The following is a 72,089-nucleotide window of genomic DNA, read 5'->3' on the forward strand; positions in this document are numbered from 1 at the left end:
ACTACCACCAACCACCAACCACCACCACCACCACCGACCAACCAGCCACCGCCAACCACCAACCGCAACCACCAACCGCCAGCACAACCACCACCACCATCCAGCACAAACCACCACCACCACCACACACCACCACCCACCACAACCAACCACCACCACCACCAACCACCAACTACCACCACAACCAACCTCCACCAACCACCACCTACCACCAACCACCACCCACCACCACTACCACCATCCACCAACCACTACCACCAACAACCACCACCTCCACCACCATCCACCACCACCCACCATCACCAACAACCACCCCCACCACCACCCACCATCACCAACAACCACCACCACCACCAACCACCACCACCAACCACCACCACCACCACCACCAACCACCACCACTAACCACCACCACCACTAACCACCACCACCACCACCAACCACCACCACCAACCACCACTACAACTAATCACAATCAACCACCACCAACCACCACCAACCACCTACCACCAACCACCACCCACCACCACTACCACCATCCACCAACCACCACCAACAACCACCACCTCCACCACCATCCACCACCATTAACCACCACCACCACCTACCATCACCAACAACCACCACCACCACCAACCACCGCCAACCACCACCACCAACCACCACCACCACAGACCATCACCACCAACTACACACCATCACGAACCACCACCATCAGCCACCACCACCACCACCCACCAATACCACCACAACCCACCACGCACCACCAATCACTACCACCAACCACCGCCACACACCACCATCCACCACCCCTACCATCACGCACCACCTCCACCACCCACCACCACCACAATCACCACCACCACCAACCCCCCACTTCCACCACTAACGCAACACCAATCGCCACCAACCACCACGGCCATCACCCACCACCCACTACCACCACCAACCACAACCACCATCACCCACCACCAACAATCGCCACCTACCACCACGACCACCACCCACAACCACCAACCACCGCCACCAACCACGCACCATCAACCACCACCAACCACGCACCATTCGCCACCACCAACCACCTCCACCGCCATCACCAACCACCCACTACCAACACCACAAACCACCACCACCCACCACCACCATCACCCACTACCTACTAACCACCACCACCCACCACAACCAACCACCCCCACCACCACCAACCATCATAAAAACATTTATCATTCATCGAAAAAAAATTATCATTCATCAAACAATAATCATTCATTAAACAGTTATGATTCATAAAATCAATAATTATCATTCATCAGAAAAAATTATCATTCATCTAAGTTATCTTTCATTAAATAGTTATCATTTTTTTAAAAACTGTTATTATTCATCAGAAAACAATAATCATTCATCATAGAATGATTATCAATCATTAAAACATTTATCATTCATCGAAAAACAATTATCATTCATCAAACAATTATCATTTATTAAACAGTTATGATTCATAAAAGCAACAATTATCATTCATCTGAAAAAACTATCATTTATCTACGTTATATTTCATCGAATAGTTATCATTTTTTAAGCAGTTATTATTTATAAGAAAGCAATAACAATTCATCACAAAATGATTATCATTCATTAAAATAATTAGCATTCATCAAACAATTATCATTCATCAAACACTTATGATTCATAAAATCAACAATTATCATTCATCAGAAAAAAATTATCATTCACCAGAAAAAAGTAATCATTCATCTAAATTATCATTCATTAAACAGTTATCATTTATGAAAATATGATGAATGATAAAAAAAACTGATGAATGATATAAAAATAAGATGAATGAGAAAAAAATATGATAAATGATAAAAGTTTTAGTAACAATCACATGTCAATTATAAGTCAAAAATGTTATCATTCAAAAGGAAACAATTATCATTCATCACAAAAAAATTATCGTGCTTCAAAATGTTATCATTCATCAAACCATTATCATTCATCAAACCGTTATCATGATTACTTTTATAAAAAATGGGGCATTCCGAGAATTGAACTCGAGACCTCCCGCACCAAAAGCGAGAATCATACCACTAGACCAAATGCCCAATTATCAAACAATTATCATTCATCTAATTGTTGTCATTCATATAAAAAACACTTATCTTTTATCGAAAAACGATTATTATTCATCATAATGCTATCAATCATCAAACACTTCTCATTTATCAAAAAACAGAATTATTCATCAAGAATTTATCATTCATCAAAATACCCGATAATTGATAAAAATATCAAATGAATGATAAAAGTAGCTGATGGATGGTAAATGATGAATGATAAAAGAACGTGATAGATGATAAAAAAATATCTGATGAATGATAAAAATAAGCAGTAAATGATAAAGATAGCTGATGAATGATAAGCGAAAAATGATAAAAGAACATGATGAACGATAAAAATACCCGATGAATGATAAAAATACCCGATGAATGATAAAAATACTCGATGAATAATAAAAATATCCAATGAATAATATAAATAGATGATAAATGATCAATAAAGAATGATAAAAAAACCATGATGAATAAGAAAAAAAATGAATGATAAAAAAAATACGATGAATGAGAAAAAAGAATGATGAATAATAAAAATCGGTGATGAATGATAATTTATCATTCATCACTCGTTTTGATGAATGATAAATTTATCATTCATCACGATTATTATCATTCATCATCAATTTTTGAACGATTTCGAATGATTTTGGCTTATAAAAATATATATTCAGAGAGCATTTTTATGCATATTAATCTAAAATAAAAAATAAAAAATAAAACAATTATCATTTTTATGCATATTAATCTAAAATCAAAAGTGTTTTGAACTTGTTCGATTTGAATTCTTAACCTATAGACGGTTAATCTAGGTCAAATCACACATAACAGAAGTACATAAGAGAAACACAAGTCCCAATGAGTTTTTTTTTTCTAATTTATTTTTTTGCTATCTAAATATGAATTTTAGTGTAGGTAGTATAGATGTAGTATAGATGTAGTATTGAATTCGTTAATTGTATGTATGCTAGTATTGTTAAGTACCTTTTAAAAAGGTGGGTGTTCTCGTTGAACTCTTTTTTAAACCTTGAACAGTTGTCAGGCATTTTCTACCATTTCGCTGCACTGTATACGTATATGAACGTATCCTTTTATTGACCCGGCATACGAGTCCTCAGCATTTTCCTCAGCGAATGGGTCTGTCATTCATAATCACTACCTAGAAAGAAAAAAACGATACATACACAGTAACGATACTATTATAATCATAACTAGATCATTTTTCATCTACTTTACAACAAATTGTCCAGCACAAAGCATAAATAAAAGTTCAACATATTATCATTAACTACATCAACTATAATCACAATTTCACAATGATAAACTCACATGCCAACTTGCGATAGCTCTATAGAAGAAAACAAGTGAACTAAAAGCTATTATCATTCATCAGGTATCACCCAATCATATCACACTTGCTCAAGTCATCTATAAAATATATGGCATTTAAAACTTGCAAATCTCATACACACATACATATACATCAAACATGATTATAAACAAAAATATAAAGAAACCTACTCCGTATCATTTACCCATTCAGTAAATTTCATTGAGATAAAACATTGGTGTGCATTATTTATAAAAACGTACATCTTAAACGCTACAGAATCAATCGAGCAACATAAGTACTCGAAATTGAGCTTAATCACAACATAAACTAATGAAGAATCAAATAAATATCAATCGTTGACTTACATGTAAATTTGTGATAAGAATGAACAAGTTGAGATCATCCAGTAAAACTTAAATCTAATCAACTAATTGAACTATCATCCTTTTTAAAGTAATATCATTTGACAGCACAATTAGATACCTACATACATCATGGGTACATTCATACATCACGGGTACATTCATAAACGTAAATGAAAAAATAAAATACAATCAAAAACTTCTAGTCTAAACAAAGAATTAGACAACCAATTAATCATTTTAAGACTTTTATAAGTCAAAATTGTATGGACTTTCAACAGATAACAAATAGCACAATTTATTTAAATAAATTTAGGAATTTAATATAAAGTAGAAAAAAGTTACCTGGCTGCTGAGAGGTAAGTAATTGTAGATAAGAATAGTAGTTCATTTGTGGAACTGGAATTAATCAAGCCGTAACGGCGAAGTAACGGAAGCTTCAACAATTGCAGCGCCATTGATGACTAATGTTTTCACATGAATCCTAAATAAGACCGTACAATTCACTCTCATAAACATAGATTTCACACCAAATTAGCTTCTTCAAAGTTCATACAACAACAAAATTTCAATAAACGGATTACACATACATGCAGCTACGCATATTTTAGGAAGTTGAAATTGAGACTGAAACTCGATGCCACAAGCTCCAATAGATACCGATTAGCATATCTTGTGAAGATTCAGGATCCAAAACTGCTTTAAATGCTCAGAAAAATCGATGAACAGTATCGGTTTTCTTCACATGAATACGAACTATGCATTTATTGGACGAAACTGAAGTAGCAACGTAACAAGTTTACCTTGATGCCCAAATTTTTGTGCCAGAATTCGCAATTAGTCGCTCCTCCAGTCATTGTACCCAGCATATAAGGATTTATTTCAATGATTTTCTTCACACATTGTGATGTTGAGTACAAATATTATAATAAGAAAGATGCTGAAAACTAAAGAAAGTTATTTAATAAATAATATTTTACATATACTGATAAAACAATCCATTAAACTAGATCCATATACTTAAAGATCATAAGCTTTGATCTGCATTACATGTTGTTTATGTCTACATGTATTAAACGGGCTCAATTGCTGAAATAGACAAAAAGACTTATTGACAATTCTGGATTGCTTTTCATGATTTTCTGTTCAAATAAATAGACATATGTTGCACTACAACACACATTGTAAACACACATGGACTGTGATTCCTTCACGAAAAATGCTTAGAATTCTTCACCTAATGCTCGAATATGAACATCATAACCTGAATCACAACAGAAATCGTGAATTTGAAGATTGAGGATTCGGTTGACTTTTGGAATCGAATCTTTAACTTCAAAATTAGATCTTGATTCATCATGTTTGGATCTGAAATTGTACAGGTAGCTTCACGAATAGATTTGCAACGAATCTACATTTACACTTTTCGTTAACTCGTTTCAATCTGATCCAGAGGTCAAAGCATATGCGTTTTTGGTGAAAAGATGAACACAAAATCAAAAATGTTGATTCTGTTGATGTTATACAAAATTGATGATGAACGAAGAAAGATGAACGACATTTATAAATCGGATTTTATGTAATTTAGTCGAAATTGATGTGGTTTAGAAGTGAAAACTGAGAAACCCTAATTTGAATCAGATGAACATGCGTGTTATGTTTTCTTTTTATTATCTGATTTATTAAATTGATTTGCAAAATTACCGAATTACCCCTTCGCATTTTTTTTATATAAATTAGACTATTCTGAAATGTAAGGCTCATATTCACTTATCCAGTTTGTACCCCATTTAGTGCTTATTCATGGATTGGTCCACTATATATATATATATATATATATATATATATATATATATATATATATATATATATATATATATATATATATATATATATATATATATATAGTGGTAGGATCAAGAGGGAAGTAACCAATCGGGGGAGGGGGGGGGGGGGGAAGCGGGGGAAGCAAAATCTTTTTTTTTTTGTTTTTTGAAAAAACTTTGTTCACGAACATTATAGATTGGATGAAAATATGAACATTTAATAAAGACACTTTGTGATAAATGTTTTTATTTTGGCGGGAAAACGCTCGAAGAACTAATATATAACAATTATCATGTTTTTTGAGCGTATGTTGAGGTTTTAGATATTACGGTTTAGATATTAGGGTTTATATGGTTTAGATATTAGGGTTTAGAAATTTAGGGTTTAGGGTTTAGATTTAGGGTTTTGATTTAGGATTTAGATTGAGTTTTTAACACGAACGGTTTAGAGTTTAGGGTTTTGGGTTTGGTGTTTTGAATTTATGGAATAAACCCAAAACACCAAACCCTAAACCCTAAACTCTAAATCGGGCTAAATTTTACTTCACAAAACATGAAAAAAAAAACGTTAACATTCTTCACGAACAATATTATCTTGAATGTTATTTTTGTCGATCGTTTTTCCGCCTAAATAATAACATTCATCACGAAGTTTCTTTTCTAAATGTTCATATTTTCGTGTGATCTTGATGCCTGAAAAAAATTCCAAAAAAGCGAAGAAAAAAAAATTTGCTTCCCCCGGATTGGTTACTTCACCATTGATCCTGCCCCTATATATATATATATATATATATATATATATATATATATATATATATATATATATATATATATATATATATATATATATATATATATATAACAATTATTAATATTCTACAGTAAATCCATTAGATCTTATTGATAAATCATGTTATGTTAGCCCCCTACAAAATTGTTCAGCTCTGTCCTGATGACCTGAATGAAACATGTAAAGACTTTAAGCATGTAATTAGTGGCGAGTCTAGTAGTATACCGGTGAAGTCATGAGACACTACTAGTTCTAAAATTTTTAGTAGAAAATATCCTTTAAATTATATCGGACACCACTAAATTTAACCACAAGACACCGTATATTTTGCAAATTATAGTTTTTCTTTTAAAATTGTTTAGGACATTACTAAATTTAACTACACGGACACTATATGTTGAGTTTTAAGTTTTTTTAAAGTAAACTGCCACTAAAATAGCATACAAAATATAATTAACAGTGAACAAAATTTTCGAGACCGAATCCATTTTGATCCTTGAATCACCACCACCACATGTCATATATGTAAGATTATGTATATAATTAATGTTACTTCTGTGAACATAATAAACCAAACTAGATATATTTCGGATCACGCATTGCGGCAGTTGCATTTAGATTTTCAAGTTTTTGTTTCTCCACATTTTAAAGTCTTTTCTGAAGCTAAGGTTTATTATATTAAATTCAAAAGATACACCTTATACTCTCACGTAGTTTCAGTTTCTACCCCTTGAATAAACCTCTCTCAGGGCCGGCCCGTAAGGGGTGCAAGTAGTACAACTGTTCAGGGCCCAATATTATTAGGGGCCCAGAGTTTTTATAATATTAAGCCCATATTTTAACACCCCGTCAAAAATCCCTTTAACAGAATGTTAACTCTGGTCCCAGAGCTTGGCTTGACTTCTACGCAATAGCAATATTCTACAGCGGAAGCAATTAATACCTAAGAATAAAACATGCAAAACGGATCAACAACAATGTTAAGTGAATCTACAGGTTTTAGGTAAACAATACAGTATGTTTAAGAAATACATTTCTAAAACGGTTATTAGTGGAAGACCACCAAGGTTCAATGTTAAAAGTTTGTAGACAACTCCGTGTCCCATTTCAAAAGTTTGATGACACTACCATGTCAAGTTTCAATCATTTGTAGAAAATACCATGTCAAGTTTCAAATATTCGTAGATAATACCATGTCAAGTTTTATCTCATTTGTTTGTAATCCACAGTTTTAAATAACGTTGTATAGTATCTGAAAAACAGTTATCAAAAAATAGTTTAAGTTCCTTGACCATGAGATTTTACAAGTACAACTCCAAGTTGCAAAACGTTTGCATAATCTATGAGCACCTGAATACTAGCAATGACCCGAGTATAGAATCCACTATACTGGCCTTTACCTCATAAAAATGTTATACACTTGTACGAGTGTATCTAATGTTCAAAGTAAATGCACCATAGTTAATATTGTAGGGTGAGGTTGTCAACATAACGGATCCGTACATCTAAATTGTGCCTACACCGATGGTATTTAAAGTATTCAAGCTAGAGGCTTTGTGTACAAACTCAATATGCAGATATAGTACTCGTGTCAATACAAAAAGCATTTGTAAAAATGTAAGTAACAACAGCGTGTATTCTCATCCCTAAAAACATGTAAAAAGCGGGACTGTAGACTCACCTTTGAATAAAGCTCGGATTGAAAAGTGGACAATTTACTTGTACGGTTTATAGCCGAGTAATGCAACCTAAGTATATGTATTTAGGTTGGTCAATAAATATGTCTTAAACAAGTGTGGTTTCATAGTATAAGTTATCTTATTGCTCGAATCGACGCGTTTCAAAGTAGAAGTCAACATACAGTCAACTAATTCATGCAAGTCAAACAAAGTCAATAAAAGTCAAACCGAAAGTCAAACTTGGTCAAATTAGTCAACTAAAGTCAACATCAGTAGGTTCATGTCAAATGTTGGTCAACATGTCAAACCTAAGTCAAACAACACGTTTTAGATCATAATTGGTCAATTTCACAATTTCAGTTTATCGTTGTGCACAAAGTTCATGTACATGTAGCAAACTTAGCATATTATCTCGTAGTACAAAATTAAAGTAAACATGGAAAACTTCAGATCATAAGTATACTCAAAATTGATTCCAAAAATTCCAGCCAGGGTCTCATACGATAATTAAAAGTCAGGAATCAGAAGGGGTACATTTATAGTTTGCCAAGTAAGTTTCTGACCGCGCACTGATTTCGTTTTGGCTATAACCGGAATTAGGGACATGAAATTGATACAAGTTCAGTGGCCATGGTTCAAGGACAAATCAAACTAACACATATCAAAAGTTGAGAAATTTTTGTTTAGCCAATTTGTACAGTTTATTCGTGCAAGTTGAATGTTCAGTTTTCAGCTCAATTCAGAATTTACATAATGTGTGGCCCTATTGTGCCTAATGTATAAGGTTTTAGAGATTGACATTAACTAACCATATGTCACATATCATGTTAAGATTCATTTTCCAGAAGCATACATGCTAATTCAATAAACACAAACCACAGAGTATAAAACAGAGAGCAAGTTGCTGTTTCGATTCTAGTTTAGTTAGTCACATTCGCACGCAATTATCCGAATATCTATATACAATTAGACTATGATATCTACATGAAAAGTGAAGTACTTTTTGTGTAAATTTCAAATATGCAAAGCTTTAAACACAGAAGTTAACACATTTTATCATACAAGGCTATTTTCATGCAGGTACTGTATAAATCCACTTTTTCACTAAATCAAGCATATCTCAAGTTATACATAAGCAAACGGCACGATATCCTAGTGTAACCTGAGTGTTTTTAAATTACCTATCCAATGGTATAAATTTCACAATCCAATTCATGGTCTATCAAACCCAGATTTCTGATCAATCACAAAAACACAATGTTAATTTCAATTGGCCATAACTTGATCATCCGGAAACGAAATCAAGCGAATCCAAAGCCTAAAATCAATAGTTTTTTGCAAGGAATCTAAATATAATATAATATCATGCAATTGAAAAATTAAAATTACTGTACACATCAAATACAAATTCGGTTTTTGCATAAAATAATCAAAACGAGCAATTTATCGCATCTAGTATTCATCAAACATCAAGACTTGAGCAATAGACAACCTAATCCATGAAACCTTAATAAAAATCTGATTTTAGAGATTATGGTTTATGTGTTTATACCTTTGATCACAAAATCATTTATACCAACGCGTAGAGAACGATGCAAGCAACGATATTGATCAAAGAAGCAAAAACAAGAGATCAAAACTTGATGGAGAATTGTAGGGATGAAGGTAAGCAACTATTTGGTGTGTATGGGGCTGCAATCATAGAGCAAGAATGATAGGAAAAAGAATGTGACATGTTCTCTTGTTATTTAGAATTTAAGAGAATATAGTTAGTGTCCTAAACAACCAAAAGTCAACAAACATGGGCCTAAAACTAATAGTCAACATGCATTGGCTAATCATGGGACCAAGGATGATGAGGTATGAGGTCATGGACATGTGGCCTCGGGCTCGGGTCTCGGGCTCGTTTTGTGTAAAAGCTCGTTCGCGCGTGGTTCGTTTCGAGTGCCATTAACCGTACCGAATCTCTGGAACGTTAACTAGTCGTTGAAACAAAATCACCGTGTTTAATTCATTAAGTAAATAATAAATTAAATTTCTTTCGTAAGTTCAATAATTATTAACAATAATTATTCTATCGTTTTTCAGAGTTCCGTTAACTAACTAACGGACAGTTAACTAAAGTAACGGAAAAAGTTAGGTTGTTACACATATTATTATAATGCCTTAGCAAAATAACTCACGCTTCAAGAAACCAAGCCCAATTCTTATTCTTTTGTCATGTCTAGCTAAGGCTTTTGATTTTATATCCTATTTTGATATTATCACCCACCGATGTGGGATGAAAAAGTTAATGAAGTCCTGATAGTTCATGAAAAGCATCACTAAATATTCAATTTTTTTTTGAACACTTATCTAATAAAGAACCAATCATTATTAAACATAGGTAACACCCATGTGCTAAAGATTCAATTTGTGTTACAAATACAGAACCCCCATTGATAAAAGATTCAATTTTTATCATAAAAATTACATTACACCTAATTTCTATAAATAAAATAAAAGAAGAAAAGAAAAGCAGTTCATGTAACATATTCAATTTATTTATTTATTGTTTTTAACTTATATAAATTATTTATATAAAATAAATAAAAACTTATTTTAAAAACGAAAATAGAAATAGAAATACTTTGTAATTTTTATATATTTTAAACAAACTAATATATATATATATATATATATATATATATATATATATATATATATATATATATATATTTATGTTTTTATATTTTTTTATTTTTAACAAAATATTTTTACAAAATAAGAAATATTATATTTTTACAAAAATATCTTAAAAACTACAATTTTTTTTATAGCATTTAGCTTTCGGCGTTGATGAAGTCCCCGGCAGCGGCGCCAAAAATACTTGATGTTATGCGAGGTGTATACGAAATAGTTATATTTTATTGCGAAATACTATTAAATACGATACAATTTTACACAAGTTATTTATTTATTTATAGAGTGGATATACCTAAACCTTGCTACAACACTATAGGCAGTGTACCTAATCGTAAAGTAGTGTAGTTTTTAGTAAGTCCGGTTCGTTCCACAGGGATACAACTAAATTTAACGCTATATTATATTTTAAACTATATTTGTATATAAATATATATAAGTAGTATTATTATTATAAAAAGGGGGTTTTACCGTTTAGTGACCGGTTTGTCGATTTTATGTCTTAAGTCACAATTAAAACCTAATGTAAAATATTAAAAATAAATATAACATAATTTAAAGCGTAAAGTAAATGACGATAATTAAAAGTGCAATAAATAAAAGTGCAATAATTTAAAGTACGATAAATAAAATGACAGTAAATAATAACGCGATGAGATATAAAATAAAGGAATTATGCTTATTTAAACTTCCGTAATCATGATGTTTGACATGTTGATTTTAGTTTATTGCCATGGGTTAATTGTCCTTTGTCCTGGATTATTCGATATGTCCATCTGGTTTTTGTCCATAACGGTCCATCAGTCATAAATATAAAGTGCGAGTGTCCTCGTCAAATTATCCTTATACCCGAAGTCAAATATTCCAACTATTGGGGACTTAAACTGTAATAAGGTCTTAATACTTTGTTTAATAATTACACCAGGATATCGACTGCGTGTAACCCAAGGTTTTAATACTTTGTTAACAATTACGCCAAGTGTCCTTGTACGTAATCCACTCCTGTTTTAATAAGTCCATTTACTATTAATCCATCCCCGTATCCGGTTAAATGAACGATTATTAGTACTTATAAATATCCCGCCCATCGTGTCCGATCGAGTGTATGTGGTTATTTATAGGTACGTCCAATTGTAAATCTTTATATTAAATTAACGAACTATCATTCAGTTAAACAAATATAAAGTCCATTAATAGCCCATAGTCTAATTTCCACAAGTGTCGGTCTTTTGTCCAAACCCCAATTATGGTACAAAGCCCAATAACCCCGTCTTTAATATTTAGTCCAACATCACGATTACTTCGATTTAAATAAGCATAATAATAACTTAGCTACGAGACATTAATTTAAAAAGGTTGAACATAACTTACAATGAGTATTAATCGCGTAGTGTTACACGGACAGAATTTTGACTTACAAACTTACAACATTCGCTACAATAACCTTATTATTATTAATCTTAAATTAAAATTAAAATTATATATATATATATATATATATATATATATATATATATATATATATATATATATATATATATATATATATATATATATATATATATATATATATATATATATATATATATATATATATATATTGAGAGAGTTAGGGAGAAGATTGAATTAGGTGTGTGTAACTCGACTGAAACTGGCGCCTTTTATAGAACCTGGCCACCATTTCCCTGCCATGCGATCGCATGGGAATAAGGCAGCCAGGCCATGCGATCGCATGGCCAGCTGGATCCAGCTCAATCACTTTGTTTTCTAGTTTGTAGACGTATTATAATAATATATAATATAATATATATAATTTTATATAATTATATATATATTATATTATATTCTTGTGCATAGTAGACTTGTAATTTTAGGTCCGATGCGTCGCGCGTTGATAGTTGGTTCATGTCCCGGTTCCGAATTTTCGAATGTCCTTGCGTACCATTTAATATCTTGTACTTTGCGTTTCGGGGCTCGTACTCTTGTAACATTTAGACGTTTCTCATCAATAAATTGAACCACTTGGATTGTACTTTGTACTCTTTAGCGTTTGCGTCTTCAAATCGTCAAATCTGTCTTTTGCCTTCACCTTTTATTATTTAAATGAATATCACTTGTAAATAGAACAATTGCAACTAAAAGCTTGTCTTTCTTGAAGAATAATGCTATAAAATATATGTTCTTTTTTAGCATTATCACATATTAACTAAACATTCAACTTCTGTAACAAATAAGTGAAACCCATTACAATAATCAATCTACACAAAATAGATTGAAGCAAACAAAGAACAAGCAATTACATAATAAATTTTTTAGAGAGAGATGAGAGAGAGTATAGAGAGAGAGTGCCCAATTCCAATGGAGAGAGGTGAGGAAAAACAACCGTAGGAGTTTGAGTAGAGATTGAGATTGGTATAGCAGTAACTACATGAACTACAACTCGCATTTAATCGGAAATCACTTGAAATCTTTTAAGTTTTTCAATTTCCCCGATGAGTGGAGTGTAGTGGAGTTATGGAGGATGTTCAAGAATTTCGGATCTGTACGTGATGTCTATGTACCTAGGAAAAGACTACGCACTGGTCTGCGATTTGCATTCGTTAGATTTGCAGATGTTGGGGATGAAGCCAAGCTATTGGAGAAAATGCAGGCTATCAGAATTGATGATCGAGTTTTGAGAATATCTAAGGCAAAGGATAGGGCTGAAAAGGAGGGGATAAACAACGAGCGTACAAGGAAAATTCCAGAAAATGATGTCACTCCAACCAAGAAGGTAGACCGGGAACCAAAACCAATTTCGTCCCCCTCCTGCTTCAGAGATGATAGGCGGTTTAATGACGTTGTCAAGAACACAAAGCCTGCTGCAACTAAACCTTTCAACCTTCATGATACAATCAGAAGCAAGAAAGCAACAACGATGCCCACTGACCTACGTGATACCGTCCTAAACAAGAAATCTCACAAGAATGATGAGCATGATAGGGAGGTTAGCATTGACCCAGACGATGATAATCAAGACAAAATGGAGAGATCAATAGTTGGAGAAGTCAAAAAGGCAGAATTCCTTGAAAATTTTAAGTCTATTTGTATAGTGGAGGGATTGGCAAATTTCGAGTTAAAATACTTAGGAGGCCTGACGATGATGTTAGTTTTCGAAAAAAAGGAATCTGCAAGTGCTATCCTTGATTAACAGGATCACTTTATACATAACTGGTTAACCAATATACAACTTGGAGTTGGGGAATACACAGCAGCGGGTAGGCTTACTTGGATTAGCATCATGGGAGTACCTGTCAAATATTGGACAGAAAATACATTCAGGAAAATTGGTCAGTGGTGGGGACAAATCTATGATATGTGTGACGATCGCTCCAAATTCATATGGACGAATACGTCATTCATTGATTTCATTGCGAGGTATTTGACCTCTATATGATACGTTTTACAAACATTGCATTCTTTTGAAAAGGGTATACCATAAATGAATATTTAAATCCAAGGTTTTCGACATCTGATGATTTCTACATATAGACAATCACAGTAAATAATGGTTTTCAATAATACTTTCGTTGACAATGCAGTCAAAATATGATACATGGTGATGATTTTGTGAATGCAACGTTTCCTTGAAAAATATGCCCTGTATGACTCCATGCACATAGCTTGTCTAACATATAAGAAAACAGCGAAAGACTTCTAGGAACCTGAGAATAAATATGCTTTCAAGTGTCAACACAAAGGTTGGTGAGTTCATAGTTTTAGTGTTGCGCATAATCTGTATATAAAGGTGGATCACAAGATTTCAGTTGTTTCATCCAGAAACGTTTATCAAAATATTCTACAAGATTGAGCACCCTGGTAACTAAACTTTAACGTATATATAATAAGTACCCCTGTTTTAACATACATGCAACCAACATGTACAATACACAACGTGTATTAAACTTAAATAGTATACGTCTGTTTTATAGTTCAGGCTAGGGTTTCTATACCTGGAACAGACGGGGATGTCAAGCCCTATGGATCCATATACTACTACTCGCGCCCACCAGTTTTTATAACCGGAAGTTACTAGTTACCAAAGCTAAGGGATTTTCGATTCAAACTCGGTGTAGAATTTAGTATGTACTTGTATCCATTGCGTTTAAAATAAAGTGCATGTATTCTCAGCCCAAAAATATAGATTGCAAAAGCAATTAAAAAGTGAGCATATGTAACTCACCTTAGCAGCAAATAAAGTCGTTTACCGAAATGTGATCGAAACTCAAAATACCAAATAACTGTAGATCTTAACCTAGAGAACATATGTTGGTCAATAAATGTCTATCAAGCTAGGTCAGGTCATAGTGTATCACAATCCTAATGCTCGAGATCGACATACATAAGTTAATAAAAGTCATTTCAAAAAGTCAACCTGACTCAATAGTGACTTTTAAAATCTATACTATAGTTTGAATGATCATGGCAATCGAAAATAGTTTAACATTTCACATGGTTTCCCAATACTTGTATAATTAGACTGTAGTTTTATAAAGCTTTAAAATATGATAAAACAGTCAACTTGACCATTGTCCAACAAAACAAGACATGCCTTATTTAAGAATTCATTTACTCGGCTGGTAACATTCAAAAATCCACTTTATCAATCTTATAGACAAGTAGTTTAAATATTAATTACAGATTCAAAAGCAATACCAATTAACGTCAATCATAATTCAGTTGACCATAACTTTTAATTCGTTCATCGAAATTACGCGATTTCTAAATAAAAAGTTATTGATTTTTCGCCAGCTTTCCAATAACATGCATATCATATACCTTATATCAGTTGTATATGTATTAAATTCATGATTCATCATAAATTATCTAACGACAAGAATTAGCATACAAACATGCATAAACATATATACTCGAGCACTAGACATGGATACACCATTAATATATAAAAGATAAGTTATGAATGCTCACGTATCAATATTGTGATTCAATATTGCAGAAAAGTACGTAAATGCAACAGAGATGATAAACACTAGGTTTGACTTGCAAACAATACCCACGAACATTACCCATAACCTCCATAGTTATAACCCATTGTTTCCTTAGCTCTATCTTGCTCGAAAACCATTTTGAAATCATTTGGACATAACCTCATTGTAGTATTTTATGTATAATATTAATAATTATTATACTACTAATAATAATAATAAGATTAATAATAATATTAATAATAATAATAAAAATAATAATAATAAAATAAATTAAATAAATATACGGAATAATATTAGAGAGGGATAGATAGATTCAGCTGGAATCAGATCGAGCTTTTATAGTACCTGACTTGAAACAGTACCCCATGCGATCACATGAGGTTTAGCCTCCTTGGCCATTCGATCGCATGGCTATGGAATCCAACTCACAATCGTTTTGTACACTAGCTTGTCGACATATTATTATAATAGAAATATAATATATTTAATTTATATAATTAATTATATATTATATTAAATTCACATGCATAGTTGACTTGAAATTTTCATTCCGATGACTCGTACATTGTCACTCGACTTATGACCCAGTTCCGGTTTTTCGAACGCATTTTCGTACGTTTAATAAATTAGCATTTTACGTTTTGTGATGTGTACCATTATTAAGAATATATACTTAATTCACCAAAATTTATATTATAATAAATGTAACTTATAAATTTGAGAATTATGGTCATTTGCTTCTATAAATCATCTTCTCGATATTCACTAATATAATAGTATTATCAAACGTTTTATAACCAAGTTAATATCTATACTCAATATTTATAAACACGTTTTAAATACACATCGCAAGTTATTCATATAAATAATTCTTAACAATTAACATTCCAACTTATCATATATATTCAAATAGATGTATAAACCAATAAGTTTAATGTACGGTATCATGTAATTAAAACTTTGGTACGTTTTCAAGTTATAGTATATATATGTATCTATTTACGTATAATGGTTCGCGAATCATTGAGAACAACCGAAGGGTACTTGAATAGTTCAAAAATTTTGAGATTCGGTTTTACAGACTTTGCTTATCGTGTCAGAAACGTTAATCATTAAGTTTAAATTTGGTCAGAAATTTTCGGGTCATCACAATATGGATAATTGTTCAATCCAAGGTAATCAAAGTCTAGTTGCCGGAAGAATCTTAGTGAGAATACGGGGGTGCAATCTGTTAAACGAAACTATCAGGCTAAAAGCATGTCTAAAAGTTTTCTATGTGAAGGCGGTGGAAGAATCAAACAACATAATAGAACTAGACTTAGAGGAGGAGTTATCCAATAGTGATGATGACAATGGCAACCTTAATGGCAACCTTAGTGATAATGTAAACGGTAAATACAACAGTTGAAGACATCTCTAGCTTTAATTCGGATAATGTTGAAGATGACGATGATGTTGATAGTTTATTCGACCCTATTCCCGGTGTTGAGGCTACCGGAAAACCTTTCAGAAGACGAAGCATCGGGTTGCGGTGTTGCTGACGTGGAGCCTAGGGCAGACATGGGAAAGACGGCCAGTAATTATGATGACTCTTATATTCCCGAAACAATCATCAATGAAGGTGGTGTGCAAGCTGACATGGGAAAACAAAACGTTGGGGTAAATAATAATGGTCTGGTAAGCCCTAGTGATACGAACGAAATCCTAGAGACTCCTGCACGTGATCAAAATATTGATAACCAAAACAATCCAACCAACCCTAGGTGTGAGCCCAATGACCCAATAAACATTGGGCCTGTAGGAAGTGAAGAGGCTTTGGATTCGGGAAAGACTAGCATGGATATTGGGCCTAAAAGGGATGGCACTATTGGGCCAGAGAATATGGGACCCATCCACCCGATAACATAATTGGAAGTGTGGGCCTGTGTCGTGACCCGTCCTAATCCATAAGGACGAATACATTACATTTGGTTACATCGCGAGGTACTTGACCTCTATATGATACATTTTACAAACATTGCATTCGTTTTTAAAAGACAAACTTTCATCACATCGAAAGTTGACATGCATGCATACCATTTCATAATATATTCAACTATAATTGACTTAATAATAATCTTGATGAACTCAACGAATCGAATGCAACATCTTTTGAAATATATCATGAATGAATCCAAGTAATATCTCTAAAATGAGCAAATGTACAACGGAAGATTTCTTTCATACCTGAGAATAAACATGCTTTAAAGTGTCAACTAAAAAGTTGGTGAGTTCATTAGTTTATCATAAACAATCATTTCCATCATTTTAATAGACCACAAGATTTCATATTTCAGTTTTTCATAAACATAATCTAATATCAGGTATTTTGCAAACTGCATAGAGATAAAAATCATTCATATGGTGAACACCTGGTAACCAACCTTAACAAGATGCATATAGAATATCCCCATCATTCCGGGACTCCCTTCGAACATGATAAATTCGAAGTACTAAAGCATCTGGTACTTTGGATGGGGCTTGTTGGGCCCAATAGATCTATCTTTAGGATTCGCGTCAATTAGGGTGTCTGTTCCCCAATTCTTAGATTACCAGACTAAAAAGGGGCATATTAGGTTTAATAATCCAGCCATAGAATGTAGTTTCGTTTACTTGTGTCTATTTCGTAAAACATTTATAACACAATGCATGTATTCTCAGTCCCAAAAATATATATTGCAAAAGCATTTAAAAAGGGAGCAAATGAAACTCACAATACTGTATTTTGTAGTAAAAATACATATGACGATATTGAACAATGCAGAGTTGGCCTCGGATTCACGAACCTATATCATTTGTATATTTATTAATATACATAGTTGTAATCGAACAATTTATATATTATTATTAGTGATGTAATTGTTATATTTAACAGTTTATAAGTTTCATTATTTATTTATATATTTTCAATTTACATAAAGAATTATTAATATAGTTAGGTTATATGTATTGAATATATCTTTATATAGATAATCTTTATTTTTATACTTATAACCTTAGCAATGTCAATAAAACTTTAATAATAATGATATAGCTAATACTGATAATAATAATAATAATACTAATAATTATATTAATACTAATATTAATGTAATAAATAATGGTTTGTATCATTTTCATAATAATATGTATATTCAATATTCCTATATCCATAATCCTAACAATATCATTAAACTTTTATATTCAAAGTCATAAAAATCATAAGCTTAGTGTTAAATTTCTAAACTAATTACCAAAGCTTCTATAATATTAATTCGTAAACCTTATATTACTAATAATCTGATTTAATTCATAATATTGATAATAATAATAATAATAATAATAATAATAATAATAATAATAATAATAATAATAATAATAATACCTATTTATAATACTAGTAATGGTAATAATAATATAAACTATATTAATGATAATAATTTTTGTAATCATGTTATTAATAATAATATTGATAATAATAATAATAACTATAATTAACATGATAATAATAATAACTATGATTCTAATAATAACATTGATAAAAATAATAAGATTAATAATAATAATAATAATAATAATAATAATAATAATAATAATAATAATAATAATAATAATAATAATAATAATAATAATAATAATAATAATAATAATAATAGTAGTAGTAATAATAATAATAGTAATAATAATAAAAATAATAATAATCATAATAATAATCATAATAATAATAATAAAAATGAAAATGATAATAAACTACCTTCTATTCAAGTTCTAAAAAAAAATGGCCACTTCAGGGCTCGAACCCGTGACCTTCAGCTAACTCGACACTCCACCACACCATACGAACCAATCTGTTTTTCATAATTAATCCCATTCCATTAATTTATAACCCGTATTTATTCAGTTTCATTTTCTTTCTTCTTTATCAAACCAGTCGTCCAATTCAATTTTCAATAATCATAACAGCAAATTTATAAAACATGTTTTGGATTTTTAAACTAATTAAAACAGTTTATAATAAGTGATTTTAAATCATCAGACATAAGATGAATAAAAATAATAATAAAAAACTGTGGTTTAACATGTTCATAAACTCAAACATGAATTCGATCTTTTTGAATGTTTTAGAAAAAGTTTATAAAACGAAAAAGGTCAGAAAACTTTCATGGAAGCTTTACAAATCATTAATTTTATCAAAAACTTCAAAACGAAAGCGAATTCGGTGAAGAACAAATTCGTTGACTTTTTACTTTAGAACTTTGACTCCAAAATTGGAATTCGTTATGATGAATTGGAATTTGCAACTTTGCAGATAGTTTAAACTAAAGAATTCTAACATTATTGTATTAATACATTTGAAAAAAAAATCAAATTCGAGTTTTAGAAAAAATATTGGACGAACAGAGTAGGTACCTGTGTTTATACATAATTTTTATTTAATTCGACGATTTAAGGCTGTATAAATTGATAATTGATATTTGTGTTGATTGAGTGTGGTAATATCTCAGTGTAATTCTTGTTTTATATCAATTTGATTTAGCCAAAATAATTAATCAGAGAATAAATAAAATAAAATAAAAATAAAGAAGATCACGACGTGCAACTGAATTTGGAAGTTATTATTCCTGATTTGTACGAGTTAAACAATCAGCAACAGATAGATAATGACTTGAACAATTTCTGAATTACCAAAATTTATATATACGGTCTCTTTTTTTTATATAATTGATAAACAATTAATTAAATAGATTATTAATAATAATAATAATAATAATAAAAATAATAATTTTATAAATCATAATAATAATAATTAACATTAACATTAACAATTATGATAATATTAATAATCATTATTAACAATATAAATGATAAATTGCATTATTTATATGTTAATATTAATAATGACTTTAATAATAATGACAAAAGTAAAAATAATGGTAATCATAATAATTATCATAATATTTATAATTCTTAGTAATAATTTTACCAATAATATTTATAATATTAATACTTAATAATAACTACAATAATAACTGATAATATTTAAATTTCAATTATAATATGTACACAAACTAATATTGATATTGATATTAGTATTAATAATAAATGTAAAAATAAGGTTATTATGACAATTATATCCTTAACTTGTATTTATATTTAATATATACAAATTATTCATTATGTAATATTTAGTAATTATATATATGGTGACTCATATTGAGTAATAAACTTTTATGTAAATATTACAATATACATATTATAATATATACTTATAGGAATCATATAAATTTATTTTAAGTATAACTTAATTACTTTATATCTTTTTATATATTAAATTTTAATATTTAAATTATATTTTATAATTTCAAATTATAATATATACTTACATTTATATATATATATATATATATATATATATATATATATACATATTTATTTATAAACAATTGTTCGTGAATCGTCGAGCATGGTCAAAGGTAATTGATTACATGAATATAGTTCTAAAATCTTGAGATTCAGCTTAACAAACTTTGCTTATCGTGTCAAAATCATATTTAGATTAGGTTTAAATTTGGTCAAAAATTTCCGGGTCGTCACAGTACCTACCCGTTAAAGAAATTTTGTCCTGAAATTTGATTGGGATGGTCATGGCTGACAGTAATTATGTTTTCATGACTCCTATGAGCTAGCATTTAGAGTTTTTATCATCATTGAGTGATATGGATAAAACAAATCATTATGTGAAGAGTACGAGTGAAGCTATCAGAAAATAGTGGAATGAGGAAAATAAGTTTCGTCATAACTTTTGAAATTGTCTTGGTTGAATTTCGGAATTCAAGGGTTTTAAAGAAAATCGTTGAGATCTGAATGATTTGATTCTTTGGTGAATAAAATCTCTTCAATTAAATGCGATTATTTTCCTTGATTTCTTTATCAGATATTTCGCTATAAATTAACTTCTTCCGTTCCATCACTTTTATCACTCCCATATTCAATTCTCAAATTCAAAAGATTGTGAAAATGCTTAATCCAGTTCTAATCCTTGTCTTTATCCTTACTATCGCAATAATCATTCTCCTTTTCCAACTTCCACCGGAGGAATCTGTTTTCTTCCACTTCGCCCTTGGGATTATAGTGTTTTTAATTCTCCCGTGTCTTTATGTTGCGATAAACATTGATATACACGGTTTGTAATTTATGTTTTAGTATCGGGCTTTATATTTTCTCTTATATGTTGGAGCTCTTTACCTTTTTATTATCGTCTCGACCTCTAGTAAAGCGAGTAACGGTCCAGAATTCGTAAGTATGGAATTTCGAATGATTATAGTATTCTAAGCAGAAAGGAATGTATTAGCGCGATTTGATTTGATAAATCACCAGAATCACGAAAAAGATAGGACTATCAAGAAATTATGTTCTTGATATGTTTAGAGATTAAGTAGAATGAAAGAGTCATGTAACATGGTTCCTGATGAGGTTATGATCTACTGTGAACCATCATCACGTTTCATTAGAAATTTAACATGACTTACTGTAATATAATCACATTGGCCTGACGTCATTATATTATACTAACTCTTGCTTCAATTCCCAACACTACTCCAGAAATCATTCATAATTTAAACTCGTATTTTAAAGAAATTTAGAAACTAAAATAGTTTCCTTTATGATGTAATATAGATAGCACGAAGAGATAACTAATTTTCAGACAAGAAGAGTTATGAAAATATTCTCAGAAATATCGAAGATATTTATGATGATATTTTCAGAATTTCTAAGATCGAAGGTTGATGAAGAAGGATTTTCCACAAGATTTAACATGACTTCGGAGCAAGATATTCTCTAAAGATTTCATCGAATACAGAATTATCTGGATTCTTGGAATACAGGGTATGGTCCTTGTATTTGTCCGCAGTCTCCTTCATATTTTTGCATAATCCGCTTTCCTGTACCAAATTTTCTATCGAGTGTTCCCAACACTCCATTATTTATCATCAAACTTTTGGCCATTTAGACCATCTCTAATTTTGCTGTTTCCTCTGCATTTAATGCTACCATATCTGAATCATCGGTTATCAATTCGAGGTGGTTTCAAGAGAATTGTGTTTTTAGATGATTAAACGATGATGATAATATGGCGGAATATAAAAGGTTCTTTGATAACAATAAAAGAGCACGTATATATATATATATATATATATATATATATATATATATATATATATATATATATATATATATATAGGTTATAATAAGGTTGTTTCGAATGAAAAGTTGAAGTTAACTTGCTGGAGCTGTGACAAAATTTGCTACTTTGAAAGGAATTACCAAGTTATTTTGTGTAATAATAATACTAAAGGAATTAGCACAAATACGTGCTAAACGTTTACTCAGGTTCTGAGAGTTTTCAAGTGCATAACTATATGCATCAATCTCTTCTTACGTAGATGAAGTGCGGTTGGTTCATTCTCTCGATTGAGGTGTTTTCAAGAATTACGAAAGGTTTGAACGCAGATTGTAATCATCAAGATACAAATGAGGTTTAAGATGATATCAAGTGGCAAACTTGAAGAATTATTTAGTTTCATATGTTATAATCAATATTTTAATTCATTTTAATTGTCCAATCTTGGTAGTCCACAGTTAGCAGTCCACAGTCACTAACTCAATAATTCATATATAGTTTATAATATTCGAATTAATTAATACGTATCGTGACCCGTGTACATGTTTCAGACTCGATCACAACTCAAATTATATATATTATTTGAGAATCAACCTCAACCCTATATAGCTAACTCAAGCATTACTGCATATAGAGTGTCTATGGTTATTCCAAATAATATATATAGATGCGTCGATATGATATGTCAAAACCTTGTATACGTGTCCTGATATTTAAAGTGCGTAAAATAAATAACAGAAATTAAATGATAATAAATAAAATTGCGAGAATATAAATGGCGATAAATAAATTGCGATAAATAAAATGTAATCAGTTAGCTAGGAACAGTTAGCTAGGATTTTGTTAGCGTGGATTCTTAACAAAATTTCTCATAGTTAATTTGTTTGTTTCTAACAATTTTTATTTTGTCCAATGTTTTCTTCATTATGCCACTTGTTGGATTCTGATAAGTCAAAATCCAAATATGAAATTGAATGAAAATGGTTATTCTGTGGTGATCGGACTCGTATATCTATGGATATAAGTAGGATAGTAAATGACTGTTGAATCAGATTCGAAGAATGTACAGTTAACTTATTAAAGTGAAATCTAAATATTCCTCGGGTATTACCTACCCGTTAAAATATTTTCACCATTAACAGTTTGTACAAAAGAATTTTTAATTACAATCTTTATGAAAATATATATACATATATATTTTCCCCAGATGTAATCATGAATTTAATGAGTCAATAAGATATTAATCTTATTTGATTTACCATTAGAATGAGAATATATAATCTTTAAGACTTTAGAGATTACATAATCGTCACGTAGAATGAAGATAATCGATGTAGATTGATATGTAGAACAAGATAAAGTAGATGGAACGATAGGTAGAACGAAGATTACGCTCGCGGTACAGATGGTGATGTCGAGGCTGGTGATGTGGATGTTGCTGTCGGTAGTACAAGTGCTGTTGGTGCTGAGGTTGGTGATGATGTTGGTGTAATAAGTATAGCTTGTAAATCACGCACCATTCTTGTCAGGGTTTCTATCCTACCCTCTATCATTTCTATCCACCCACTCATCTGATTCGATAAATCTTGATTATCAATTCGAAGTTCCCTAACTTCTTCTAATATTCCCCTTCGATTGGTATTCGAAAGTAGAGGTTGAATATTTTCTGAGATTGCAGTAATGCGTCCTTCGAGGTGGAAAATTTTGGCAAGAAGGGTGAAAACAGTGTTTGTAGTGACGCGAACTTTTCCATGTTTATATATATTAATTGAGATTGATAATTACATGACTAAATGTTTTCAACGTGTTAAGCAATCAAACTTGTTAAGACTTGATTAAATGAAATAAGTTTCATATAGACAATTGATCACCCAAGTTGACCGGCGATTCACGAATATATATATGGACATATATATATGGTTGACATAAGATTATGATGAGTAAGTATCTCACTAAATATATTAACAATGTGTGATATACATAAGAAATGAGATTACTAAGTTAAGAAACTCGAAATGATATATATAACGATTATCGTTATGATAACATCTACTAAATACATATGTATCATTGATAACGCCATTTTCATACATATATTTTGGGCGTTATCTTGGTCCATTTGTTGATATTTTAAAGACTTTGATGGAGATATCGAGTTATTTGAGCTTAATATGAAGAAAGTGTCAAGTTATGGTTCGTTGGCTCATTAACGATGATTTTTATTGAAGATATAGCCAAAACGGAGTTAGAGTTGAAGATAAACGCGTCTCGGGTGAAAAAGTCAGTTTCCATCGCTTCAGGATGATGTTTATCGCGTTTTGGTCATCGTGATACGTGACAAAGTGCATCAGAACACGACATGGAAAAAAAGGGTGTTCTGACCAATTTATCGCGTTTAAACAACCTTTGTCGCATCCTGGTTATCGCGGAACGCGATGAGGTGGTCGCGGATCGCAATGGTGTGTCGCGGAACGCGATCTGATTCGGTTTCAGCTGTTTTTCAGATTCTAAAATAGACGAATTTTAGCCCAATTTAGGGTATCCAGTTTTATTTACGAATTTTTTTCCACAGCAACATTAGTTACGAATTTCTTTGTCTTTCTTCAATGTTTTACAAGGGTTTAAGCTACAATATCATTCTTGGTCAGTTTAATCTTTGTATTAACTTCTATTACTTTTATTAATTTGTTCTTCATTCAATTCAATGATTATGTTTAATTGTTCTTATTATTTACTTGTTCTTTGCTTTACCATGAGTAGCTAAATATTTAGTATTCACTTAGATGCATGAACCTAGGTGATGGATTGCGATCTTTTGGTTACTAACAATTAATTAAAATTACACAAGGTTAATGTCTAGCTAAGATCCATTGTTATTAAAGCTTATTGATTGTTAAATCACGGAAGATATTGATTAACTAACGACAGTTAAATTGATTAATAGCTTTTACTAGATTATTGAACGTGAATAATTTAGGAATACGTGAGATTTTATGAGGGACACCGATAATAAAATTAATCGTATAGTGGTTGAACTTGAAATTAGTTGCAATAATTGTGAGGTTGTAAGGGACACCAAACCAACCTAAGTTAGATTATAATCTTGAGTAATATCATTGTGAATTGGTTAGTAACTCTAGGTTAACGACAGTTATACTTAGGTTATTAGTCTTAAACTGTAGGAATCGATAGATAAATACAGTGTCACATCATCATAATTGTTTACTTAACGAGTTTAAACGAGCAATCCTAGCCTAGGGAATTGTAGCTAAGTGGATACCTTTGCATCTTATTGAATTAAGTTTAATTTACTTTCGCGTTTAATTAGTTTTACAATAAAACCCCCTTTTAAATCTTAGAATAATTAATAGTTCAAGTTTTCAATTACCTGCTCTCTGTGGAACGAATTGGTCAAATACTTGTTTAATTACTACACGAACTGGTTATAGTTGCCTGTATTGTGTGATAATCGATAGGTATTTAGCTAATAATTTAGAGTACGAAAGTACACATCAACTTTTTGGCGCCGCTGCCGGGGAGCGGTGTAATTATTGGAAATTTGGTTAAGCTTTTGATTATTCGATCCTTTTGTGAGAAGCAATTGTTGCAAAAGTTATTTTTCTGTTTTATTATTTTTGTTTGGATTTACGCGCAGTTTTTGTTGTGGTGCGATCGCAGGTTAGGTACCAATAACTCTGGAACCGTCTAGAGTTTACTACACACGCAGCAAAGTGAAAGAAGAACAGGAAATCGCCGAGGATTTCGCTGAGTTACCTTTTTATATTCCGAATTTTGAGTATATTAAGGAAGAAGTTAACATGGCTGAAGGAGCAGCAGGACAGACTATGGAAGCATTGATGAAAGCCACAAGGGCTGGTAACGGACACGCCATCAGGCAACCACCAGTCACTACAGATTTTGAAGTCAAGGGACAGATTCTTAATATGATAACTCATCAATGTCAGTTCAGGGGTACACCGAAAGAGGATGCGTTCGAGCATCTTCGGAACTTTAAAAGCATTTGCAACTTGTTCAAGATTGCAAATATCGCAGAAACAGTTATCTATTTGAGGGTTTTTCCTTGGTCTTTGAAAGATGACGCCAAGGATTGGTTAGACTCATTGCCTGAAGGTGAAATTGATAGTTGGGCCACAATGGAAGATAAATTTTTGCAATGTTTCTTCCCAGCTGCAAAGGCCGCTCAACTGCAGAGCGAAATTAATCACTTTATTCAGAAGCCACATGAGACACTTTATGATGCTTGGAGACGATTCGGAAAAATGTTACGTAATTGTCCTCAACACGGGTTGAACAACTTCAATAAGGTCCAAATTTTCTACAAAGGTGTTAATGTGCCGACGAGGAAAGAACTTGATATTGCTGCAGGTGGTTCTTTGATGAAAAAGACTCCGGATGACGCTTACGAAATCATCTCAGATACTGCCACGCATTCGTATGATTGGCATCAAGAATTAGATGTTTCTCACTCTTCTCATGTCGTTAGTACCGAAACTAGTGATGAGCTCGCATCGGTTAGAGCACAACTAGCAACTGTTAAAAGATAAATGGAATCGATGACTAAAGAGATGCATACTATGAAGGTGGGTTGTGAATTATGTCAAGGACCGCATCTTACTAAAGATTGTGATCAAGCGTCAATGGAGGAACAGGCTAATTAATTGGGTTATGTTAAGAAGGGAGATTTTGCCCTTAATGAATTTCCAGGTGGAAAACAGTTTTTCAATCAGGCGAGCAATACGGGTGGTAACAATTATCAGAGTGGTAATTAAGTTTATCAAGGTAATCAGGGTTATCAGGGCAATCAGAAGGTATATCCGTACAGGCCGCCTGGGTTTAATAATAGAAATCCGCAAGCACCACCTAGGAATTTCCAGCAGCCTATGCCACCAGTTCAGCAGCCAGAAAATAAGATGCCTCCATTGGAAGAATTGCTAAGGGGTTTTATTATGAAAACGGATGAGAGTATCACTGCTTTGAGGCAAGATGGGGAATCTACAAAACAGCAAGTTAGAAATCAGCAGGCTTCTATTCAGAACTTGGAACGGGATGTGGGACGTATTGCTCAATCGTTATCGGAGAGACCACCGGGTACTCTCCCAGCTAATACGCAATCTAATCCCAACAACAAGATGCCGGCTAGGAATGAGCACATGAATGCTATAACCACTCGAAGTGGTTTGGTTACTAACAAGGAGACTCCGAAGTCTTCACCTGTTGTTTCTTCTAATGTTTTGCAGGTACCTATTAATGAGGAGAAAAAGGAGGAAGAGCCTGAGTTAGAAAAGTCGCTTGACGAAGAGAAAAAGGAAGATGATCCGCCGAAGATCATAACTAAATCACCGCCGTTGAAAGAATACAAAGCACCAATTCCTTACCCGAAAGCGTTGAAAAAGGATAAGCTCGCTAGTCAATATCAAAAATTTGCAAACATGATTAAGCAGATTAGCGTGAACATGCCACTCGCGGAAGTGCTCCAAGGGATGCCTAACTATGGGAAGTTTCTCAAAGATCTTATCTCCAAGAAAGGTAAGTACCATGAGGTATCCGCCGCATTCCTCCATAAGGAATGTTCGGACATCTTGAAAAAGAGCAAGATGCCTCCAAAATTGGGCGACCCGGGTAGTTTTCTTATCCCTTGCGCTATGGGTAATTCGGAAGTGTACGATGCACTCGCTGACTTAGGTGCTAGTGTTAACCTTATGCCATATTCGTTATATCTTAAACTCGGCCTAGGTGACTTGAAACCTACGAGGATGGGGATTCGCTTAGCGAACCACTCTTTTGATACCCCCATTGGAATAGCCGAGGACATTTTGGTAAAGGTTGAGTCACTTGTATTTCCAGTTGATTTCGTGATCTTAGAGATGAGAGAGGACACTAAGGTACCCATTATTCTAGGTCGACCATTCCTTAACACCGCGGATGCTATTATCCACATTCAAAAAGAACAACTTAGCTTAGGTGTTGGGAATGAGAGGGTGATTTGTCACATTAATAAAGCCATGAGACACCCTATTTCAACTGATGATGAATGTTTTGCTATTGATGTTATTGACGATTGTGTTGAGCATGATTTGCAGGAATTATTAAGTGTAGACACGTCGGATGTAATCATGATGGGTAAAGTCAACGGTGACTTCGACCCGGAAGTTGAGTTGGAGGAATTGCTTAAAGAGGATGAGCTTAAAGAATCGGAATCATTTGAAACTATCCGGTTGAAAAATGAATTCCGTATCAAAACATCTCTCGAAGAACCGCCCACCTTGGAGCTTAAGGAGCTTCCACCTCACATGGAATATGCTTATCTTCAAGGTACGTCCCAATTTCCGGTTATTATTTCTTCGACACTTACCGGCGACCAAAAGGGTCGGTTGGTTTCCTTTCTCAAATCCCACAAAAGGGCAATAGCTTGGAAAACCTCAGACATACCGGGCATCAATCTGGCCTTTTGTACTCATCAAATCCGAATGGAAGATGATTTTAAACCAGTGGTACAAAGGCAATGTCATCTAAACCCGAATATGAAAGAGGTCGTTAAGAAAGAGGTGGTTAAATTGCTCGATGCCGGGTTAATTTATCCCATTTCGGACAGCCCATGGGTAAGCCCTGTTCAAGTTGTGCCCAAAAAAGGGAGGTACGACTGTTGTTCTCAACGAGAAGGACGAACTTGTTCCTACTCGTACCGTCACGGGATGGAGAGTTTGTATCGATTATCGTCGTTTGAACGACGCCACTAGGAAGGACCACTTCCCGCTTCCATTTATTAATCAAATGCTTGAGCGTTTAGCGGGGAGGGAGTTCTATTGTTTTCTAGATGGATTTTCAGGCTACTTCCAAATCCCCATTGATCCGAAGGACCAGGATAAAACCACATTTACTTGTCCTTTCGGTACCTTTGCTTATCGGCAAATGCCATTCGGGCTATGCAATGCCCCGAGCACCTTCCAAAGGTGTATGGTCGCCATCTTTCATGACATGATTGAGGACTTCATGGAAGTTTTCATGGACGATTTTTCTGTCTTTGGAGACTCTTTCGATTCGTGTCTTGCTAATCTTGAAAAAGTGCTTAAAAGGTGCGAGGAATCAAACCTTGTTCTTAATTGGGAAAAATGCCACTTCATGGTGAAGGAAGGCATTGTCTTAGGGCACAAAATCTCTCGTGCAGGTATTGAGGTTGATAAGGCCAAAATTGATGTTATTTCGGGCCTTCCAAAACCTACAAACATTAAATCCATTCGTAGTTTTCTTGGTCATGCGGGATTCTATAGACGGTTCATTAAGGACTTCTCTAAGATTGCCCGACCAATGACTAAACTCCTTGAGAAGGACGTTCCTTTCGACTTTAATATCGAATGCGAGCATGCTTTCAACTTCTTAAAAGAGAAGCTCACACACGCTCCTATCATGGTATCTCCCGATTGGTCTCAACCTTTCGAGCTCATGTGTGATGCTAGTGATTTCGCGCTAGGCGCGGTTTTAGGTCAACGCCACGTTAATCACTTTAAACCTATTTACTACGCGAGTAAGACACTTACGGGGGCTCAATTGAATTATGCCACCACGGAAAAAGAGCTTCTTGCGGTTGTCTTTGCATTTGATAAATTTAGGTCCTATTTGGTGTTGTCTAAAACGATCGTCTACACCGATCATTCGGCCCTTAAGTACTTGTTCTCTAAACAAGATGCTAAGCCTAGACTCATTCGTTGGATTCTTCTTCTCCAAGAATTTGACATTGAGATCAAGGATAAAAAGGGTGCCAAAAATTTAGCCGCGGATCATTTATCTCGTCTTGAAAACCCAAACTTAGAGGAACTCAATGAATCGGACATTCATGATACATTCCCCGATGAGTCCCTTATGGGTATCGAAATTGAATCTGAAACTCCTTGGTTCACCGATATTGCTAATTATCTAGCCGTGGGCATTCTTTCCAAAGGTTTAACTTACCAACAAAAGAAGAAATTCTTTGCGGATATTAAGTTCTACTTTTGGGATGCCCCACATCTTTTTCGAATTGGGGCAGATCAAGTGATTCGTCGTTGTGTTTATGGGAAGGAAGCTTGACAAATTTTAGAGCATTGTCACCAAGGACCCACAGGTGGGCATCTTGGAGCTAATTATACGGCTAAGAAAATCTTCGATTCGGGATTCTATTGGCCTACCATTTTCAAAGATGCTAGTGCCTTTATCAAAACTTGTGATGCTTGCCAAAGGGCGGGAAACATCTCCAAAAGAGATGAGATGCCCCAAACGAGTATTCAAGTTTGTGAGATATTTGACATTTGGGGGATAGACTTCATGGGACCTTTTCCCGCATCCAACAAATGTAAATACATCCTTGTGGCAGTTGACTATGTGTCAAAGTGGGCGGAGGCCAAAGCTTTACCTACTAATGACGCAAGAGTCGTCGTTGACTTCCTTAAAAATCTCTTTTCGCGTTTCGGGCTTCCAAAAGCCTTGATTAGTGATCGCGGTACGCACTTTGCAAATCAACTACTCGAGAAGGTGCTTAAGAAGTATGGAGTAACCCACCATTTCTCCACGGCTTACCACCCTCAAACGAGTGGCCAAGTTGAGAATACTAACCGCGCACTAAAACGCATTCTTGAAAGAACGGTGAAAAACAATCCTAAGATTTGGAACCGGAAGTTGAATGACGTGTTATGGGCATTTCGAACTGCGTATAAAATGCCCATTGGTACTACACCATTCCGTCTCATTTATGGAAAAGCGTGTCATTTGTCGGTTGAAGTGGAGCATAAGGCGTATTGGGCACTTAAGTAGTGTAATACGGATCTTAAGGAAGCGGGAGAACATCGGTTTTTGCAAATTCATGAACTTGAGGAGTTGCGAAACCATGCTTATGAGAATTCGCGCATTTATTAGGAGAAGACGAAGTTATGGCATGATGCGCGTTTGAAGATGAGAAAAGAATTTGAACCGGGTGATAAAGTTTTGTTATTTCAATCTAAGTTCAAATTCTCCGCCGGAAAGCTTAGGTCACGATGGTCCGGTCCATTCGTGGTAAAGAAAGCTTTTCCGGCCGGGCACGTGGAATTGATAGATAATGAGGGTAGAAGCTTTAAGGTGAATGGTCATAGGTTAAAATTATATCACGAGGCATTCGATAACGCCGAGAGGGAGAACCTCACCCTCTACCCGAGAGACACATGAGCATGGCCATGAGTCGATAAAATGACTCATTAAAAAATCAAATCGTGTAGAGTTTTGTATTGTTGTTAGGTAAATTGTGTGTATTTTTGCTTTAATTAGAAAACCTTGAAAAATCCAAAAACAATATAAAAGCTAAAAAAAAAAAAAAGTCACCAAAACGCGACCAAAACCACCAGAACGCGACAGAATGATCAGAACGGACCCCATAGGCTGTCGCGTTTGGGCCTCATTTATCGCGTTTGAATCCAGTTTGTCGCGTAACGCGACACCTTGTCGCGAAACGCGATACGTTCAGCAGGTCGAGGTATTTTAAGGGTTTACAGCCTGATTCATCACCACCACTCTTATATTTTTTATCTATCTCGTTTTCTGCTCTCAACACCCTAATAACCCATCAATTAAATCTTCAATTTGCTCACGAATCTTCATTTAATCAACACTAACATCATGGCTAGGGTATGATTTAACATTTTCTTGCTTGTTTTTCTTAATTTCTCATGATTAAATTCGAAGACATCTAGGACGAAAGGATATAATGAAAAGATTCACCTATTCATATTCGAGATGGGAACTCGAAAGGGATGATGTTATTGAATGGCACAAAGTCATAACATATTGGGGGTGATGGACGGTCGTTAGGTGGTATCCATCACTTGCATTAATTTCTTATGTTTCTCGTGCAAGTGGGAGATTGAAGGTATTTCGTATGCCCGAGAGACATATTAAATTAACGTGGCCACTATGTTATGATCCAAGTCGGGTCATACCCAATAACAAGCTTACCAACACTTTATAAGTATTTATTTTAAGTGCAAAAACAAGTGTGGGGGTGTGTTTATGTGTTATTGTTTGATTTTTATTGGAGATTATGTATGCTTAACATGTTATTACTTCGATTTTCATGCCTGTTATCTATAATTTCAGTTTTTGATTTCTAGGGTTCTTATGTATGAATAATTGGGGGTTTTGAATTTATGAGTTAAATTGATATGTTTTGCATGTTGTACGATTGTTAGTTGAGTATAAATACCATGAATGCATGTTTAAATTGTCTAGATTTTGATTTTGAGTTCTAGGGTTCATGTGTAATTGGGGATTTTGACTTGGTTGACTGGGTTTGACTCAGTTTGACTTTTGGATTGTGTTTAACATGTGCCGTTGATATGTATGCTTTGATTACATGTTTGGATTGTTGATTTACTTAGTTAAAGTTGCATGTGTTACTAAGAGGACGATGTTAGTAGATTGATTTGTGTTGATTTAATTTGACATCCATGCTTTGTATTGTTTATAACTGTGAGGATTTGTATGATGATTAAGGATGATACTTGGGAATTTGTTATAAGTGCATGACAGTTGTTGGAGTCTTATATGATCTATGCTTTTGACATGTTTTTACGTGACCATTGACATTGTGTGCCTTAAGTTTACTTTTGAAGGAATGCAGGGTATAGCTAACGCTAACATGTCCTTTGGGATATATCTTTTTGGTTTGTTATTATCTTTGTTTTTCAGACAGGAGGACGTGGTAGTGCTAGGGGTGCTTCAAGTTCCGGTACTGCGGCCGGTGCAGCTCAGGAGGTTGAACCGCAACCTCCAATTGCTCAATCAGAGTTGCATGTTAACTTAAGGTTTAATGGTCGATCCGAGGTAATTAAACAGAGAAAGGCGGATGTGCAAGAATTGATTCGGAAAGAATTTGAACCACACCAGGTGGTTGATTGGAATGTTTTGCAAAGGGGAGGTTTACATGCTACGGTTATGAAGTATTTGCAATTGGAATGGCGCGGTAATGTGTATAATGATTGGGTTGCTTTCTTTGGTATCCATGAAATAGTTTACCGGGAGTTGGTTATCGAGTTTTACGCTACATATGTGATGAATCTTCACCCTGAAAACGTTGATGATCCAACGTTTATGACTTTTCGATTGGGTGGGGTTAACCGCTCTATGTCATTATTTCAATTGGCTATTTGTTTGGGAATTTATACCGATGAAGAACGAACACGAGTTAGTTTTCGAGATTATCTTTGGAATACTGAAAGGGTTATTGATATGATTGATCCTCGTGAATTTGATACAGCTAGAGTTTGGGGGGATATTGCTTCTGATTCTGAATGGAGCCCGAGTAACTGCCCTTGTGTTCATATCATGGATCTCGCTCTTCGTGCAATTCAACGAATGGTTGCGCATACTATTACACATAGAAGAAGTGGGAACGAGAAGGTCTCTTTACCGGACCTTTGGTATGTGAACCAATTCCGAACCAAAACACCTACTTCGATTGCTTATGGAGTGGCTTATTTTCTTAAACATCAGGTTAGTGGACTTCGTTTTGCGGGAAGTCCAATTCGAGATGGTCATTTTATCACGAGGATTGCATCGGTTTTTGAAATTGATAGATCGGATATGGAGCGAATTGTTACTGAGGCAGTTGTGTTAGGAGAAAATGTTTTTCGAGGAGCAAGAGTGATATCTATTGAGCACGGTCAGGTTATTCCGTATAGGGTTCGTCGTCGTCGTCCCCGAGATGCGCAGGGGGCACAGGAGGAGGATGAAGAGATGGCCAAAGGTGGTCAAGATGCGGGTCAAAGTGTCGGGGGTCAACGTTTTACTAACCGAGATTTGATGGAACAGATGCGTACTATGCAGCTCTATAATGAGGAAACCCGAGCACGCTCGGAAAGTCAGATTGCATATGGCATTAGAGAGGTTACGTATCATCACGATTGGCATCGACACAACATGGAGCTTGTTTCTCCTAATACCATCTTTACTCCTTATGGTACTCGTGTTCCATGGACTCCAGAGTCAACGGGTCCTTATCGGGTTTATGATCGCACAGCAGCTCAGGAGGTTTGGGAGGATATGGTCAGACGAAGAGGAGTAGGTTCTAGTTCTCAGTATGATGAAGGAAACCAGGGAGGTCAGTCAGGTGGTGGAAGTCCTTATGGAGGGCAGTATGATGGCTCTTATGGAGGGTATAACCCTTGGTGATTGGATGCGGTGGTGGCAAGCAAAACAAACACTTTTTAATATCGTTTAGTTGTTTTTTATTTTGGATGACTGTAATCTTAATTAGGATGATGGTAGTTGTTAGTGTTTAAACTTAATACTTTGGATTTTAAATGGGGCGTTTCGGTACCGTAGTGGTACCACCCCATTAGTTATGGTATGTATGTTTTCATTTCAGGTTTCACGGTGGTTGTGCTTTATTATTTTTCAAAGTCTGGCAGTAAGTTCAGCACCTTACTTAATTATGATGTTTTGGTGATCGAGTGGATGCCGATGTTCTTATGCTGGCAGTAAGTTCAGCGCCTTCGTGCACCGTCTTTTCGCGATCTACGGATCTAAAAATCCGGGTTTCTCTTTTCTTTTCTTTTCCCTTTTTCACTATTTTGTCCTCTCGAATTTATTTTTGATTTTTTGATTTCATGTAAATGAGGGTATTACATGATCTTAAGGGGGGGGGGAGATATAAATTCTCGCGGATGTAATACACTTGGCTTGAGGCTTATTTTTGACTCATTCAAAAAGCCAAGTGTAGTTGTTTTATGAAAGCAAATGTATCACTTTTGTAAGTTAAAATTGTAGGATGATTCAAGTGCATCCATGAAGGAAGTCAAGTCTTCCGAATGCCTGTCTTACTTGGTGTAGGAGACTTCCTAATCTACATCATTTCATACTGACATTGGTTAATACTTCATTTAACGATGTATTACACCGATGTATCGTACTGTGGGAAGAGGAGCCTTGAGCTTCAACCGTGCTGTCTTTTTATGTAAGAGCAATGGCTTCGTGCTAGCGTTTGCTTAGACAACGTACGCCATGGCCAAAAGCCATGGTAACCTTTAAAATACGGGAATGTAGTATCTGCTTCTTACATTTTCTTAAAATTAGCATAAAAGCTAAGATGCGTGGGAAGTGGGGTCCAAGGACCTTAAATAAAATTAACCAAGTGTTTAAACACTTCTGGGAGAATCGAGTCCTCCCATGTTGTTCTTAGGAAGTAAAGTCTTCCAAACTTGTAAGTAAAGTCTTACAAGTAAAGTTTGTTTCAAAAGACCATTGCTTGAAAGTAAAGTCTTTCAGGTTTCGTGTAATAGACCCCCCGAAAATTTACACCCAAGGTAGTTCGCTTCAGTGCAACTACCCGTGCGGCTGTCCCATAATTGGGAAGGCTTGTATGCACACCGGCTTTTGAGCCAAATCATGGAATTGATGGACCTCTTAATTAGCCACGTGGGGCACTAATTCCACGAACCTCCGTCAATGCTTTCGCCCTACTATGAGAGAAACCATAGAGTTGTGATAGAAATCTTGATGAGTGCCGGACATCCTGTGCCCGGATTGACCATAAAGATAGGGGTAACCAGTCCCCTACGCTTTGGCGCACCCACGTTAACCTAATTTTTGGAATTGACGATTTTATATGGAATTGACGAATCATTGGTGTTTTGGGGGCATGGAGGTGAAAGAGGGATAGCCATAGCGGGTTGATGTAAGAAGCATACTTTTTGAAGGTATATACTTTGTGCATGACAGATTCCTTGGTGAACGGTAATTTTTTGTGATATTTATAGCCTTGTTCATTTTGGGGGTTTACATTGTGATTTTCATGGTGATTGGAGCTTATGATTTATATCTTGTTGATAATTTTGAATTAATTTTGGTAAATTGATGGCTATCTCGTGAATCCTACATAATTGGTTAAAGTCAAGGAGGTCAAAAGTTCGAGTTTGTGAAAAAAATTGTATACTTGATGATTAATGACTTTTTAGAAGATGGAGTTGACTTTGGCCGGGGAAATGGTAGTGATGGGTAGATTTAGGCTTGAATTGTGGTTAATTTGATGGTTGATTGAAGGCTTGAACCTTGCGATTGCTTGTTGAAGATCACCACACATTGGTTTTATTTGCTCATGAAGATAGTATTGATGTATCTTGCTTCCTATTATTGTTGAAGACGCTTCGGGTATGTTTGCTCTTACATTGGATTATACTTTTTGAAGATAAGCTTACTTGAGGACAAGCAAGGTTCAAGTGTGGGGGATTTTGATAACGCCATTTTCATACATATATTTTGGGCGTTATCTTGGTCCATTTGTTGATATTTTAAAGACTTTGATGGAGATATCGAGTTATTTGAGCTTAATATGAAGAAAGTGTCAAGTTATCGTTCGTTGGCTCATTAACGATGATTTTTATTGAAGATATAGCCAAAACGGAGTTAGAGTTGAAGATAAACGCGTCTCGGGTGAAAAAGTCAGTTTCCATCGCTTCAGGATGATGTTTATCGCGTTTTGGTCATCGTGATACGTGACAAAGTGCATCAGAACACGACATGGGAAAAAAGGGTGTTCTGACCAATTTATCGCGTTTAAACAACCTTTGTCGCGTCCTGGTTATTGCGGAACGCGATGAGGTGGTCGCGGATCACGATGGTATGTCGCGGAACGCGATCTGAGTCGGTTTCAGCTGTTTTTCAGATTCTATAAATAGACGAATTTTACCCCAATTTAGGGTATCCAGTTTTATTTACGAATTTTCTTCCACAGCAACATTAGTTACGAATTTCTTTGTCTTTCTTCATTGGTTTACAAGGGTTTAAGCTACAATATCATTCTTGGTCAGTTTAATCTTTGTATTAACTTCTATTACTTTTATTAATTTGTTCTTCATTCAATTCAATGATTATGTTTAATTGTTCTTATTATTTACTTGTTCTTTACTTTACCATGAGTAGCTAAATATTTAGTATTCACTTAGATGCATGAACCTAAGTGATGGATTGCGATCTTTTGGTTAATAACAATTAATTAAAATTACACAAGGTTAATGTCTAGCTAAGATCCACTGTTATTAAAGCTTATTGATTGTTAAATAACGGAAGTTATTGATTAACTAACGACAGTTAAATTGATTAATAGCTTTTACTAGATTATTGAACGTGAATAATTTAGGAATACGTGAGATTTTATAAGGGATACCGATAATAAAATTAATCGTATAGTGGTTGAACTTGAAATTAGTTGCAATAATTGTGAGGTTGTAAGGGATACCTGATAGTGCTCCAAATGAACATATATTTAGTAGCAATATCCTCCCAATATGTAAATTATTTAGTTGTAATTGTCCTATTTTAAGTTGTAATCGTTTATATTAAATAAGTGCGAAGACAAAAGGTGAAAACGACGATTTGAAGAAGCAAATGACCAAAAAGCTCAAATGTACAAGATACAATCCAAGTGGTTCAATTTATTGATAAGAAACGTCTAAAAATGACAAAAGTACAAGTTGCGGAACGCAAAGTACAAGATATTAAATTATACGAAAGGACGTTCGAAAATCCGAAACCGGGACATGAGTCAACTCTTAACGCGCGACGCAACGGTGCAAAAATTACAAGTCAACTATGCACATAAATAAAATATAATATTTAAATAATTCTTAAAATTATTTATATATTATATTATTATTTAATTACGTCGACAAGCTAAGATCCAAAAAATTGTGAGCTGAAAAATCAAACTCCACGACTCGCGGAGTTTGAAGGCCAAAAACTCCACGACTCGCGGAGCAGCCAGATTCCAAAATGCCTATAAAAGGCCACGAGTTTCTGCAGTTTAAAAAAAAAATATATATATATACATAATAATAATAATACTCTGTAATATATAATATATAAATATATATATATATATATATATATATATATATAGTATAGGTTAGTTTTATATTAGATTAGTTTGGGTTATGTAAAGGTTATTTTACGGGTTTTTGAAGTCGAAATTCTGTCCGTGTAACACTACACGATAAATACTCAATGTAAGTTATGTTCTCCTTTTTAAATTAATGTCTCGTAACTAAGTTATTATTATGCTTATTTGAGCCGAAGTAATTATGGTGTTGGGCTAAATATTAAAGATGGGATTATTGGGCTTTGTACCATAATTGGGGTTTGGACAAAAGAACGACACTTGTGGAAATTAGACTATGGGCTATTAATGGGATTTATATTAACTAAATGATACCTCATTAAATTAATATAGAGATTTACAATTTGACGTAGATATAAATAACCACATACGCTCGATCGGACACGATGGGCGGTATATCTATAAATACTAATAATTGTTCATTTGACCGGACACGGGGATGGATTAATAGTCAATGGACTCATTAAAACAGGGGTGGATTACATTCAAGGGTAATTGGTGTAATTGTTAACAAAGTATTAAAACCTTGGATTATACACAGTCGATAACCTGGTGTATTCATTAAACAAAGTATTAAGACCTTGTTACAGTTCGAATCCCCAGTTAGTTGGAATATTTGACTTCGGGCATAAGGTTAAATTTGCCGAGCATTTTATAATTATGATCAATGAATTATTGTGGACAAAAACCAGATAGGTTTCAAATACATCCAGGACAAAGGACAATTAACCCAGGACAATAAATTAAAATCAAAACGTCAAACATCATAGTTACGGAAGTTTAAATAAGCATAATATATTTTATTTCATTTTTCCTCGTACTTTTATTTATTGTCATTTTAATTATTGTTATTTATTTTATATTGTTATTTAAATATCGTCATTTACTATACGCTTCATTTAAAATATAAATCGACAAACCGGTCATTAAACTGTAAAAACCCCCTTTTATATATTATTAATTTAATATATTTTGTACAAATATAATTGTTTAAAAATATAGTGTGCAATAAGCCCGCTTCCTGTGGAACGAACCGGACTTACTAAAAACTACACTACTGTACGATTAGGTACACTGCCTATAGTGTTGTAGCAAGGTTTAGGTATATCCCATTTGTAAATAAATAATTAAAACTTGTGTAATTTGTAACGTATTTCGTAGTAAAATATAGTACTATCACGTACCCCCACGCTACCACATCAAGTTTTTGGCGCCGCTGCCTGGGACTCGGCGAAACGCTATATTTTTAATTTATTTTTGTATAAATATATTTATATATATTTTTAGAAAAACAATATAAAATTTAAAAAAAAAATACGTTTTTCAAACTCCACAACTCGCGGAGTTTGCAGGCTTAAAACTCCACGACTCGCGGAGCCGCCCTGACCAGCCTGACCAGAAACCCTATTTCGCATTAATTACGGGGTATTATTAATTATTATTATTATTTAACCCTAATTACTTTATTATTATTATTATTTAGTTTAAGTTTTTAAATTAATTAGTTATAATTAATTATATTTAGTTTTAATATATAAAAAATTAATACTTTTATAAAATATAAAAATAAAAATATAAAAATAATATTTTTTATAAAAATAAGTAATTTTATCACTTTTTATAATTTGTATCCTTTTATTTAGTGTAATCGTAATATTTTATACATTTTTCGTTCGTAATTAGTTTTAAAATTAGTTTTTCCGTAGTTATTTTATATGTATAGATTATTAGGCTTTGCCGTAAAATCCCTTAAGTGCTATTTCTTTAGACTAAGATTTAAGTGCTTTAGAATTTTGCGACGATTTTAAAATTTTAGTGCCTTTTAAGTCACGACTCGCTACTTTCTTATTTTTATTTTTCGACGTTTTTCGACGCGCATTCTTTTTCTTTCTTATTTCTCGACGCTTTAGTTTTTAGGACTTAGAAATTTTCTCTATTTCTTATCTACTATCTCAAACGGAAAGAAAAATTATTTAAGTGGTTAAATTAATGGACGTTGACAATTTTCTGCTTCGTAGTAATAGTTGGATTTGTTAGTGGCTGAGTTGTGAGCTTCCGATTTAAAGGGTTCTGGCTCCCTGCTGCATCTTTTGGCTATTCGAAACGTGGGCAAAAGCAGAAAAGTCTATTAACTGGACAACTTATATAAGTTTTTCTATTTTTATAACTAATAGGATAATTAGTAAATGCACCACATTGTAGCTAAAATTTGGCCATCGCAATAAAATGGAAAATTTTGAAAACAAGGCTATGGAAACTCTTTTTGATATCCAAAATCAATTAAATCAATACTCTCAAACGGGTGTTGATGACAATTCGTTCGGTCAATCTTGGATCACGAATGACGAAACAATAACTGGTTGTGAAATCTGTGGAGATTATCACTCAACATGGGAATGTTATTATTACGTTCCTATGGAAAATTACGCAGCCACTGAACCTGAATGGAATGATTATGAAGAATACAATTCAAATTGGGATTATTCCCAAGAATATTTCCAAACTCAACAACCAGTAGACGAGGAAAATTACGTGTCTGAAAATTTATTAGACAATATGAAAATCAAACTCGAAGAACTCAATGCTCAAAATGAACAAATGAGAGAGTTTGTAAACCGGCAAGCTGAAACTCTATGAGACTACACACCTGTTGATCTGAGGAGTCGTGTGCAAGAAAATCTCATATCATCGAATTTTGATGAATTCGAGAGCTCCGAAATCACCAACTATCCCGATGATACTTTTTATTCAGTCTTACCAATTTCACAACATATCGACACATTAGCCTCTATCGACGAAACCATCGATCCATTAATGGATAAAGAAGAAGTAAGGGTGACAAATTGGTACTCTTGGGAATACGATAACGTTGAAAATTTTACCCCCGAGGCCAAACCGAACTTCACCATTCCACAACCTTCCAACCCAATATTCTCAATAGACGAGTCATCCACCGGAAATGAACTACGAGCTGTAATAGATAATGACACCTCGAATTTCACCCAATTGGGTAATAGAGGTGAAAACTTTGATCCTGAGAATAAAAGGAAGGAAATATTAGGAATTGTCCACCCTATAGAAATAAGTATGTCGGTGTATATCGATCCATTTGACTAAGAACCAGAAAAGAGACATATCCATTTACTAAAAGCTACACTTAAAAAAGAATTAAGTAGTGACGATCGGGTGGGTCTAAACTTTAAACCCATTGATATAATATATACCACCCGAGATGTAAATAACTGGCTCACTATTTTAATTCTTGGAACTTATTCTACCGACTTCACATGTCGTCAGCTAAGTGTGGGGAAGTTTAACCCCACTTAACGTTAAATTAGGGGTTCGGACTAGTGCATAACTCGTTAATAAACATGCATAATAAATTAGGGTAAAAAATGCATTTTTAAAGATTAGCAAACAGTTCAGAAAAGCAACCGTTTTTGAAGAAGAAGAAAAAAAACATGTGTGATAAAACAAGAAGGAATGAACGATGAGGTGCACCATCTATCATCCTGCAATTTTGGGTATTTTTAATTACTTTTCTACACTAATCACCCTCATGAATTTATAATTATAGTCAGATTTCATGCAAATGAGGGCATTGCATGATCTCAAGTGTGGGGAAGGGTTATAAATTCTCTCGGGTTTATTTGCCAAATTTTGTGAAAATTTAAAAAATTTTCAACTAAATGAAGTCAAAATCATGTTTATACATATTTATGAACGATGAAAACTAGGTTTTAATACCGAAATTATCGTTACCTCGGAAAGGACATAAATTGAGAAACACCCTAAAACGATTGAATTCATTTAAAATGGAATAAAGGAGAATAAAAAGGCAAAGAAAGAAACTAAGTGTGGGGAGAATGTACCAAGTTATTCAATTAAAAACTATCTATCATATGTTTCTGTAAAGTTATTGCAGGTACTTTTGTTTTGGACGATTTTAATCAGTTTTACCCGATTTACTGTAATATATTTAAAAGAAAAGATGGATCTACACGATGAATCAATTCCATCATTAAAAGAAAGTAAAGTCTTCCGAAAAAGAAACACGCTTCTTGATTTAGGTCATGAAGTTGTCGTCCAGACCAGCTGTAGGTTGACGAAAAATCTAGAAAAGTCATCTCTAAAATCAGCAGGAAATCCACGGACCTCAGCATCAAACAGGGTCACCAAGTGGTCAGATTATCCTAACCATGAGAAGGATTTATCTCGTACAATGGGGGCACCGTGCAAATTAGCTTGATAAGACTAATGAATCAGATCCCCAGAAAGGATAATCTCCTTAAAAGATCAAAAATCAGCTTTTAAGACTGATATTACTCAATCCTTGAGATTGACCTTAAAGATTGAGAATTCAAACTCATGGAATTCAATGATATCTAAACTCGAGCTTGAACGAGAAAATATTTTGATCAAAAATTACAAATCGATTTGTTTTCTGAAAACCCATTTTCAATGCGTTCATTACCATTGAACGTAAAATCCTAGGAATTCACCTGGAATTCATTAGGTCACCTGAACCAAATCGGGTGTCAACCGTAAGAACGGTGGTTGCATAGCATGGTCAAAGACAGGACCTTGTGCCAGACCGAAAAATCATAGGGTGATCTTTACTATTTCTCCTACAAAGGATAGTAATTGCATCCGACACGTTTTAGACCATGAACATCTGCATGTCATTAGACATTGCCTTAACAGTTTCTTGTTCATCGCTTTCCTTTACAACCAGATGGTAGTTTACCGAAAAGTAATATACGGGACAAGTAAACTGGATGTGTTGCTTTCCTAATACGAGGTTAGCAAGTGGGTGACACAAAACCATAAGTTTTAAGCTAAAATTTTCAAATCTGAAACCCACAAAACCCACAAAAATATTTTGCAACACCGGTGAAGGGTTATTCCGGAAAACTTATCTAGGGTAAAAGCTAGATTAAATTTTCAAAAAGATCAAATGTTTCCTTAAGGATCTACATTTTCATAGTCATGTGGGACTGTAAACCACATCGTTACTATCATTGTTTATACTGCCATATCAAAATCACTGATGTATAAAGTGTGAAGAATAAAGAAGTGATTCGTGTGATTTAATTTCAAGTTCTGTATTGCTTGAGGACAAGCAACGTTCAAGTGTGGGGATATTTGATAGTGCTCCAAATGAACATATATTTAGTAGCAATATCCTCCCAATATGTAAATTATTTAGTTATAATTGTCCTATTTTAAGTTGTAATCGTTTATATTAAATAAGTGCGAAGACAAAAGGCGAAAACGACGATTTGAAGAAGCAAATGACCAAAAAGCTCAAATGTACAAGATACAATCCAAGTGGTTCAATTTATTGATAAGAAACGTCTAAAAATGACAAAAGTACAAGTTGCGGAACGCAAAGTACAAGATATTAAATTATACGAAAGGACGTTCGAAAATTCGAAACCGGGACATGAGTCAACTCTCAACGTGCGACGCAACGGTGCAAAAATTACAAGTCAACTATGCACATAAATAAAACAAAATATTTAAATAATTCTTAAAATTATTTATATATTATATTATTATTTAATTACGTCGACAAGCTAAGATCCAAAAAATTGTGAGCTGAAAAATCAAACTCCACGACTCGCGGAGTTTGAAGGCTAAAAACTCCACGACTCGCGGAGCAGCCAGATTCCAAAATACCTATAAAAGGCCACGAGCTTCTGCAGTTTTAAAAAAATATATATATACATAATAATAATACTCTGTAATATATAATATATATATATATATATATATATATATATATATATATATATATATATATAGTATAGGTTAGTTTTATATTATATTAGTTTGGGTTATGTAAAGGTTATTTTACGGGTTTTTGAAGTCGAAATTCTGTCCGTGTAACACTACGCGATAAATACTCAATGTAAGTTATGTTCTCCTTTTTAAATTAATGTCTCGTAACTAAGTTATTATTATGCTTATTTGAGCCGAAGTAATTATGATGTTGGGCTAAATATTAAAGATGGGATTATTGGGCTTTGTACCATAATTGAGGTTTGGACAAAAGAATGACACTTGTGGAAATTAGACTATGGGCTATTAATGGGATTTATATTAACTAAATGATACCTCATTAAATTAATATAGAGATTTACAATTTGACGTAGATATAAATAACCACATACGCTCGATCGGACACGATGGGCGGGATATCTATAAATACTAATAATTGTTCATTTGACCGGACACGGGGATGGATTAATAGTCAATGGACTCATTAAAACAGGGGTGGATTACATTCAAGGGTAATTGGTGTAATTGTTAACAAAGTATTAAAACCTTGGATTACACACAGTCGATAACCTGGTGTATTCATTAAACAAAGTATTAAGACCTTGTTACAGTTCGAATCCCCAGTTAGTTGGAATATTTGACTTCGGGCATAAGGTTAAATTTGCCGAGCATTTTATAATTATGATCGATGAACTATTGTGGACAAAAACTAGATAGGTTTCAAATACATCCAGGACAAAGGACAATTAACCCAGGACAATAAATTAAAATCAAAACGTCAAACATCATAGTTACGGAAGTTTAAATAAGCATAATATATTTTATTTCATTTTTCCTCGTACTTTTATTTATTGTCATTTTAATTATTGTTATTTATTTTATATTGTTATTTAAATATCGTCATTTACTATACGCTTCGTTTAAAATATAAATCGACAAACCGGTCATTAAACGGTAAAAACCCCCTTTTATATATTATTAATTTAATATATTTTGTACAAATATAATTGTTTAAAAATATAGTGTGCAATAAGCCCGCTCCCTGTGGAACGAACCGGAGTTACTAAAAACTACACTACTGTACGATTAGGTACACTACCTATAGTGTTGTAGCAAGGTTTAGGTATATCCCATTTGTAAATAAATAATTAAAACTTGTGTAATTTATAACGTATTTCGTAGTAAAATATAGTACTATCACGTACCCCCACGCTACCACATCAACACCAAACCAACCTAAGTTAGATTATAATCTTGAGTAATATCATTGTGAATTGGTTAGTAACTCTAGGTTAAGGACAGTTATACTTAGGTTATTAGTCTTAAACTGTAGGAATCAACAGATAAATACAGTGTCACATCATCATAATTGTTTACTTAACGTGTTTAAACGAGCAATCCTAGCCTAGGGAATTGTAGCTAAGTGGATACCTTTACATCTTATTGAATTAAGTTTAATTTACTTTCGCGTTTAATCAGTTTTACAATACAACCCCCTTTTAAATCTTAGAATAATTAATAGTTCAAGTTTTCAATTACCTGCTCTCTGTGGAACGAATTGGTCAAATACTTGTTTAATTACTACACAAACTGGTTATAGTTGCCTGTATTGTGTGATAATCGATAGGTATTTAGCTAATAATTTAGAGTACGAAATTACACATCAATCATATTAAGATATTGATACACTATATTTAACATGATAAAATAATATTTAAATATATCATTAAGTGTGTTAACAATAAACTACATATGTAAAAATAAGACTACTAACTCAAGAATTACGAAACGAGACTTAAATGTAACGATTATCGTTGTAACGATATTTTAATGTATATATCATATTAAGAGATATTCATACATCATAATATCATGATAATATAATAATTTAACATCTCATTTGATATAATAAACATTGGGTTAACAACATTAATTGAGATCGTTAACTTAAAGGTTTCAAAACAACACTTACATGTAACGACTAACGAAGACTTAACGACTCCATTAGAATGTATATACATGTTGTGTTTTGATATGTATTCTTACACTTTTGAAAGACTTCAAGACACATATCAAAGTACTTCTACTTAACAAAAATGCTTACAATTACATCCTCGTTCAGTTTCATCAACAATTCTACTCGTATGCACCCGTATTCGTACTCATACAATACACAGCTTTTAGATGTATGTACTATTGGTATATACACTCCAATGATCAGCTCTTAGCAGCCCATGTAAGTCACCTAACACATGTGGGAACCATCATTTGGCAACTAGCATGAAATATCTCATAAAATTACAAAAATATGAGTAATCATTCATGACTTATTTACATGAAAACAAAATTACATATTGATGTTTCGCGAGGTGTATATAAAATAGCTATTAAATTTAGCAGGAAATACTATTAAATACGATACAATTTTACACAAGATATTTATTTATTTAGAGAATGGATATACTTAAACCTTGCTACAACACTTATAGGCAGTGTACCTAATCGTACAGTAGTGTAGTTTTTAGTAAGTCCGGTTCATTCCACAGGGAAATCTTTAAACAAAGCTTAACGCTATATTAGTTTACTTTTATAAAAATACAAATATATATATAAGTAATATTATTATTATAAAGGGGTTTTTTACCATTTAATGACCGGTTTGTCGATTTTAAAACTTTAGTCGCAGTTAAAACCAAATGTAAAATATTAAAAATAAATACAAGACTTAAATTAAAGCGTAAAGTAAATAACGATAATGAAATTGCGAATAATAAAAGTGCGATAAAATAAACTTGCGATAATTAAAAAGTACGATAATTAAAAGTGCAATTAAATACAATAACAATAAAAATGCGATAATTAGAAGTGCAATTAAATATAAAATAAAGGAAATTAAATATGAAATAAAAGGATTATGCTTATTTAAACTTCCGTAATCATGATATTTGACGTGTTGATTTTAGTTTTATGCCCATGGGTTAATTGTCCTTTATCCTGGATTATTTAATATGTCCGTCTGGTTTTTGTCCATAACAGTCCATCAGTCATAAATATAAAGTGCGAGTGTCCTCGTCAAATTATCCTTATACCCGAAGTTAAATATTCCAACTAATTGGGGACTTAAACTATAACAAGATTTTAATACTTTGTTTAATAATTACACCAGGATGTCGACTGAGGGTAACCCAAGGTTTTAATATTTTGTTATCAATTATACCAAGTGTCCTTGTACATAATTTCACCCCTGTTTTAATTATTCTAGTGGCTATTAATCCATTCCCGTGTCCGGTTAAATGAACGATTATTCGTACATATAAATACCCCGCCCATCGTGTCCGATCGAGTGTATATGGTAATTTATAGGGACGCCCAATTGTAAATCTTTATATTAACATTAACAAACTATCATTTAGTTAAACAAATATAAAGCCCATTAATAGCCCATAGTCTAATTTCCACAAGTGTCGTTCTTTTGTCCAAACCCCAATTATGGTACAAAGCCCAATTACCCAATTTTAGTAATTAGCCCAACATCATGATTACTTCGGATTAAATAAGCATAATAATAACTTAGCTACGAGACATTAAATTAAAAAGGTTGAACATAACTTACAATGATTAAAAATAGCGTAGCGTTACACGGACAGAATTTCGACTTACACCCTTACAATATTCGCTAACATACCCTTATTATTAGGATTAAAATTAAAATTAAAATATAAATATAAATATAAATATTTACGTATTATGAGAGAAGAAGAAAAAGGATGATAAAAATGATCAGAATTCGGTTGGCTTTATAGGGAATTGAGTTCAGGGGTACTCCGCGACTCGCGGCATTTTTTGCCTTCAAACTCCGCGAGTCGCGGAGTTTGTAAATACAGCTCACTCCTTTTGGAGTCTTTCTTGCCGACGGATTTTTATAATTTATATAATATATAAATAATTATAAGAATTATTTAAATATTATATTATATTTATGTGCATAGTTGACTTGTAATTTTTAGTCCGTTGCGTCGAGCGTTGAGAGTTGACTCTGGTCCCGGTTCCGGATTTTCGAACGTCCTTGCGTATAATTTAATATCTTGTACTTTGCGTTTTGAATCTTGTACTCTTGTAATTTCGAGACATTTCTTATCAATAATTGGAACCTCTTTGATTGTCTTTTGTACTTTTGAGCTTTTTGGTCGTTTGCGTCTTCAATTCGTCGAATCTGTCTTTTGTCTTCACCTTTTATTATTTAAACGAATATCACTTTTAAATAGAACAATTGCAACTAAAAGCTTGTCTTTCTTGAGGAATAATGCTATGAAATATATGTTCGTTTTTAGCATTATCAAATATTCCCACACTTAAGCGTTGCTTGTCCTCAAGCAATATCGTCTTGAAATACTAGAATCACTTCTTTATTCTTCACACTTTGTACATCAGTGATTTCTATACGGCGGTATAAACAATGGTAGTAATGATATGGTTTACAGTCCCACATGACTATAAAAATTTAGATCCATTAAGGAAATTGGATCTTTATGAAAACATTTGATCTTTTGAAAATTAAATCTAGTTTTTACCCTAGATAAGTTTTCCGGAATAACCCTTCACCGGTGTTTGCAAAATATTTTTGTGGGTTTGGTGGGTTTCAGATTTGAAAATTTTAGCTCAAAACTTGCGGTTTTGTGTCACCCACTTGCTAACCTTGTATTTGGAAAGCAACACGTCCAGTTTACTTGTCCCGTATATTACCTTTCGGTAAACTACCGTCCGGTTGTAAAGGAAAGCGTTGAACAAGCAACTGTTAAGGCAATGTCCCCTGACATGCTTTTAATTATGGTCTATAACGTGTCGGACGCAATTACTATCCTTGGTAGGAGCAATAGTAAAGCTCACCCTTATGATTTTTCGGTCTGGCACAAGGTCCTGTCTTTGACCACTATGAAACCACCGTTCTTACGGTTGACACCCGATTTAGTTCAGGTGACCTAATGAATTCCAGGTGAATTCCTAGGATTTTACGTTCAATGGTAATGAACGCATTGAAAATAGGGTTTTCAGAAAACAAATCGGTTTGTAATTTTGATTAAAATATTTTCTAGTTCAAGCTCGAGTTTAGATATCATTGAATTCCATGAGTTTGTAATTCTCAATCTTTAAGGTCAATCTCAAGGATTGAGTAATATCAGGCTTAAAAGCTGATTTTTGATCTTTTAAGGAGATTATCCTTTCTGGGGATCTGATTCATTAGTCTTATCCAGCTAATTTGCATGGTGCCCCCCCATTGTACGAGATAAATCCTTCTCATGGTTAGGATAAATCTGACCACTTGGCGACCCTGTTTGATGCTGAGGTCCGTGGATTTCCTGCTGATTTTAGTGATAACTTTTCTAGATTTTTCTTCAACCTACAGCTGGTCTGGACGACAACTTCCTGACTTAAATCAAGAAGCGCGTTTCTTTTTCGGAAGACTTTACTTCCTTTTAATGATGGAATTGATTCATCGTGTAGATCCATCTTTCTTACAGTAAATCAGGTAAAACTTTTTAGTTTAGTCCAAAGCAAAAGTATTTTCAGTTATTTGTACAAAAATATGTGATATATTTTTTTTTGAATAACTTGGAGAATTTTCCCACACTTGGCTTTTATTTTCCTTTTTATTGTCCTCTATTCCATTTTAAATGAATTTTAACATTTTGGTTTGTTTCTCAATTTATGTCCTTTCCGAGGTTACAATAATTTCGGTGTTAAAACCTAGTTTTATCGTTCATAAATATGTATAAACATGATTTTGAGTTCATTTAATTGAAAATTTTAAAAAATTTTACTAGAATTGGGTAGTCAGTATATAAGACTAGGGATGTTCTTTATTATCAGAGAGCACTAGATTCTAATACAACTACTGCTTTACTAGTATTTTTAATGGTAACCCAGTGTTTAAGATAAAAATTTTAAAATCCGAAAGAATTTAACCTCTTCCCACACTTAAGATCTTGCAATGCCCTCATTTGCAAGAAATCAGTAACAATTTAAATTATTGAGGGTGATTTGTGTGAAAATGATTAAATTTTTACCAAAGTTTCCAAATATATTGGCGTTTGTTTGCTGAATGATAAATGGTGCACATCATTTGTTCATTCCGTCTTGTTGTTATTTCACATATATTTTGCATCTTGTCGTAAAAATTAGTTGCTTTTGCTGAACTTAATGCCAGTCTTTAAAAATTCGTTGTTTTACCCTGTTGTGTACATAAGATAAACTGCAAACATATATACATATTTTTGAAGTTTGGTATATTACCCCACATTCAAAAATTATTAAAATCTAAGAATAAAAATTATAAAAACTATTACAATATTAACATAAGTATTAAACGTATCAACATTACAAATTACAAAATAAATAAAACTAAGTAGACTAGGGATGATACTGATAGCAATAGGGGTTCCATGCATAACCATAGGTGCTATAGAATGCTTCGGCAGGGTTATACGTAGGATACGGTGGTTGCATCTCTATAGACCAGGGAGGGAATATGGGTTTTGGAGTAGGAATATAGTTTCTACCTATATGTTGGCAATGAGCTATGATTTGGTTTTGATGAACTTGCCAATCTTCAAATGCTCTCTGTCTAGCATTTTCGTACTCCTGTGAAGCTATAAACCTTTGCATTTCTTGCATTTCATTTCCCCCTCCTACATTACCTTGCTGTTGGTTTCTCTCAACCTGTAGATGTCTACCATGGTATTGTACTGTGGCGTTATTTCGCCTCTTCAAAACTTTCACACCATGGTATACATTTAAACCTATAGTATCGCGGGGTTCTGGTTCTTTGACTAATAATCCCCCCCCCCCCCGACTTATATCCACACCGAGATATTCAGCAATCAAAGTAATAAAAATACCACCTCCTATTATGCTATGCGGTCTCATCCCCCTAACCATAGCTGATAAATAATAACCCACACAATAAGGTATATTTATAGCGCTTTGTGGGTCTCGAATACACATATGGTAAAACAAATCCTGTTCATTTACCTTTTCCTTGTTCTTACCTCTTTGTGTAATCGAATTAGCTAAAAAACTATGAATTACTCTTAATTCAGCTATATCTATATCCAAATAAGAGTAATTTCCCCCTTTGAATCGGTGATGGCTTGTCATTTGACCCCATACACCATGTGTATCAAAATTTTCATCTATCTTTCTACCATTTAGTATCAACCCTCTACAATCGGCAGATGCTAACTCCTCAGGCGTATATATACGTAAAGCCTGAGCCATGTCTAGTAAAGACATGTGGTGCATAGAACCTCCTAACAAAAATCTAATAAAAGATCGATCGGTTAAACTAGCTTCCCGATCATTTAATTCTATACTACACAACAATTCTTCACACCATACTTTATATACAGGTCTACGCATGGTGAATAAACGTACCCAGTCATTAAAAGTAGAATTACCATACCTCTGTGCAAGTAATTCCCTAATTGGCCCGGCCAATTCTACAGCTTCTAATGGTCCCCATTCTATGACCCTCGGTACCTCAACAACTTTAGAATGAAGAGTATGCAAACCCCTTTGGTATTTTAGATAATCTATCCAAAGTCTGTCAAATCTCAGGTTCGGGTGCAAATCTTCCAAGTGCATATCAGAAAATGTCATGACTGGATGAGGTATATCTTGCTTGTAGTAGTTATCCACCTCCTGTTGTTCCGCATTCTCAGCAGGAGCATTGCGAGCTTGGGATGAAGATTCACCCCTTTCAGTCTGCAAAACACATCAAACACAATTTTTGTGCATCCAAATATGCATTAGTGTCAGCAAAATCATCAATCAAAATAATTACAATGACATGATCAATTTATATCAAACTTAAGCTCATTTTCATATTTTTATCAAATCTACACTTTTTCAAATAAGCATATACGAAAATGTTCGCCAAGTTCATAAGCATTCAACTCAAATAACATGTCAAAATAATCATTACTAGCAATTAAACAAGTTTCAAATGGCATTATCTCTCAAAAATCAAGTTCATGAATTTTTAGACTTGAAAAAGTCCACTTTAATTCTCAAAATCATGTTTAGGCTCAAAGTTTGGATCATTTAACTACCTAAACATGTTACACTACTTAATTTAGCAACAATTCATGACAAAAATCGGCCATAACCTATTTATATCAAAAAGCCCCAAATTTGCTCAAGAACACAAACCCTAGATTACTCAAAATTTGAAGTTTAAGGCTTCTAATCATGTTAAATAGCATCAATCTAGGTTATACAAGCATAATACATAAACAATTTAAGCATAATTACACTAAAAAGCATCAAAATCAAATTGGGGAAAAAAATTGCTCAAGAACACTAATTTTCGGATTAAATGGTGTTTAGGTGTAGAAATTTACCGTTTTTCTTGAGTAATTCCTTGATAGCATCCTTCTCAACATGATTTTAGTAAAAGATTTGATGATTAACGGTTAAAAATTGTGATTTTGGGGGTGTTTTTGCGTGTTTTTTCGGAGTATTTTCGCTGTATGTTTTTGTGGTGTGTGGTTTGAGCTGTTCGTTCAGCTTTATTTTTTTTTCTGTAATTTGGTCCCTCCGCGAGTCGCGGGGTTTTTACTCTTCAAACTCCGCGAGTCGCGGAGTTTGTTTTGTTTTTTTTTTTTAACATCTTATACTAATTAAAACAATTAAGTAATTAATCTTAAAATTTTGTTTCCCTTGTTATTTAGGACGAGGTCGTTTCGGATCGATGTCCTAGTCCGTCCTTCGACAAAATTTTAAAATTTGTCTTTTTGTAGCGATTGTTTTAAAAGCTAAGATTTTTGGGTTTTTTAATGTTTTTGGCATACTTTAATTCAATAAGATTAAAAATAATGATAATAAAAGTTCTCGTCCCTCCCTCGGGTAAAGCAATTTCGGTTCAAAGACCTAGTCTTCAACTCACGACGAATTTTAAAAATCATATTTTTAACTTAATGAGATAAAGTAAATTTTTGTTTTTAAATTCACACAATTTAAATATAAAATTCAAAATTAATATTAAAAATTCACACCAAACTTAAAATTTAAAATGCATAAAATTAAAAATTCATATTTTAAAAATTCACACCAAACTTAATTTAAAAATTCATATTATAAATTCACATCAAACTTATATAAAATTTTCAAATATTTACAATTTTAAATATATTGTTTTTACAAAGTTTACAATATTAATTTAAGATTTATATATTAATTTTAAAAATATGGTAAAAATAAAATTAAAAATCTTTTTGGCTTTTTATCCCACTTTAATCAATCAAATATTATCAAAAATATGCGCCCCTCTTTTCGGCAAAGTAATTTCGGTTCCAAAACCTAATTTAACTCATGACGAATTTTTGAAATATTTTGGGTTTATTGATTAAAGATATTTATACCTTAAGAATAAACGTTAAATTTCGCAGTGATGTAATAAATTTTTGAATGATATCAATAATTTCGGTCGCCAAACCTAATTTTATTCAATACCAATTTAATACTTTATAGCGAACAAATTAGCGTTTATTATCAAAAGGTTAAAAATAAAAAAATAAAATAAAAACTGTACAAACATACCTGTGTGTGATGACCCGGAAATTTTCGAACAAATTTAAACTTTAATCTTTATATTATTTCGACACGATAAGCAAAGTTTGTTAAGTTGAATCTCAAGAATTTTAAACTATGTTCATACATTCATTTAACCGCGACCAAATTCCAATGATTCACGAACCATTATATGAACGGACATGATTATATATGTATATGTGTATATATTATAACTTGAAAACGTTAACAAAGTATTAGGCATATAATACTTTACACGAACGTATTTGTTTCGATATAGGTTTAATATAATTATCAACGGAATTAAAAGATAATATCAAATGATTGATTTATCAGATACATTGTATGATCGTGAGTCTCTATTGAGAGGTCCACTTTGATTTATGAAACCTTTCCTTTTTAACGATATTCGGAATAAATGGTAAAGTGACCTACAAGTAAGAACAAATATGTCAATTAACGATTACTGGACAAAGGTTAGTAGAGATTAACTTTCAACACAATGATTGTCTCGTGTCTCTTGATAAAGTTAACTATTTATTTTTCTTAATATTGAAAACGTTTTACGACATAGATGAAACCTTTTAAAGAATGATTTTGAATATAACTAATTCTGGAAAACTAAATTATATTTATTCAATTTAGTTCAAATATATGAAAGCATTCTTCGAAATAATAGATTTTTAATTATTATAACGTTTCGATAAAAAGATGTAAATGTAATTAGTTTTAGAGAACTATAGTTATTCGATTTAGTATGGACACATTTTTCGATATAACAGAATTTTATTGTTAAAATATTTTTATGGATTTTCAATGATATGAAAATGAAAATAAAGATAAAATAAAGATTTCTAATGAGCACTAAAAGACTACAACATTTCATCTCAAGATTTCAAGTTAAAATGATGGAAATCACTAAACCTGCGCACTTGCACGAGAAAAATCATAACTAAATCATACTGACTCGAAAAAGGGTGATTCTAGTGTCCAGACGTCCGTAACTGAAAAATCTACAACTTTCGTAAAGACTCCATACGCGGACAGCGTACCTATCTACGCGAAACGCGTAATGTTTGTCGACATAAAAAGTTTGTCGACATAAAAAGTGATGGCGGCTTACCTTTTTATTATTATTATATTATATATTATATTATTATATTATTATTTTACATATATATATATATATATATATATATATATATATATATATATATATATATATATATATATATATATATATATATATATATATGAACAAAGTACTTATTAGGAACTAAAAAAAACACTCACACACTCACATAAATAAATCACTCTGTATATTTTCTAGCTTAAAATTTTAAATTAGTAGTATGGTACTGTAACAAGTGATACATGGGTATTTTAATTTGGGTTACAAACCGATTATAACTAAGGAAACTATGGGTTATTGCCAAGGAGGTTATGGGTAATATTCGGGGATATATTTATGAATCAAACCTAGTGTTTATCATCTCCGTTACGTCTACGTACTTTCCTACAATATTGAATCTCAATATTGATATGTTGAGATCTACGATTATTTGATAATCCGAGTTTCGGTCACATTACGATGAACAACTTTATATGCTGCTAAGGTGAGTTTCATATGATCCCTTTTTACTCTCTACATTTTTGGGCTGAGAATACATACAAATGCTTTATTAACTGATTTACAATATTTATATGCGTGAGTTTCATATGATCCCTTTTACCCTTTACATTTTTTGGGCTGAGAATACATGCAAATGCTTTATTAACTGTTTTACAATAAATATATGCGTGAGTTTCATATGATCCCTTTTACCCTTTACATTTTTTGGGCTGAGAATACATGCAAATGCTTTATTAACTGTTTTACAATAAATATATGCGTGAGTTTCATATGATCCCTTTTTACTCTCTACATTTTTGGGCTGAGAATACATACAAATGCTTTATTAACTGATTTACAATATTTATATGCGTGAGTTTCATATGATCCCTTTTTACTCTCTACATTTTTGGGCTGAGAATACATACAAATGCTTTATTAACTGATTTACAATATTTATATGCGTGAGTTTCATTTGCTCCCTTTTTAATTACTTTTGTAATCTATATTTTTGGGCTGAGAATACATGCAATTTATTTTAAACGCAATGGATACAAGTACATACTTAATTCTACACTGAGTTTGAACCGAAAATCCCTTAGCTTTGGTAACTAGTAACTGCCAGTTATAAGAACTGGTGGGCGCGAGTAGTAGTATATGGATCCATAGGGCTTGATATCCCCGTCCGAGCTAGAGCGCTAGCCTTTTAACGGACGTATGCTATTTGAGAAGCGTACACGTTGGTTTGCGTGTATTATTAAGATGATTATACAAAGGGTATAAAATATATATACGTTAAGTTTAGTTACCAGGGTGCTCAATTTCGTAGAATATTTTGATAAACGTTTCTGGATGAAACAACTGAAAACTTGTGATTCACCTTTATAAACAGATTATGCATAACACTAAAACTATGAACTCACCAACCTTTGTGTTGACACTTGTTAGCATGTTTATTCTCAGGTTTCCTAGAAGTCTTCCGCTGTTTGCTTATATGTTATACAAGCCATGTGCATGGAATCATACATGATTTATTCAAGAAAACGTTGCATTCACAAAATCATCACCATCCATCTTATTTTGACTGCATTGTCAACGGAAATACTATTGTAAACTATTATTTACGGTGATTGTTTATATGTAGAAATCATCAGATGTCGAAAACCTTTAATTTAAATATTCATATATGGTGTGCCTTTTCAAAAGAATGCAATGTTTACAAAACGTATCATATAGAGGTCAAATACCTCGCAATGAAATCAATGAATGATGTGTTCGTCCATATAGATTTGGAGCGATCGTCACACTGTGAAATAGATTTCTTAGTTATATGATCTATCCCATTCATAAGATAGTCGGTTTAATTGGTTTTCCATGGCTACATAGGCGTAACCTCGAGCATTCAGTGTTTTTTCTTCTAAACATATGAACGGTCCGTCTCTGCATAAAGTAACAAATTCGGTATTTGAATAGGTTTGATTATTTGAACATTTACCTCCATGTGACCATTTTCCGCATTTGTGACATATTTCTAGGTGCCGTGCTCTTCTTTTCGCTGCGGATTTTGATTTTCCTTTACCAAATTGTAACTTATTATCTTCGCATCTGAATTCTTTTCGAACTCCGTCCAATCTTTCTCTGATTACTGATACTATTTCACTCGGTAGTGTGTCATTATTACGTTTAGTGATCAAAGCATGTAGCATTAGACCGTGGTTTAGTTCACAGGCAGTCTTCATTTTGTAAAAACCTAAAAAAATAAAAATTCAGAATGGGGGAAGAAGACTAGTTCTTTAGGGTCTGCTAAGGAAAGACCATTCGGGTTCCATTTTCGAGAACTACAAGAAAACAGACAATCTAACTCTAACAGAAATACATATTATTCTTTAAAGACTTGATTCTCCCCACACTTAGCTAGCTGTGGTGTCGAAATTGTGATTAACTTCGTTGTCGACTTCCATCGGACTATCTATGTAGTGTTTAACTCTGTGACCATTAACTTTAAATTCAATCCCATTTGAATTTATTAATTCTATCGTTCCGTATGGAAAAACTCTTTTGACTATGAATGGTCCAGACCATCTTGATTTCAATTTTCCAGGAAATAGCTTGAATCGTGAATTGAAAAGAAGAACTCTGTCTCCTTCTTTAAATTCTTTTGAACTTCTGATTCTTTTATCATGCCATTTCTTCGTTCTTTCTTTATAGATTAACGAATTTTCGTATGCTTCATGTCTTAATTCTTCTAATTCGTTTAGTTGACTTAATCGTAGACGTCCAGCTTCATGTAAATCAAGATTACATGTCTTCAAAGCCCAAAATGCTCTGTGTTCAATTTCTACTGGAAGATGACATGCTTTTCCATAAACAAGTCTAAAAGGTGTGGTTCCAATTGGAGTTTTGTAAGCTGTTCTAAAAGCCCAGAGTGCATCCTCCAATTAAATGGACCATTCCTTCGGATTTGATCCTACGGTTTTCTCTAGAATACGTTTTAAAGCTCAGTTGATATTTTCAACTTGTCCACTTGTTTGTGGATGATATGCGGTGGAGATTTTATGAGTTACTCCATATCTTTTAAGAACTTTCTCAAGTTGATCATTACAGAAATGTGTACCCCGATCACTTATTAAAGCTTTCGGTGTTCCAAACCTTGCAAAAAGACGTTTTAAAAAGTTGACTACAACTCGTGCATCGTTAGTTGGGAGAGCTTGTGCTTCCGCCCATTTAGATACATAATCAATGGCTACGAGTATATAGAGATTATTATGAGATTTTGGAAATGGACCCATAAAGTCAATACCTCAAATGTCAAATACTTCACATACTTGGATGACATTTTGTGGCATTTCATCAAGTTGACTTATTTTTCCGGCCCTTTGACAAGCATCACAGGATTTGCAAAGAAGGTGTGCGTCTTTGTAAATTGTAGGCCAATAGAATCCAGCATCATAAACTTTTCTTGCTGTTAGTTGAGGCCCATAATGCCCTCCTGTTGGTCCTGTGTGACAATGGTTTAATATTTTACTAGCTTCATCTCCAAATACACATCGGTGTATTATTCCATCGGGACAACTTTTAAACAGATGTGGATCTTCCCAAAAATAGTGTTTTATATCACTGAAGAATTTCTTTCGTCTTTGGTACGATAATCTTTTTTCAAGGAATCCACAAACTAAGTAGTTTACATAGTCTGCAAACCATGGAATTTCTTTATAATCTATCTTCAATAGATATTCATCAGGAAAGTTGTCTTGTATGGCCGATTCATTTAGAACTTCTAACTCAGGATTTTCAAGACTAGAAAGATGATCAGCGGTGAGATTTTCTGCTCCTCTTTTATCTCGGATTTCAATATCAAACTCTTGTAAGAGTAAGATCCAACGGATTAATCTTGGTTTAGCATCTTGTTTCGAAAATAGGTATCTAAGAGCAGAATGGTCAGTATAGACCACCGTTTTTGCTAGAACGAGATATGATCGAAATTTGTCAAAAGCAAAGACAATAGCAAGGAGTTCTTTTTCAGTAGTTGTATAGTTCGTTTGTGCTCCTTGTAACGTCTTACTCGCATAATATATAGGTTGAAATCGTTTTTCAATCCTTTGTCCTAAAACGGCTCCTATTGCAAAATCACTTGCATCGCACATTAGTTCAAATGGTAGATTCCAATTTGGTGTTATCATGATCGGCGCATTAGTGAGTTTCTATTTAAGAATATTAAAAGATTTGATACACTCATCTGAAAAGATGAATGGAGCATCCTTTTCTAGGAGTTTATTCATAGGAGTGGCAATTTTAGAAAAATCTTTTATGAAACGTCGGTAAAAACCGGCATGCCCTAGAAAACTCCTAACTCCTCTAACATTGGTGGGATGTAGAAGTTTAGCAATTACATCTACTTTAGCTCTATCCACTTCAATTCCTTCTTTTGAAATTTTATGACCAAGAACGATGCCTTCTTTAACCATGAAATGACATTTCTCCCAATTAAGTACTAGATTTGATTGTTCGCATCTAATAAGCATTCGTTCCAGATTAACTAGACATGATTCAAATGTATCACCGAAGACTGAAAAGTCATCCATGAAAACTTCCATGCATTCTTCTATCATGTCGTGAAAAATCGCCATCATACACCTTTGAAAGGTTGCAGGGGCGTTGCAAAGTCCAAATGGCATGCGTTTGTAAGCAAAAGTACCATAAGGGCACGTGAATGTGGTTTTCTCTTGGTCCTCGGGTGCTATTGGAATTTGAAAATATCCGGAAAAACCATCAAGAAAACAATAGTAACTGTTTCCGGTTAATCTTTCCAACATTTGATCTATGAAAGGTAAGGGAAAGTGATCTTTTCTGGTGGCGTCATTTAATTTTCTATAATCAATACACACACGCCATCCTGTTACAGTCCTAGTAGGAATAAGCTCATTTTTTTCATTTGTATTGACAGTCATGCCACCCTTCTTAGGCACGCATTGAACTGGGCTTACCCATGGACTATCAGAAATTGGATAAATTAAACCTGCATCTAGCAGTTTAATAATCTCTTTCTTAACTACATCTTGCATATTAGGATTTAGTCTTCGTTGGCGTTGCACATACGTTTTATGACCTTCTTCCATAAGGATTTTATGTGTGCAATACGAAGGACTTATTCCTTTAATATCATGAATCTTCCATGCAATGGCTGGTTTATGAGCTTTCAACACAGAAATGAGTTGTGATTTCTCATTTTCAGTAAGAGAAGATGATATTATTACAGGTAATTCAGATTCACCATGTAAATAAGCGTATTCCAAATGGTTTGGAAGTGGCTTTAACTCTAATTTCGGAGGTTCTTCTATCGATGATTTATATCGATATCTGTCTTCTTCTTTTAGCATTTGAATTTCTTCTGTTGTTGGTTCATATCCATTAGCTATAAGTATAGCTAACATTTTAGCTTCATCAATTGGTTCATTACCTTCTCCTAAAGAACATTCTCCTGTTCCTTGTAATTCTGGAAATTCTTCTAATAATTCTGCATGTGCATTTATAGTTTGAATATAATAACATGTATCATCTGCAGATTGTGGTTGTTGCATTGCTCTATCAACTGAAAAGGTAACACTCTCCTCCTCTATACTTAGGGTCAATTTCTTACCGAACACGTCTATCATTGCTTTAGCCGTGTTTAAGAATGGTCTTCCTAATATGAGAGGAACTTGAGAATCTTCTTCCATGTCCAGAACAACAAAATCTACTGGAAATACTAAAGTACCAACTTTAACTAGCATGTTCTCCATTATCCCTCTAGGATATTTTATTGATCTATCGGCTAGTTGTATGCTTATTCTGGTTGGTTTCAATTCTCCAAGGTCTAGTTTAGCGTATAGTGAATATGGCATTAGATTTATACTAGCACCTAAATCTGTCAATGCTTCTATTGAACTAAGACTACACAGAAAACATGGAATTGTGAAACTTCCTGGATCAGATAGTTTTTCTGGTATCTTATTCAACAGCACTGCTGAACAATTAGCATTCATGGTAACAGCCGAGAGTTCTTCCATTTTCTTTCTATTTGAGATTAGATCTTTCAAGAATTTAGCATATCTAGGCATTCCTGAAATCACATCAATGAAAGGAAGATTTACATTTATCTGTTTAAACATATCCAAGAATTTGGATTGCTCGGCTTCAAGTTTCTCTTTCTTCATTTTACTCGGGTAAGGAAGTGGTGGTTGGTATGGTTTAACATAAGGTTTATCCTTAATTGTGTTATCTTCATTAACCTTTTCAACTACCAGTTCTTTTTCCTTATCTTGATCAGGTTGTGGTTCTTGTGGAGTAGGAATAGCTTCATCAGAAGTTACAGGTATTTCAGGTGGTTTAAGTGTTGTACCACTTCTTGTGGTAATGGCTTTAGCTGTTTCATTCCGGGGGTTAGCATTTGTATCACTAGGTAGACTTCCCGGTTTTCTTTCACCTATTAACCTTGCTAGGTTACTTACTTCTTGTTCCATATTTTGAATAGAAGCTTGTTGATTTCTAAATGCTTGAGCATTTTGTTCATTAGTTTGTTTCTGAGATGTGAAAAACTGCGTTTGAGTTTCAACTAGCTTCGTCATCATATCTTCTAAATTCGGCTTTTTATCATCGATTTGTTGTGGTGGTTTGTTTTGAAAATTAGGTCTTTGCTGATTGTAATTATTATTGGATACTTGTTGATTTCTAGGACCTTGTTGGTTGTTGTATGGAATATTTCGGTTATAATTCTGGTTTTGATTGTAAATCGGTCTTGGCGGTTGATAATTATTCTGATAATTATTTCCAGGCCTTTGGTTTATGTATGAAATATTCTCTCTTTGTTCTATTGTTAATTCAATACTGAGACAATCTTTTGTCAAATGTGGTCCTCCACACTGCTCACAACTAATTTGTATTGAGTGAATATCCTTAGTCATCTTTTCCATTCGTCTCTCGACAGCATCTATCTTTTGCAGAAATGGAATCTAAGTCATGGCTAGAATCGGCTCTAGCTGCTTTAGATGATCTAACGATATCTTTTTCTTGGTGCCACTCATGTGAGTGGGAAGCAGTGTTATCAATAATTTTGTAAGCATCAGTTTCGGTTTTCTTCATTATAGAACCACCAGCTGCTATATCTATGTCTTTTCTTGTAGTGATGTCGCATCCTTGGTAGAATATTTGTACTATTTGACAGGTGTCTAAACCATGTTGCGGACATCCTCTTAATAACTTTTCAAATCTTGTCCACACCTCATATAGAGTTTCATTTGGCTTCTGTGTGAACGTAACAATTTCTGCTTGAAGTCTTACGGCTTTAGATGCAGGAAAGAATTGTTTAAGAAATTTTTCAACTAAAACATCCCATGTATCAATCGCCCCTTCAGGTAACGATTCCAACCAATCTTTGGCTTCTCCCTTTAAAGTCCAGGAAAATAACATGAGATATATCTGTTCATCCTCCACTTCTCAGATTTTAAATAGTGTGTAGATCCTATTAAAGGTACGTAGATGTTCATTTGGATCTTCCTTCGGCGCACCACTAAATTGGCATTGATTAGTCACCATGTGTAGAATTTGTCCTTTGATTTCATAATCTGGCGCATTAATGTCTGGATGAGTAATTGCGTGACCTTGGCCAGTGCGTTTAGCTCTCATTCGGTCTTCCATACTTAAAGGTTCCAGATTCTCCATAATTGAATTTGTTGAATCCGAATCACTAGAGGATTCTGATTTAATGGTTCGTTCCTCAACAATCTCTGTTTGAATGATTGGTGGTTCTGGAGGAAAGTTTAGTGGTTCAGGATCTATGAATCGTTCCTGAATATTCTCTGGATTCTCAATTGTGAGGTTGGGTTCAAAAAATGGATTATCGGAAATTTGAACTGGAGTACTTGGTCGACTGGATGACGATTCTAAAGAAAAATCAACGGCAGTAATATTTGCTAAATGTCTTGATCTAGTTACAGGTGGTGAACGTACAAAAGGTGGTGAACGTCTTGCTCGGTGCATTCACTGAATATCCTATTAGTTTTTAAAAGGAAAGAAAAATTATAATAAGTTATCCAATCAATAGACTTTTCTGATTTTGCCCACGTTTCGAATAGCCAAAAGATGCAGCAGAGGGGCAGGATTCGTTTGGTCTCAATATAATTGAGGACTGTTTGGCTCCAATAACCCGGTCCACGTACAAATCCAACTATTACTACGAACCAGAAAATTTTGATGTCTATCAATTTAACCACTTAAAATAAATTTTCGTAATTTTAAGAAATTTAGATAAGAAGTAGAATAAAAATCTATGTCCTAAAAACTAGAATGGCGAGAAATAAGAAAGAAAAAGAGCGCGTCGAAAAAGGTCGAAAAAGAAAAATGGTTGAAAAATAAAAGGTGACGGAAAAATAAAAGAAACTTATAACACTTAAAAACAATTGACTAACCTAACCTTATTACTACAACTAACTTAAAATTATAATCGCAAATTGAGATTACTAATTGGAATGATAATTGATACATAGGTAAAAGGTGTCTAAAATTATTAAAGCTTACAGGAAAAACTAAATCCCAAATGGAAATAACTTAAAAAGAAATTAAAACTTAAAAAGGCGTCGCAAAATTCTAAAGCACCTAAATCTTAGTCTAAAGAAAAAGCACTTAAGGAATTCTACGGGAAAGCCTAAAAATCTAGAAGTAAAAATAACTATGGCAAAAACTAAGTTTAAAACTAAATATGAGCTAAAAATACAAATATTACGCTAAAACAATAAATAAGGGACAAAATATAAAAATATACAAAAAGTTGTAAAAAGTACAAATTTTATAAAAATATTATTTTTATATTATTTATTTATTAAAACTATTAATTTTATATTTTATTTAAACTAAATAAACTAAATATACAAAATAATAATAAAAACTAAAAACTAATTAAAAACTATAAACCTAATTAGGGTTTTAATTAAAAATTAATAATAATAATTACTCCTAATAAATGCTGATTAGGGTTCTGTTAGGCGCGTCATAGAAACTCCGCGAGTTGCGGTATTTCAAGCAGCAAACCCCGCGAGTCGCGGGGTTCCAAAATTCAACTCTGGAACAGTTTAAAACTTGACGTTTTTTTTATTATTATTTTTTTATTTATATTTTTTGTTTAATATTTTATGTTTATATCAAAATATTTATATAATAAAAACTTATATTTAAAAACTTAAATAAAAATTGAACAACTTTATAAATTTAAAAATATCTTAAAAATAGATTTATATATATTAAATTTTTTTTTTTCGGTTTTTTTTTTTATTTTAAATAAAAACAAAATACTTAAATAAAACTTATATAAAAATAAAGAAACTTTATAAAACTTAAATATTTAACAAAATCTTAAAAATACTTATATTTTTGTTTTTCTTTTTATATTTTCGAATATTTAAAACGTATTTTTATAAAAACGAATTTTAATAAAAGTAAACTAAAAATCTTTTTTTTATATTAATTAACGTTGCGCTTCCGGCGTTTAAGAGTTCCCCGGCAGCGGCGCCAAAAATAACTTGATGTTTCGCAAGGTGTATATAAAATAGCTATTAAATTTAGCAGGAAATACTATTAAATACGATACAATTTTACACAAGATATTTATTTATTTAGAGAATGGATATACTTAAACCTTGCTACAACACTTATAGGCAATGTACCTAATCGTACAGTAGTGTAGTTTTTAGTAAGTCCGGTTCGTTCCACAGGGAAATCTTTAAACAAAGTTTAACGCTATATTAGTTTACTTTTATAAAAATACAAATATATATATAAGTAATATTATTATTATAAAGGGGGTTTTTTACCGTTTAATGACCGGTTTGTCGATTTTAAAACTTTAGTCGCAGTTAAAACCAAATGTAAAATATTAAAAATAAATACAAGACTTAAATTAAAGTGTAAAGTAAATAACGATAATGAAATTGCGAATAATAAAAGTGCGATAAAATAAACTTGCGATAATTAAAAAGTACGATAATTAAAAGTGCAATTAAATACAATAACAATAAAAATGCGATAATTAGAAGTGCAATTAAATATAAAATAAAGGAAATTAAATATGAAATAAAAGGATTATGCTTATTTAAACTTCCGTAATCATGATGTTTGACGTGTTGATTTTAGTTTTATGCCCATGGGTTAATTGTCCTTTGTCCTGGATTATTTAATATGTCCGTCTGGTTTTTGTCCATAACAGTCCATCAGTCATAAATATAAAGTGCGAGTGTCCTCGTCAAATTATCCTTATACCCGAAGTTAAATATTCCAACTAATTGGGGACTTAAACTATAACAAGATTTTAATACTTTGTTTAATAATTACACCAGGATGTCGACTGAGTGTAACCCAAGGTTTTAATATTTTGTTATCAATTATACCAAGTGTCCTTGTACATAATTTCACCCCTGTTTTAATTATTCTAGTGGCTATTAATCCATTCCCGTGTCCGGTTAAATGAACGATTATTCGTACATATAAATACCCTGCCCATCGTGTCCGATCGAGTGTATATGGTAATTTATAGGGACGCCCAATTGTAAATCTTTATATTAACATTAACAAACTATCATTTAGTTAAACAAATATAAAGCCCATTAATAGCCCATAGTCTAATTTCCACAAGTGTCGTTCTTTTGTCCAAACCCCAATTATGGTACAAAGCCCAATTACCCAATTTTAGTAATTAGCCCAACATCATGATTACTTCGGATTAAATAAGCATAATAATAACTTAGCTACGAGACATTAAATTAAAAAGGTTGAACATAACTTACAATGATTAAAAATAGCGTAGCGTTACACGGACAGAATTTCGACTTACACCCTTACAATATTCGCTAACATACCCTTATTATTAGGATTAAAATTAAAATTAAAATATAAATATAAATATTTATGTATTATGAGAGAAGAAGAAAAAGGATGATAAAAATGATCAGAATTCGGTTGGCTTTATAGGGAATTGAGTTCAGGGGTACTCCGCAACTCGCGGCATTTTTTGCCTTCAAACTCCGCGAGTCGCGGAGTTTGTAAATACAGCTCACTCCTTTTGGAGTCTTTCTTGCCGACGGATTTTTATAATTTATATAATATATAAATAATTATAAGAATTATTTAAATATTATATTATATTTATGTGCATAGTTGACTTGTAATTTTTAGTCCGTTGCGTCGAGCGTTGAGAGTTGACTCTGGTCCCGGTTCCGGATTTTCGAACGTCCTTGCGTATAATTTAATATCTTGTACTTTGCGTTTTGAATCTTGTACTCTTGTAATTTCGAGACGTTTCTTATCAATAATTGGAACCTCTTTGATTGTATTTTGTACTTTTGAGCTTTTTGATCGTTTGCGTCTTCAATTCGTCGAATCTGTCTTTTGTCTTCACCTTTTATTATTTAAACAAATATCACTTTTAAATAGAACAATTGCAACTAAAAGCTTGTCTTTCTTGAGGAATAATGCTATGAAATATATGTTCGTTTTTAGCATTATCACATATCCTTTATATCTAATCCATATACCAACGACTAAAAACACCTACAAACACTTTCATTCTTCAATTTTCTTCATCTAATTGATCTCTCTCAAGTTCCATCTTCAAGTTCTAAGTGTTCTTCATAAATTCCATAAGTATAGTTTCATAAAAATCAAGAATACTTCCAAGTTTGCAAGTCTACTTCCAAGCTTTCTAATCCATTCCAAGTAATCATCTAAGATCAAGGAACCTTTGTTATTTATAGTAGGTTATCTTTCTAATTCAAGGTAATATTCTTATTCAAACTTTGATTCAATTTCTACAACTATAACAATCTTATTTCGAGTGAAAATCTTACTTGAACTGTTTTCGTGTCATGATTCTGTTTCAAGAACTTTCAAGCCATCCAAGGATCCTTTGAAGCTAGATCCATTTTTCTCATTTCCAGTAGTTTTATCCAGAAAACTTGAGGTAGTAATGATGTTCATAACATCATTCGATTCATACATATAAAGCTATCTTATTCGAAGGTTTAAACCTGTAATCACTAGAACATAGTTTAGTTAATTCTAAACTTGTTCGCAAACAAAAGTTAATCCTTCTAACTTGACTTTTAAAATCAACTAAACACATGTTCTATATCTATATGATATGCTAACTTAATGATTTAAAACCTGGAAACACGATGAACACCATAAAATCGGATATACGCAGTCGTAGTGAAACCGGGGGCTGTTTTTGTTTGGATAATTAAAAACTATGATAAACTTTGATTTAAAAGTTTTTATTCTGGGAAAATGATTTTTCATATGAACATGAAACTATATCCAAAAATCAAGGTTAAACTCAAAGTGGAAGTATGTTTTCTAAAATGGTCATCTAGACGTCGTTCTTTCGACTGAAATGACTACCTTTACAAAAATGACTTGTAACTTTTATTTCCGACTATAAACCTATACTTTTTTGTTTAGATTCATAAATTAGAGTTCAATATGAAATCATAGCAATTTAATTCACTCAAAACGGATTTAAAATGAAGAAGTTATGGGTAAAACAAGATTGGATATTTTTGATCTTTTTAGCTACGGGAAATGTTTAACAAATCTATACAAATCATATCCTAGCTAACTTATATTGTATTATACATGTATTCTAATATATTATGTAATCTTGGGATACCATAGACACATATGCAAATGTTTTGACATATCATATCGACCCATGTATATATGTTATTTGGAACAACCATAGACACTCTATATGCAGTAATGTTGGAGTTAGCTATACAGGGTTGAGGTTGATTCCAAAAATATATATACTTTGAGTTGTGATCTAGCCTGAGACGTGTATACACTAGGTCGTGGATTGATTCAAGATAATATATATCGATTTATTTCTGTACATCTAATTATGGACAACTAGTTGTAGGTTACTAACAAGGACATCTGACTTAATAAACTTAAAACAGTAAAACGTATTGTAAATATATTTTGAACATACTTTGATATATATGTACATATTTGTTATAGGTTCGTGAATCGACCAGTGGCCAAGTCTTACTTCCCGACGAAGTAAAAACCTGTGAAAGTGAGTTATAGTCCCACTTTTAAAATCTAACATTTTTGGGATGAGAATACATGCAGGTTTTATAAATGATTTACAAAATAGACACAAGTACGTGAAACTACATTCTATGGTTGAATTATCGAAATCGAATATGCCCCTTTTTATTAAGTCTGGTAATCTAAGAATTAGGGAACAGACACCCTAATTGACGCGAATCCTAAAGATAGATCTATTGGGCCTAACAAACCCCATCCAAAGTACCGGATGCTTTAGTACTTCGAAATTTATATCATATCCGATGGGTGTCCCGGAATGATGGGGATATTCTTATATATGCATCTTGTTAATGTCGGTTACCAGGTGTTCACCATATGAATGATTTTTATATCTATGTATGGGATGTATATTGAAATATGAAATCTTGTGGTCTATTGTTATGATTTGATATATATAGGTTAAACCTATAACTCACCAACATTTTTGTTGAAGTTTAAAGCATGTTTATTCTCAGGTGAATACTAAGAGCTTCCGCTGTTGCATACTAAAATAAGGACAAGATTTGGAGTCCATGTTTGTATGATATTGTGTAAAAACTGCATTCAAGAAACATATGTCGATGTAATATATTTCTATTGTAAACCATTATGTAATGGTCGTGTGTAAACAGTATATTTTAGATTATCATTATTTGATAATCTACGTAATGCTTTTGAAACCTTTATTGATAAAATAAAGGTTATGGTTGTTTTAAAAATGAATGCAGTCTTTGAAAAACGTCTCATATAGAGGTCAAAACCTCGCAACGAAATCAATTAATATGGAACGTTTATAATCAATATGAACGGGACATTTCAGTGTTGCGTATAGGTTCACCGATGAGTACATCATTTTCCCCGATGTTAGGAGGTAAGTTTGGTTCACGGTAGGGTTCGCCTTCTTCATTCCTCCATCGAGTAAGTAAGTCTCGGACCCACCCCCATTTCCTCCAGAAATAAAAATAGCTAAACGGTGGAGACACTTCAGGTTCATTGACTTTGGAGTCTACTTCAATATACATTTCGAAATTGCTTCCGGAACTAATGGAATCCAAACTAGGTGTAGGATCCATCTCTCACAATCAGTTAAAGGATTTTGATATGAAATGATTTTCGGATATCGAATGAGATTCTGATTATATATAATATCTATATATGGTACAGGAGATCCAGTAGATTACGAAGGAAATTAAGGAAACGTGTCAGACAAGGTCTAATGTGATTGGATATAAATTTGTCTGTACACCATCTATGCAATAATTGCAATAACACGTGTCGAGACTTTAAGGATGATAAGCAAATAATTTTCGACACTAAATGATAAACAAAACTTTTGACATGCAGATACGGTCGAAGTCCATACCCACTAATGCATCAAAATAACTATCAGTTAGACATACTAATGCAAGACCTGGTTCGTTAAGACCACCGCTCGGATACCACATGTCGTGACCCATCCTAATCCATAAGGACGAATACATTACATTTGGTTACATCGTGAGGTACTTGACCTCTATATGATACATTTTACAAACATTGCATTCGTTTTTAAAAGACAAACTTTCATCACATCGAAAGTTGACAGGCATGCATACCATTTCATAATATATCCAACTATAATTGACTTAATAATAATCTTGATGAACTCAACGACTCGAATGCAACGTCTTTTGAAATATGTCATGAATGACTCCAAGTAATATCTCTAAAATGAGCTGATGTTATGCGAGGTGTATATAAAATAGTTATTAATTTTAGCAGAAAACACTATTAAATACGATACAATTTTACACAAGATATTTATTTATTTATAGAATGGATATACTTAAACCTTGCTACAACACTTATAGGCAGTGTACCTAATCGTAAAGTAGTGTAGTTTTTAGTAAGTCCGGTTCGTTCCACAGGGAAATCTTTAAACAAAGCTCAACGCTATATTAGTTTACTTTTATAAAAATACAAATATATATATATAAGTAATATTATTATTATAAAAGGGGAGTTTTTACCGTTTAATGACCGGTTTGTCGATTTTAAGACTTTAGTCGCAGTTAAAACCTAATGTAAAATATAAAATAAATACAAGACTTAAATTAAAGTGTAAAGTAAATAACGATAATGAAATTGCGAATAATAAAAGTGCGATAAAATAAACTTGCGATAATTAAAAAGTACGATAATTAAAAGTGCAATTAAATATAAAATAAAGGAAATTAAATATGAAATAAAAGAATTATGCTTATTTAAACTTCCGTAATCATGATGTTTGACGTGTTGATTTTAGTTTTATGCCCATGGGTTAATTGTCCTTTGTCCTGGATTATTTAATATGTCCGTCTGGTTTTTGTCCATAACAGTCCATCAGTCATAAATATAAAGTGCGAGTGTCCTCGTCAAATTATTATTATACCCGAAGTTAAATATTCCAACTAATTGGGGATTCGAATTGTAACAAGGTTTTAATACGTTGTTTAATGAATACACCAGGTTATCGACTGCGTGTAAACCAAGGTTTTACTACTTTGTTAACAATTACACCAATTACCCTTGAATGTAATTTCACCCCTGTTTTAATTATTCTAGTGGCTATTAATCCATTCCCGTGTCCGGTTAAATGAACGATTATGCGTACATATAAATACCCCGCCCATCGTGTCCGATCGAGTGTATATGGTAATTTATAGGGACGCCCAATTGTAAATCTTTATATTAACATTAACAAACTTTTATTTAGTTAAACAAATATAAAGCCCATTAATAGCCCATAGTCTAATTTCCACAAGTGTCGTTCTTTTGTCCAAACCCCAATTATGGTACAAAGCCCAATTACCCAATTTTAGTAATTAGCCCAACATCATGATTACTTCGTTTTAAATAAGCATAATAATAACTTAGCTACGAGACATTAATGTAAAAAGGTTGAACATAACTTACAATGATTAAAAATAGCGTAGCGTTACACGGACAGAATTTCGACTTACACCCTTACAACATTCGCTAACATACCCTTATTATTAGAATTAAAATTAAAATTAAAATATAAATTATATATATATATATAAATTTTACGTATGATAAGAGAAGAAAAAGATATTTTTTGCGTTCAGAATTCGGTTGGCTTTATAGGCATTTTTTCATTTTGGGTCTTCGCGACTCGCGGTGAAAACCTCTTCAAACTCCGCGAGTCACGGAGGTTACTTTTACAGCTCAGTCCTTGGAGTTTTTCTCTGCCGACGGTTTTTTATTTATAAATATAATATATATATAATTAATATAATTAATTATATATTATATTATATTTATATACATAGTTAACTTGTAATTTTTAGTCCGTTGCGTCGAGCGTTAAGAGTTGACTCTGGTCCCGGTTCCGGATTTTCGAACGTCCTTGCGTACAATTTAATATCTTGTACTTTGCGTTTTGAATCTTGTACTTTTGTAATTTCGAGACGTTTCTTATCAATAATTGGAACCTTTTTTATTGTCTTTTGTACTTTTGAGCTTTTTGGTCGTTTGCGTCTAAAATTCGTCGAATCTGTCTTTTGTCTTCACCTTTTATTATACAAACGAATATCACTTGTAAATAGAACAATTGCAACTAA

At 33.0% G+C, this 72,089-nt stretch overlaps 1 non-coding gene across 1 annotated transcript; it reads right to left on the minus strand.

The window, feature by feature from the left end:
- Positions 1-2,036: 2,036 nt before the first annotated feature.
- Positions 2,037-2,108, minus strand: TRNAQ-UUG (transfer RNA glutamine (anticodon UUG)). The gene has a single exon. It is a non-coding gene; the product is annotated as a tRNA-Gln (tRNA).
- Between the last annotated feature and the right edge of the window lie 69,981 nt (positions 2,109-72,089).

This window comes from Rutidosis leptorrhynchoides, chromosome 4, assembly GCF_046630445.1.
Source record: "Rutidosis leptorrhynchoides isolate AG116_Rl617_1_P2 chromosome 4, CSIRO_AGI_Rlap_v1, whole genome shotgun sequence".
In the NCBI taxonomy this organism is placed as follows: domain Eukaryota; kingdom Viridiplantae; phylum Streptophyta; class Magnoliopsida; order Asterales; family Asteraceae; genus Rutidosis; species Rutidosis leptorrhynchoides.